At 40.3% G+C, this 71,633-nt stretch overlaps 5 protein-coding genes across 5 annotated transcripts in view; 3 read left to right on the top strand and 2 right to left on the bottom strand.

Moving 5' to 3' along the window:
• The window catches only part of gpr146 (G protein-coupled receptor 146), a 14,354-nt gene extending 3,904 nt beyond the window's left edge, over positions 1 to 10,450 (top strand). The window contains exon 2 of the mRNA XM_034711591.1: positions 6,944 to 10,450. Within this exon, the coding sequence (XP_034567482.1) occupies positions 6,984 to 7,985 (1,002 nt within the window). The 5' untranslated portion in view covers positions 6,944 to 6,983 and the 3' untranslated portion in view covers positions 7,986 to 10,450. The remainder of the gene's footprint in view (positions 1 to 6,943) is intronic.
• Positions 10,451 to 14,177: 3,727 nt separating this feature from the next.
• gper1 (G protein-coupled estrogen receptor 1) lies at positions 14,178 to 23,237 on the top strand. Its single transcript, XM_034711590.1, has 5 exons — positions 14,178 to 15,266; positions 15,420 to 15,512; positions 17,860 to 18,083; positions 18,719 to 19,048; positions 20,204 to 23,237. The coding sequence occupies exon 5, from the start codon at positions 20,606 to 20,608 to the stop codon at positions 21,704 to 21,706; it is 1,101 nt and encodes a 366-aa protein (XP_034567481.1). The 5' UTR covers positions 14,178 to 15,266; positions 15,420 to 15,512; positions 17,860 to 18,083; positions 18,719 to 19,048; positions 20,204 to 20,605; the 3' UTR covers positions 21,707 to 23,237.
• Positions 23,238 to 27,219: 3,982 nt separating this feature from the next.
• unkl (unk like zinc finger) lies at positions 27,220 to 45,269 on the top strand. The gene is made up of 16 exons (XM_034711579.1): positions 27,220 to 27,347; positions 27,997 to 28,206; positions 33,458 to 33,634; positions 34,490 to 34,623; positions 34,735 to 34,870; positions 34,963 to 35,080; positions 35,358 to 35,442; positions 35,672 to 35,838; positions 36,405 to 36,593; positions 37,039 to 37,089; positions 37,217 to 37,394; positions 38,021 to 38,110; positions 38,206 to 38,439; positions 38,636 to 38,814; positions 38,922 to 39,179; positions 39,362 to 45,269. The coding sequence occupies exons 1-16, from the start codon at positions 27,283 to 27,285 to the stop codon at positions 39,446 to 39,448; spliced, it is 2,358 nt and encodes a 785-aa protein (XP_034567470.1). The 5' UTR covers positions 27,220 to 27,282; the 3' UTR covers positions 39,449 to 45,269.
• Positions 45,270 to 45,848: 579 nt separating this feature from the next.
• Positions 45,849 to 59,172, bottom strand: LOC117832438. Its single transcript, XM_034711568.1, has 29 exons — positions 58,967 to 59,172; positions 58,770 to 58,874; positions 56,624 to 56,758; positions 56,432 to 56,545; positions 56,251 to 56,353; positions 56,044 to 56,155; positions 55,808 to 55,972; positions 55,454 to 55,717; positions 55,236 to 55,377; positions 54,980 to 55,156; positions 54,748 to 54,885; positions 53,575 to 53,766; positions 53,372 to 53,479; positions 53,138 to 53,282; positions 52,770 to 53,016; positions 52,590 to 52,672; positions 52,305 to 52,459; positions 50,897 to 51,020; positions 50,648 to 50,779; positions 50,393 to 50,557; positions 49,960 to 50,250; positions 48,614 to 48,777; positions 48,388 to 48,532; positions 48,081 to 48,175; positions 47,893 to 48,007; positions 47,389 to 47,603; positions 47,205 to 47,290; positions 47,040 to 47,109; positions 45,849 to 46,065 (listed from the first exon to the last, which is right to left on the bottom strand). The coding sequence occupies exons 1-29, from the start codon at positions 59,054 to 59,056 to the stop codon at positions 45,970 to 45,972; spliced, it is 4,173 nt and encodes a 1,390-aa protein (XP_034567459.1). The 5' UTR covers positions 59,057 to 59,172; the 3' UTR covers positions 45,849 to 45,969.
• Positions 59,173 to 69,935: 10,763 nt separating this feature from the next.
• The window catches only part of igfals (insulin-like growth factor binding protein, acid labile subunit), a 2,192-nt gene continuing 494 nt past the window's right edge, over positions 69,936 to 71,633 (bottom strand). The window contains exon 2 of the mRNA XM_034711580.1: positions 69,936 to 71,633. This exon is cut by the window's right edge and continues 347 nt beyond it. Coding sequence (XP_034567471.1) covers positions 70,242 to 71,633 — 1,392 coding nt within the window. The 3' untranslated portion in view covers positions 69,936 to 70,241.

The following is a 71,633-nucleotide window of genomic DNA, read 5'->3' as shown; positions in this document are numbered from 1 at the left end:
TTCACGCCTGGGAGTCAAGTCAGTCATGTTCTTATTTGGGCAAAAACTTGTAATCTTAATATCTTCTGAACCGTCGCATTAGAAAAAATTTCACCCCCTGTACAGTGTGTGCCGATAGAGAAATGAGCTATGTAGACCCAAGCTGTTTTTTGAACCAGGCTGTTAACATGTTTAATTATGCTGCAAAGATCGTCTTTTTTGAATTGGTGTCTATGTGGTTTCCGGTGTTTCTGCAGCCAGCCTCAAGCGGATTCTTGATGAATTGCAGTTTATAACACTTGCGCATGGGTTTCATATTTTGAGACCGGAGGTTGCCACTTGGTGTAATCACGTTTATTTATACCAAACTTTTATCAAAAATGTTTATATTTATATTGAGAAAAATAATTATTGTTATCGAATTATCGCCCAGCCCTAAATCTGTGTGTAAAAACAGGAATTGTTTTAGTGTCCAGTTTTCTATTTAGTAGGATTGTCAGCTATTGTATCTGACTGTATGAAAACAGATTATGATGCAAACCCGTCTTTAGCTGAGGATAATTTAGCTTCTTTGTTAATCTCTACGTCTACCAATTAACCAGCTATGGATCAGGATGTTTGCATGGACCACTCGTGATCGGATAAAAGCCTGATCAGAACAAATGAATCTATAAAAAGGAGGAGGGGTTGGAGTATGCTGTTGTGCTGTTTGTTATTTGGATCAACAATCATTTAAATACTTGATCTGATTGTTTCCGACTGGTTGGGGTAAATTTATTCTTACTGTGCACGCCTGCCCCTACGTGACGTGAACTTTTGCAGAACGGATGGTAACATAGCACGAGCAAAGAACTCAGATTGTTGACCACAAGGCAGGAGGAGAGTTAAACCTGTGGTGCACAGCAAAGGGCAAGCCAAGGAGCAACGTGAAGCACAGCGACAGTGTTGTTTTCTTATTACATTATTTCACATTAGTGACTGCTGTGTTTTCTAACAAGAGGAACAAACGGAAGGAACAGTTTCTCTCTCATTTCCCTACTTTCTGCACATTAGCGCGGTAGAACATCTCTCCCCATATCAAATGCTTTTAATCCTATTAAATGCTTGATGCATGTTTACCCACCTTCTAATCAGATCACCCTTTTTAGCGTCCATGTAAACAGTGAAGTTGGACTCTCTAATCAGAATGCTTTCATTTGCAAGTAGCTATAGCTATTATTTCACAATTCAGGCTTCGCTCACACTTCTTAAATCGCTAGACTGAGAAAGAGTGTGATGAAAGAAAGTCCTGGCCTGATAATCGCTCAGCTAAAAAACTGGGAGCCCTGATAGGTTGACTACTTCCCCTAGAAGCTTCATCCTGGTCCTACAATGGCCCAACATTAATTTGAGTAATCAAAATGTCAACAACACTGTAAAATCAGCATAAGATGCAGTAGAAGCTGAATTATTGCAGTTGGCATGTAGAAAAATGGCATTAGAACATTGACAGGAAGTAAACTCTTGCATAGATGATGCAGCATAAAAAAGGCTGAGTGACATGACTAAATATGGCATGTGATGTCTCTTAACACCTAACTGTGTGCACAAGTTTATTTGGCCTTGCTGATAGATGCTGCTATAGAAAGTTATTGGTTAAACATGAATTATTTTCTGTGTAATTAAACACTGTAAGTGTGGATGTCTCCCAGTGTGGGTCAGAACTAGGGATGGCCATTTCGAGCCAAAATACTATTTGATAATCATTGGCATCTATTCTGCGATTATTCGAATAATCACCCCCCTCCCACCCAAACACACACCCACACCCACACCTGTCCCATTAACAGCCCGTTTGTGTGGCAGCCGTGTTAACCAGCAGCAAGACGAGGCACTTCTAGTAGCGGGCACTGACAGCAATTAGCATTCTTCTTCTTCTTCTTCTTCTGTTTGCTAATGCAGTAAGCAAACAGCTTTAAGACGCTCTGTAGCCACAGCCTGGCGGGAATATCGTATTACAACCAGGCACCGGGGAAAACAATGAAAATTTGTACTTTTAAAATGAGAAAATGTTCGAAATAACTCTTTGATTTTTACAACATGAAAATGTTTTCGAAAATCATTGCCCAGCCCTAGCATCTATTAGGCAATTATTCGAATAATCTTCCCCCCTCCCACCCAATCACACACCTACACACACCTACACACACCTGTCCCATTAACAGCCCGTTTTTGTGGCAGTCGCGTTAACCAGCAGCAGGACGAGGTGCTGTTAGTAGCGGGCACTGACAGCGTCTGTCTCGATTTTTATGTCTTGGCATGGCGTGGCGTGGCGTGGCGCTTACATTTTACAGCCATTCTCAGTCTCTGGAAATACATGTGTGATAGTGTGAGATTCAGAAACGGAAAAAAAACGCTGCGACTCTCGCTTATGTTTTCTTCTTCTTTTGCTATCTAATGTAGTTAACATTCTTCTTCTTTTACTTAATGCGGTCAGCAAACAGCTTTAAGACGCTTTATAGCCACTGTCTGGCGGGAATACCGTATTACAACCAGGCACCAGTGAAAACGATGAGAAATTGTACTTAAATAGGAAAAAATTTGTGGACGAATATTAGTCAGAACCAGAGCCAAATACAAACTGTAGATTACATTAAAGACCTTAATCTGACCTCCCCTCTCCTCAACCCTCCTTCAGCGGCTTTGTCAGAATCTGAAATGAACTTGATGTAAAATGCTCCTCATTACTCTGAATGTAAACACACAGCTCATGGGATTCAAGGCCAAAGACTCTGACTCAGCGTAGATGTCTTCTTTCACCTCTCCTGTTTGTTGCTCAGCTGAGTGGAAATGTAGAGATTTCATTATCGTGGGCTGCTGGCAGGATGTGTAGAGTCACAGTGGTCTGACTCTTACAGCACTAGAGAGGAAGTTGCACAAAGTGATTTGGTGCAGACAGAACAATGCTAACTGTGGGTGGAGAGGGGTGTAGTATCAAAATGTGGATTTAATTTGATTTACATGTCTTCTTCTTTGCAGCCTCTTTGAGGATAAGCAGACTTGAATGCTCTCCTGAGCCCTTTTCACATGTTGATAATGTTTACAAGATATGGAACGGCAGGCGAAGAAGGGTAATGGCCAAATTCCACCAGATACGTGTCACAGCACCGAATCTGATTCTAGTCAATGTGTTAACTTCCACTGGATCCGCTCCGTTGCGTTCAGGCTGCCTCTGTGATCCGGCAGGTCGGAGCCCTCCGGATCAGATACACAAGACTTTGCTGGATGCTGGAGAAACAAAATGAAAGCATCCAGTTAATTTTCAGAATAAAACACTGTGTCATCACCAGATCGTTTTTATCTTAACTACGACAACAAACCGTCATGATGAGCGGAGCCAGGCCTGGAGTCAACAGGTCAGAGGTTTTCAGAGCACCATAAAGACAACATGGATGAGGAGAGGAGCAGGATAATCCTTGATTCAGTAATTACCACAGGAAAACCTTGGTCACATAACTACATCTGTCCAGCGGTCCTGCTCCGTGCTGCGTTCTAAAAATGCCTCTTAAGTATCCAACAAACTGCCCCCCCCCCCCCCCTGTCAAAAAAGCTGATCGTTAGCGCTGTGCATTGTGGGAAATAGTACGCAAGAGAGACTGGTCTGATGCATACTGAGAAATTCTCCAGAATCAATACGACATCCGGGTAATTTTGGCATACTGCAGATTTTGCTCTTGTTCACATACTACATACTGCATTTGGGCCAAATCAGTACATACTGCTAGTATAGTAGGCAGTTTTGAAAACAGCCATTGTCACGACACTATTTGCCTTTATATCGATGATAAGCGTACTTGGACATATTCACAGTACCTATAAACAAATAATGGCAAAGGACATACTGCCGTGCAAAACAGCACTGGTTACACACTAGTCACATGATATAAACATCATCCCCTCTGCCAACTCGCTCATGCAAAATTTTCTTGACTTGTAGTCGGAGAAAGATCTCAAGCAAGCTCTACACACACACACACACACATGGAGTCAGAGCAGCCGTTGGGTGAAGGAAGGACAGGTTGTAACGTTTACGTTCACGCGCGCACACTCAGCTATTTAAATGGCAGCCTTTTGTGCGGTTGTATAATTGCACATTCTCACATTGCATTCGCGATTGCACTTAGATAAAAAGTGCAGCACTACCCCCTGACTCCGTTAAAACCCAGAAGTGTCAGCATCCTGCAGCTATCACAGTCTGCACAGGGAGCCAATGTGGTAATGAAAAGGTGGCTGAAATGTCTGAATGCAGCAGGTGCTAATGAATGGGGACAAGCAGCCATAACGCACAGTGCTCCCTTTAATTATCACCAGCTTCTCTTGAAAGTCATTTCCTCCGTAAGTGATCAGATGAGCGAGGAGAACTTCTAACGGTCTCCATCACAGGCGGGAAACTTCTCTGTGAAAGGACTCCGGCTAATTCTGTGCTTTCCTCCAGGCCTGTTATAGTAAATGAGTCACAGTGTTTACACGAGGTCTGACCGCTGTCCTTCGTCTGTAACTTTACACTTTCCTCCTCCAGTCCAGCTCTGGAGCTCCAGCCTCCACTATAGTCTCATTACAGCCAATTGGATTATTACAGAGGAGGGACTGAGCCTGTGTGTGTCCGTGTGTGTGTGTGTGTGTGTGTGTGTGTCTCTGTCAGGCTTAAGGCCAAAACAGCCCCTCTGTTGTGGTGTTACGTAAGGGAACAGAGGAACGCTTCCCCTTTACTGGCATTGTTACTCATCCTCCTGCAACACAGACCTCCTGCACTTTGGATTTCACAGAGGAGGGTTCCAGAAATTCTGTTTTTGTTTGTTTTTGTTGTTTTGTCGTTAGGATAATTATTCCTTTTAAAGCAGCTTTGGCAGAAAATCAGACACGTGGGAACATCTCAGACAAATTGCGAGAGAATGAAATAAAACCGTCTGATCGTCTTCACTTTCCTTGATCAGATTTTCATCTGTAGATATTGTAAATGACCTGAGATAGTTACGCAACAGTACGACCTGAGCCTTTTGAAAACCTGCAGCTCCATCAGGCTTGATTACAAACGCTCCCGACATGTGCATGATCATTTTCTATGACCTTGCACTGAACTCCAACCCCCCGATCAAGTCCTCCCTGACCCTCAGCCAGAGCTTTGCCTCACATTTCCCTCTTTATAAATCTACTCATCACCACGTGCTCGGCCCCCGTCAGTGTGCCAGTAACCTGAACAGAAGGTGCAGGCGCTTCCCTCAGAGCAACACCGCAGCAGTCTGTGAAGTGTCTAAATGTAGAAGTGTTTTTCTTTATCTGGCTGCTCGACCATGTGAAGAGGGAGAGAGAGAGAAAAAGCTTGCATAGGCATTAAACACTTGCTTTAGTCGGCTCTCAAACAGGAGTGGTGAGTTTTGAGGCTGAGCCAGCAAATGAAACATATTGTGAGGCGTTTGTTTTCAGCCAGTCAGATGCAGTGAAGTGAAATTAACAGTGTTACACAGTGCATAATGGGAATTCCATGGCCAACGTGTTTTTGTGTCAAGGCCTCGCCTGCTCCTCTTGCGAGCACAGAAACTGATAACAGAGAAGCTGAATGCTGCTCATGGGGGAAGTAACAACTACAGATTCTGTTTACAGAGGGCCGTGTGAAGATTGCAATCTTGCTAGCTACCCTGACAGTAGCTAGTTGAACCCAGCCTGTGGCACATTTGATATTTGTGAAGAACAGACCAGTTTGTCTGGAGTCATGCCACCACTGCTGGTCACTTGTTTTATTGAATCGAGAAGCCTTTTTTTTTTTTTTTAAGTTATATTTTGGGGCTTTTACACCTTTATTCAGAGAGGAGAGGACAGTGGATAGAGCAGGAAACTGGGAGAGAGTAGCAGAATGACGTATGCAGAAGAGGGGCCGCAGGCTGGAATCCAACGTGGTCCACCGGCTACACCGACCCGCAATTTAACCATTGGGCTAATTCTGTGCCCTCGAGGAGTCTTTTTAATCAAACCAGCACTCCACAAAGTCTATTTATATCATAATTGTATCCTTTTTCGCTATTAAACTTGGCTTGCTTCACACAGCGATCTTGGGCTACTCTTCTAACCAGGTGTCATCAGATTCAGAAATACTTTATTTATCGGAGGGAATACAATATTTAGCTATGTAGAAAATAAATACATGGTTGAAGTCCCCGGAGATCAGGAAGAAGGCACTCTGGTGGTCTGTCTGGAGTCTGTCTGTGGCAGCGTTGAGAACGTTGGACACTGTAGTCGGCTTGGCAGAGGGGGGATGTAAACGGCTACCAGTATGACATGTGAGATAGTGACAGCGAGTGATAGTGGTGATGACTCCATCTTCAGTGTAAAACGCCATGAAACAAACAAACTCTCTGTGTTTAGAAAGGGTTTATTGATCTGATCGGTATGTGCAGCTAGTGATGCACAACATTGGACTTTTGCCGATATCTGGGAGGCCTAAATTGACCTGTTATTCTTATTATGACAGCCATATCTGCTAATCCCAATAATTAACTTTTAATCTTTTATTGGCCTGTACCATATTATGCAGATGATATCACTATCTCTCGACCCAACTTTTAATGGAAGAAGTGCATCTTGTATACCAAAATGTATGATAATTGTTCTTGGGGGTGGTAGTAGCTCAGTCCATAGGGACTTGGCTTGGGAACTAGATGGTGGTCCCGGTTTGGATCAAGTTTGTGTGTGTGAAAAAATTGAAAATTCTCCTTGGTGATTACATTAGGTACATGTTTGTTTTGTTAAAAATCAAATGAGTAATGAAACCAGAACTTTAATTGGGGGACTTAATTTAAAATGAGTTGTTAAAAAGCTACTGTTGCAATCAAATAAGAGTCATTATTGAGATGAAGCACATGAAATCGTGCTCAGTAACGTTAATAATCAGTGCTGTAACTAACTCTCTTCCTCTTCATTTTGCCAACAGTTGACCTGTTAAGAGACTGGACCTGTGTCAGAGCCCAGCGATGTGGATTTGCATGGTTTACAATGAGACGGACAGCAGCTTGGACTTCCGGCTCTGCCAGGACTACGGCCTCATCCTGTCCATCTTCTCCCTCATCTACCTCCTGGTATGCTTCCCTTTGGGGCTGTGCTACAACGCTCTGCTGGTCGTGGTCAACCTCTCCAACAAGGTGTCCATGACTATGCCGGATGTTTATTTCGTCAACATGGCCATCGCGGGACTCGTGCTTAATGTGGTGGCCCCCGTGGAGCTGCTGAGCTCCACCTTCACGCTCTGGCACGTGTGGGAGTACAACAACGAGGTGTACATCACTCTGCTCATCCTTTTCAACATCTCCTCCCTGGTCATCATGTACTCTACCACGCTGCTTAGTCTGGACTACTATATAGAGCGGGCACTACCTCGCACGTACATGTCTAGTGTGTATAACACCAAACATGTGTGTGGGTTCATCTGGGGCGGGGCGGTGCTCACTAGTTTCTCTTCGCTGCTTTTCTACGTGTGTAACCACATCTCCACTAAGATGGTTGAGTGCTCCAAAATGCAGAACAAGGAGGCGGCGGACGCCATCATGATGTTCATCGGCTACGTGGTCCCAGCTGTGGCCGTTCTTTACGCCTTCGTGCTCATTCTGCGCATCAGAAAGGAGTCCACGCCTCTGGATCAGGACTCCGCCCGCTTGGACCCTTCTATCCACAGACTGCTGCTTGCCTCAGTCTGTATGCAGTTTGTACTGTGGACCCCGTACTACATGACCCTGCTGGTACACACTGTCGCCGGTGCACCGGGGTACATTAGCAACGCACATTACCTACCTACCTATTACTTCTTGAGATGCGTGTCCAAGCTGCTTGCGTTCTCCAGCAGCTTTGTGATGCCTCTCATGTACAGGCAGATGAACAAGAACTTCTCCAGCAAGCTCCAGCGGCTGCTCAGGAGGCTGCACTGCCGAGACCAGTCCTGCTCTCATGAACGCTCAACAGTGCAGCAAGTGGTGACGTGAGATCTGCTCTTTTGGGGGTTCGCAACAACCCCTCCTACTCCCCCCTTAGCTAACCTCTTAGCCCAGCCGGCACTTATCTCCCCCACCACCCCCCTGTAGAGCCAGTATCTGAGCGGGCTCTCTCTGCACTCTGGACTGTGTTAAGAGCGACAGAGCTGACTGTGGAATTTCCTGTCACCTCCCTGATCTTGATCTGATCGCTCCAGCTCTGCAGAGGGAGGACAAATCAAGCAAAAACAACCACTAAGTGCTGTTATTTTTGTGTCACACAGCGAAGCTCTCCACTAAGACTCTTTCGGTTTCTAGTTTTGAGTGTGGTCAATCGGCACAATCAGCTGATAGCCACCCAGCCCAGCGTGTCTCGCAGACATTCAATGAGATATCCTCGTAGGATGGGATTCCTTAGCACTGCAGCTTTGCGGTGGGCTCCGCCTCCCTGGTGTGTTTTGAATATTCTGCTGACAGTGTGCAAGTTTGACTTATGCTTGACTGCCTACATTTCACTGTAGAGTATAAATATGCTGCTAGATACATTTGAAATCCAAAAAGAATCATTTACGAATGATGCATGATGTTCTCACTTAACAAACAAGAAGAATCAATGAGCGCAAACTTTGAATAATCAAGATAAGACGAGTCACGCTAGAGGCCTTCATCACTTGAAACAAAAGACAGCTCCACGTCCTTTACATAAATGTGTTAGGAGTGATTCCTCTGTATTATCATTATTAATAGCTTTCATGTTTTAAAGTGGAGTGCTATGTTAGAGGACTCTAGCCTGATTTCAAAAGCTTTCTTCGCTCTCCGTACCAGTACTGTCCTGTAGCTCCACGTGTGAACTGAAACACAGAGATGTTCCCATTTCACTTTCGAGGTTTTGCTCCAAAAGAGATTAATCTTGCATATTTTATAAGCTGAATCACAACCAACATCACAGAAAACACATGAACACACATCCTCCACACCACCTCCGTACAGCTTGTATTCAGGGTTCAGACATAACCAGTATACCTCTTGTGATCTCTTGACGACATCACACCACCAGTTGACCGTAAGCAAAACAGCTCATTTAGAATTATCATTTTCAAAGAGCGTGTCAGCCCAGGATGAGATTTATGAAGCGGTGGCTCTGCAGGATTTCTCACACAAGGTCAGTGAAGTCCCCACAGGGTCACATAGAGGCCCTGAGGAGGTGGCATGTACATTCCTTGAATTGTACGAGCACTTTTAGAATAGTCGGGATGTTTTTGTTCAAGGAGATGTGAAGCCTGACAGGGAAACCAAAGAGGCGCCATCAAGATACTTCTCAAGATATAACATTCAAGCCTGCAGGAAGTGCATCAGATGCAGAGTTTGTTTCGTAGTGCTGCTCAGAATCTTTATGGTCATCCTTTCATTATATGCAAAGGTGCTTTGCTTCCTCGCCCACTTCCACACAGAAAATCAAACGTTGATTTTGCATAAGGTCTGTTGCAGTTTATTTTTCATCTGTATTGTCTGCATGTGAGGGCCAGTTTTTAAATCATCCTGTGAACACAAACACCAGTGGGGTGGGGCATTCATTTGAAGAGAAACTTGTGTGTGCACGTGTTATTTTCACTCAATAAATGATAGTAATTTATCTCTGTTTTAGTTTTGCCTTAAAAAAATCTATTTACTATTTGACTGACTTTCACAATCTTCCGTCTTCTTTTGCAAGTGTGCTTCATTTTCACAATTTGGAAGGATTACCTGATGTACTAACACGTATTTGATGATTTTCATGTAATGTTTTAAAGATTTCTACCATCATATGGAAGATAACTGTAATTCAGAAACCTCTCATGTTATAGGGATAACGTCTATAATTGAAGTATCCACTATTTTCATTTTCACTGCATAGCCCCATCCACATAATGTGTATCTACAATCAATCATTGAGAAGTACTGTTTGTTTCCAGCTGAGGCGGTGTGTTTACATTCTGTGCCACAGTGTATGCTCCCCCATAAACAGGCTTGTAAGTGACACAGTTAATCTTTATTTGAACTCAGTTCAAAGTCCTAAAGCTCACTGTTCATTCAGAACCGGTAGGCCAACAGTTGCATGCAGTCATATGATAAGTGGTTTGAATCAAGCAAAGCTTGTGACTGTTTAATAGATGGATTTGAGCAACAATGCAGAAGAAGATGTCCATTTATGGCAATAAATGGGTTCACTTTATACTGTGAGAAACTGGAGTTTTTCCCACTTTAAATTTAACCAAAACTCTGACTAAAATGTTCTGAACAATGACGCATAACTTTACGATAATCGGTTTATTTTTTTCCTGGTTTTCTGTTTTTGTATAAGCAGAATATTTTACCATTGGTATCAAGACATCAACTTGAAGGCTCAAAGGAAGGTGTTATTTTGGCAATAAAACAGCAGAGAATTAACCTTCAGATTGGATCTGTACCTACACAAAATAAACAACAATTGTGATACATCTGGTGTCTTTAGTACTTTGTATGTAAGGGATAATGTATGGTCAGCAGGTAGTTATGGGAAATAAATCCCAACAGGTTGAGACAAGACCGGGACATGAAGCGGAGGGGCCTTGTCCCCCCTGAAGGGGTTCTCTTTCCCTGTCAACAAGCAAAAGCAAAATATATCAGAACTCTTATCCGCAGATTGATTTGACATGACGTGTGATCAGTTTGCATCTGGAATTGCTCACGTTAGTAAAAGTTAACCGCTGTCGTCAAGAGGTTTTAACCAAGCAGCAACTTCCGGCCGCAAGAATTGAAGCCAATGGGGAAGTTTTCAAAAGTGCAGTTCATTGAGTGTCCACTTGAGGCTGGCTCAACCAGGGAAACCACATACACACCAATTCAAAAAAGCCGATCTGTACAGCAGAAATAAAGACGTACATTCTGGTAGAAAAAATAAGTGTAGTCTGGATAGCTCATTTCTCGATTGGCACACACTGTACAGGGGGTGAATTTTTCCATAATGCTGCAATTTCGAAGATATTAAGTACAAGTTTTCCATGATGAGAGGCACAGCTAACTTGACTGACAGGTGGAAACATTGTAGCTGTTGGCTAGGAGGCTCAAAGCCCGCCTCTTTAGCTCACACTAGCTTGACAGAAGTTAGGTCGACTTCAGCATATCCAATATGGTTCCCGCCGACAATTGGCTTCAAAACAGTGCTACAGAAACAGATGGGTGACGTCATGGATACTACGTCCAATATTTATACAGTCTATAGTTTTAACCAATCAGAATCAAGCATCTTACACAACCGGAAGATCAGTAAGAAAGCCGGGTAGTAAAGTTAAGTTATTACCATCCATATATGGTTGTTATACTAAAAAAATGCCTCACTATAACAGTTAAACTAAATCAGTTATCCTTATGCATAATCTTTCCAGCAAACTCCGAAACCTGACACATGCTTCTTCTTTTTTTCACCACACACCCAAAACAAACTATCTGGTAGAGGTCGTTATTAAAAATCACCACATATGGGCTGTGTACACACGGCACTGTTGAATCAAGTTTGATGAAATTGGACTCACATCACACCAAACTCAGACTACTCTGCTCTGAGTTCTGTTTGTTATTTCTAAGGGGCTATAATCTCACATCAGTGCAAAGGCTTATGGGTAATAACTGATGAGTTCAGCAAATTCTCTGAAATCAAGAAGTGGAAAAACACCGACAATATTCTCATGTGCCAAATCTATCCAGATGCACTTCAGTATTTCTAATGTAAAAACCTCAACAGTCAACTGTGGAGGCAAGTAGATACGTTTTTTATGAAATAGTTGTATGGACAGTTTTTGATAACTTAGTATCATTTATGTTCCTTTAAAAAGAAAAGAAACCTTCTTTACTTGGCTGGCTGATTCTGCTTTTCATCTAGTGTATGTGCAAAAACAAAGCACTGTACTGCACTCTCCAGCCCTTCAACCCTGCAATCCTGTGACCGGGTCAAGATGATGGGCAGGTTGCGGAGGTTCTTCCCTCCCCCCCTGAGCTGCAGTGACAGTAGGAGTGGGGAAAGATGCCACAGCTCTCCTCCAGCACGCCACACTGCTAACAACAGATTGCTTGTGGCGAGACCCTTCAACCACGCCACTTTGACTGGGGAAAACAGCGACATTCCTGGCATTCTGGGAATTGTTTGGTCTTCTGTGGGTCTGACAATCGTATGCTGATGCCTTTTTTCTCATAATGTTGTGTAGGTTATATCTGATAACAACTGCACACTGAGAACTGTTACTGCCTACAGAGAGGAGCTGAAAAAGCTAGGAAATCTGTCTGTCTTATTATGTAAGTGTATCTCAATCAAAGCTTCACAGAGGTAAGGTGTCATATCAAAGGTAGAGGTATTCATCATGTAGCTGCTGATTCATTACCAAACTTTGTTCCTACAGTCAAACCAAGCAATAGAACTGATCATAGACTGTATAAATAATGGACGTAGTACCCTTGACGCCACCCATCTGTTTCTGAAGCATTGTTTTGAAGCCAATCGTCGGCGGGGGCCATATTGGATATGCTGAAGTCAACCTAACTGCTGTCAAGCTAGTGTGTGTGAGGTAAAGAGGCGGGCTTTGAGCCTCCAAGCCAACAGCTACAGTGTTCTCGCCTTTCAATCAAGTCAGCTGTGCCTCTCATAATGGAAAATTCGTCATCTTAATATCTTAAAAATTGCAGCATTATAAAAAAATGCACCTCCTGTACAGTGTGTGCCAATCAAGAAATTAGCTATCCAGACTATGCTCGTCCTCGGACCAGGTTGTAAACATGTTTATTTTTTGCTGTAAAGATCGGCTTCTTTGAATGGGTGTGTATGGGCTTTCTGGTACTTCCGGAGCCAGCCTCAAGCAGACACTCAAGGGACTGCAGTTTTTAACACTTCCGCATTAGCTTCACCTCGCATCCAGAGGTTGCCGCTTGGTACTGATGGAGTCATTTCACCATGGCTCTTACACTTCCTTCTCTGTGGACAAGAGATGTTTGGGTCACTTGATTCTCTAAACGTTAACAAACAACACAAACACAAATGTAGTCAGTAAGCTAGGATGGTATGAAAGCCCTAAATCGAAATGCATGCATGCATTTTGAGCATTTGTGCATATTGAGCTTGACCCACTCTAAAACATTTCTAAATCTTCACTGGTGCTGAAAATGTGAGAAACCCCTAAAGTGATCAGTTTTGTTGCTATATGTGTGGACAGCAATGATATGACCAAAAAAAGGCTAAAACACTCTATTCCCAACCAGAGTCGCTACCCCTCAAACTCTGAATCTTGCAAAATCTAAACTTGAATTTCAGGTAAGCAAACATGGGTGTTGCAAGGATCATTTTTGGACAACTTTTTACAGAAAATGCTCAGGAAGAAAGAGAAAACTGAATTGGGTGGAGGTAAATATAGTCATACAACAGGTTAGCTCTAGTCACAAACTTTGGATCCTCTTCCAGGAGGACAGTTCAACTCAAACTCAGGCCCATGCGCTGTTTGCACACAACAGTGCTTAGTTGTCCTGCGGGCTCCCTACATGCAACCCAATATTTGATCATGAATATTAAATATGTTTACAATTTGAAATTGGTAGGGCCACAACATTCTTCCAAGCAGATTGTGGGCAGTAAAACCACTCTTAATAAACTTCACACCACAGGAAAATCTGGCAAGTTAATTGGAACCATCAAAAAATCTGGACTTAACTTACTTGTGTGGGAAGGGAGGAATCAGGCCCAAAATCAGCCTGATTAACTTGTAGTGTGTAACCTGCTTTTTCCATCTGGATATTTCGAGATAGGAAGGTAAATTATCCTTATTTTTGACCGAACAGTTAATTTCTGTGTGTGCATGGTTTGCCACAGCTGCCTTTTCTATAGGTCACTATAAGCTAGCTGCCAACATTTGTCATTAGCTAGCTAGCATTAGTTGTTAAGCTAGTGTCAAGTAAAATGCAACACTGGACGGACGTAGATAGATAGATAGATAGATAGATAGATAGATAGATAGATAGATAGATAGATAGATAGATAGATAGATAGATAGATAGATAGATAGATAGATAGATAGATAGATTGATTGATTTAGCAGTTTTAAAAGTATTGACACCACTCTCTTCTGTAAGGTAACTGTAGCTAGCTAAGCTGACATTCGTCAACATTCTATCAACATTCGTCATTAGCAAGCATTAGCTGTTAAGCTAGTGACAAGCAAATTGCTAGTCTACTTGTCCAACAATATCCACATTTGTATTAATTATTAACACTTGCAGTATACTGCATGATTACCAATTAAACAGAGCCCCTTTTTTGCATTAAGCTAGGCTAACTGGCTGCTTGTATTGTTATATTGAAAGAGTGGTGCCAGTTGTATTTCATTTATTAAGAGTACATTTTCTAAAAAGGTGTCAATGTTAAATATCACCTATATAAAACAAAATATCTTGTTTCAAATTATAGAAACACCAGGTTTACATTGTTTCCTCAGGTTTTCTCAGGAAGAGGAAAAGCTCTCAACTATACAATCACTTTTGTGTCTGGAAATAGGGTAAAGCTGACCTAGCACAGCTTTTAAAGCACTACATTACCCTTAATGTTGTTTTTCTTCTTTAGAGGTTCAGCCAGACCAAAAGAAGTAAGGTCAACTTCAGTCAAACATACAGCCATGCAGATCAGACCACCTATGTAGCCAGAACATTTGGCTTGTGGTTTTAAATGTTTCAACTGGCTTTCAACCAGATTACACACATCCATACATGCACACTCTCCCAGACCACTGTTGATTTTCGAAATGTGTGTCAAATTGGGCTTCAGAGTGTAAAGACGAGAACAGGACGAGACAAGGTGTAGAAGGTGTTTCAGAAATCCATCTCACACTGGGATTGAGAGAGTTGAAAAGAGGGCAGTAGAATAGAACCCTTGAACAAACCATCAGGAGCAATAAAAGTGTCTGGCCCCAAGAGAACAAATAATATTTAGATTACAAAACTGAAAATGTTAGGGACATCTAACAGAAGAGGTTAGAATTTTTTAGCACACACTCTGGAAAGTGAATAGGGAAAGTGGCAGAAGGTACCATGAGGTCAAATATAAAGACAACAAACTGTTAAACCGAGGCAGTTAAACTAATGGAACTGTTAGAAAATATATCAACAACACACTCCTGTGGTCTTTGAACAGAATAACAGTCATGTCCTTGAATCCCACACATCAGAGCAGAGACTTCTGGAAAGAGCCTTCATCTTTGACCCACCACCTCGCTCCAGCTCTGGGGAGATAAGTGGACAAGGGTAGATGCTTCCAAAAACATTCCACCCTTCCTCCCTTGCCAATCTTATTCGTTGTTTATCCTCTTCATTAATGGGAGCGGGGATTTTTTTTTTTAAATACACTAACAATAAAATCCCAGCATCAGCTAAATATCAGACTTGCCCTGGAAGCAGTGCGGAGGAGCTGGACTGTGCAGGATGCTCCACTCAGAGGTTGTGGTTGTGGCTGTGGGAGATGTTGGACGGAGCCAGCAGCACATCAGACTGGTAAGTGGAGGCAGATGAGGGTGTTGTACCCTCCCTCCTTTTTAGACCTCCCACTTTCACTCCCCCAACCACAAGCAGTTAAACCTCACAGGACTGGCAATGTTGTCGGCTTCATTAGATAGATGTTACTAGATGGGAAAGTTTTGTTTTTCTTTGTTTTATGGTCAGCCATTTTTCTTTTTTGGGGGGGGGGGGGGGGGGGGTAGATAACAATTATGGTAGATAACTATAGTTATAATGCAAACAAAACCAATGCAAATGTTGGATTTTCCTTGCCACTCACTGTGTAACTTTTTTTTATTTTAACTTACAATTCTCTCTCTTGTTCGGTTTTATTCTGGTCCCAAAAATCCTGAACTTCTTCTTTCACAACAATATCAGTCTCTCTTTTTAGCCAACCAAAGCTGTTGCAGGTCAGGTCTTAAACACCTTGCCAAACATTATTCAGTGTCTATGCAAGTGGGCCACCAAGTGGACATGAAGAAGTAATGCATCATCCCTCGTAACCCTCAACAGTTAAGATTTTTATAAAAGGATGTAGTTGGAGCACAAAATGTGAATTGAAGGTGACGATGCAGAACTGAGGCAAGTCTAAAGGGTAGTGCGCATTGTTCCTAACCTCTTCTATCCATATAACTGACAGGGAAAGATATAAAAAAAGAACAACCAGGGGGAGAAAGAGGCTTTATGGTTGCATTTTAAATCAAATTCAGTAATGTCCATAACACAACCTGGTCTCAGTTCATGTTATTACTACTTGGAGAGACCTTCCTCCCCCTCTCTCCGACAGTCTCAAGCACCTTTCCACCAGACTAACCTTTACATCCCCCTTTCCTCCTTATCTGTGTGAAGTCATGCACACTCAATAACTGAGATTTCAGGTAGCTGAGAGAAAATTGCTCAAATCTGGCATGGCTGTTTGACCTCTCAGACTTTCTCCTCTCTCTCTGTTCATCTGGTGTAGCTCCTCTCTTTCTAAGCCACACAGACTCCCCTGTGATGTCTTCCCCTCTTCTCAAACCCAAGTTTGCTTGTGGCAGTAGGGCTGCCAGCTGTTGTGCTGACCTCATCCGCTCCTTCAGACCATTGCCGGTGCTCTGTTGGACCGGTTCCTGGCTGCCAGATTTATCCCTTTCCAGACATGAGTCAGGACAATTTGCAACCTGCTCTCAAATCAGCAACACGTAGATGCACAGCAGTGTTTATATTCTTGTTTCCATCTCTACCTGGAGTTACTGATATTATTAAGAGCATCAAAAAGCCACAAATAGGATGGAGCCAGGATTATACATATATCTTATGCTCATACATTTGTACCTTTAGCTATACACTATAAATATTTCTGAGATTTTTTGACACTTAGAGCAACTCAGGATACTTTATAATGTTACTTAGATATATTTTATTGTGTCATTTGTTTGCCTGTTTCAGAAACATTAATGTGCTTAAATAGGTTTCTGGTTATCTCAGTTGTGGTGTCTTGGTTGTGGTTGTATCAGCTGAAACAATAAATTCCTGTAAAGGGCTAATTAAGTACCAACCTACTGAGCTACCTTGCAACTTATCCATCTACATCCCACCTAGATACTAACCAACCTATCTGATTTCTATCTAGCTAGCTAGCATACTGTCCCACCGACTGAACCTCCTACAGACTTCCTTCTTGTCAACTTTCTGATCATCTCACAGAACTACCTTCCTACCTGCATACTTTCTTACCTACTAATCTCCTTCCCGCTGAACTTCCTGTCTACTTTCCAACTACCAAACCACAGACCGACCGACCTACCTACCTACCTACCTACCTACCTACCTACCTACCAAACTTCCTCCCCACTGAACTTCCTGTCTACTTTCCAACCGTTTGACTGACCAACCTACAGACCTACCCTCTTACCTAACTACCTACCGTCCTACCTACCTACTTTTCTACCCACCAAACAACTTTTCCACTAAACTTCCCATCTACTTTGCAACTGACCCAACCACCTACCTACTTTCCTCCATCCATCCATCCATTCAATCAAAAAATTTTGATTAACCAGAAGCATTAAAACGATAATTTGCCACATTGCTGGAACACAGCATTTATAGCTTTCAACCCTGAGTGTGTTGTTAGAACAAAATAACCCTCATGTGAATATGGTGAGTCTAGAAACCATATGCTCAGTACAGTTAATCTTCTAACCAGTGTATGAATCTTGTCAGAATTTCACATCATTTAAAAACACTTCAAAGTCGGATTTTGTAAATCTGTAAATCCTACGTGTTCCCACTATGTCTCCGCTTGAGGTATGGACATTGGTAAGCTCTCTCTGAGCCACTCTCTCCTCTGTTTGTCTCGCAGTTAAGGCCCTGGAGCTGGTGTGCGCTCTGCTGCCAAAGGAACTGCAACCCCAAACCTCCAGGCAATGATCCAGACTTGGCCTTGACTCCTGTCTCCCCTCTAGCTGTGTATGAATGAAGCGACCTTCCCACCTTCTAAAGACCTCTGAGTCACAATCTGCCATTTGGAGGCAAACTAAAAATTCTTGTTGCCATGGAGCAGACATTTCCCTCCTCTGCAGTCCTGTAATTCTTTATAAATGCTTCTTTGTTTGTTTTTTGTCTGCAAGAGTTTCAAAGTGATCCTCTTTGGCCTTACTTAATTAAATTAGAAGTATGATCCAAGATGAATTAGTTGTATGCTTTCATATGATGCAATCTGCCTGGTATTACCATTACAGTCTGTTGTAGCGGATGGTTTTTGTATGTCTGCAATTATTAATGCATCCCACACTAGTCATAATCACGTAGTTCTTCACAGGCGCAGCACGGTGACATAGATTAGTTCAAATTATATTAATGTTACTCTGTGCGCAGGAGCCAAGAGTCTGTGCTATTTCCCCTTTATTAAGACTGAAGGTTACAAGTCGCCCTAAGCCTTGTAGGAGTTAATATTCAGAATTGAATTAAACCAGCAAGAGTTCATATGTCTTTTTTTGTTTGGGGATCAATAATCAGAACAGACTGGTAGGCAAATCGTCCAAGGAATAAACAAAGAAAGGTCATGTGCATTTCTTTCCAAGGCCCTGTACACTGAGCGCTACACTCAAAGCGTGATAATGCTGCAAAAATATATATAAGTGCTTCCCGTGATAACACAATCTGTTGGAAGCCAACTCCGTGCAGTAATTATTTGCTGTCCAAACTTTCCTTTGTGTCAGAAACCAGCCCCCAGCCGGTTCAGTTCCTGGATTTTTTTGCAGATGCTTGGCGGACACCTGGAATCACAAACTGGGCAAAAAGAAAAGAGGCAGAGGAGAGGGAATGTGATGAAGCATGTCGACAAACCGTGGGTGACAGATCATCTCTTGCCTCTCCGTCCCTCGTCCCTCTCTCTCTCCCACCCTCCTCTCCTCTTGCAGACAACAAGGGTTGGGCCAAACAGCAGGTGGTGCAGAAGAGAAGCCCCGGACATGGGATTTACGAATCTGTGTGTGTCTGACTTCTGTACCGGGCAAGCATGGAGGAGAAGCAAAGGCAGGATTTTAAAAGTAAGTGCTGCATCTTATTGCTCTTATTTCTGGCTGTGGAAAATGTATTTTATTGTTTCCAGGTGCATGTGAAAAGTGTATTTCTAAGTGATACACTAACTACAACTGTTAGTATGTTTGTTAATTTTCAGTGGATGGTGCATTCCCTCATGCTGACTTGTTTATTATGTCACCATCTCTATCTTGCTCCCTTACAGAGAAGTTTGACATAAACTCTGGTCTTAATATTCAGATAATAAATGAGGAAGTGTTTCAATTCTTAAAAATATAATCTTGTATTCTACAGAAATATAGCTCTTACTGTGTTTTTCCATCATGTGACTGTGTGACTGTGATAAATTAGATGGTGCAATTCAACTACATAGGTCATGACCTTAGTGCAGGCAGTGCCCTAACTGATTCTCATAATTTTAAACTACTTTTTACTGAACAGTGTGATTTAAAACAAGTATTAGGACACCATGATGGAAAATTTCCTGCAAACACATGCATTAATGTCATTTTCCTTGCACATGCATCCCTTATGTGTTCTGAAGCACTGCTGTGAAGACTCCTGCTAATAAGAATGCTTTAATATTGCAGACAGTTTCCTCTGGTTGAAATAATACCCTAAGGCTTGAAGTTCATGTTAGCCAAACAGAAAACAGTCTTCCCATCATTAGAGGAAAGTCTGACATTTAGGGCCGAAATGATCAGCTAATGAAGAGGATGGGTGATAAAGTCTACATGTTGTTTACATCCAAACTGTGTGTTACAGGAGCGTTAAAAAACAGAGGTTCACACAGTGTTTGTTAAATGTTAATGACAAATATGTTTTCATCCCAGCAATTAAAAGTCAACAAGTCAGGACACGACGTTTTTGATCCAGGGAGCTCGGATTGGCTGAGGATTTCTGAGGAGGATTTCAATGCATCTGTTTAAGTCTGAAGCTTGATTATTAATGTGCCTACTGAGGTGTCTGCTGTGCATTTAGGACCTCTTCTGTCTCGTCTCACCAAAGTGGACTTTTACAAACTTGATGTTAACATTTGGAGGTTTTTAAGAGTAAAATAGTGCCGTGCTTCTTCATTATTCTCATTTAGCACACAAGATTGTTCTTTCTTTCCAAGTCTTAACACCTAATCCTCTTTCATGTTCTGTTTGTTTCCCCCACAGCTCAGGTGTCACAGCAATAGCGTCTCTGGCCGAGGTGTGCTGAATAAAGATGCCCATGGACCTGGAGAGCTGGAGCAGCACTTGAATCAGATGACTCAGAAAAGAAGAAAAAAGCCCAACCTCTAATCTCGGGAGCACAGTTTGGACAGCGTGGATGATGTGAGGCGTCAGGTTACTAAGGCTGAAGACGTTTTTAAAACATGGAGGCGCTTGTGTTTTGTGTCTGGAATCTATTTGTAGATGAACCTTGATCTCATCATGGGGTCAAATGAACCATAACTGTCGCTTTAAAGGCACCTGACTTGTGTCAGCATGCAAACACAGCATAGATGATTTGTCTGTTAAAGACTCATCAGTGGGAACTACAAGGGTGTGATAATGTAGCTGCTACAGGTGACTTACATGTGGCCTCTGATTCAAGACAGTCCAACCACAGTCAGTATGGAAGTGCAGACAACCTCTGTAGTCTGGATTTATGTGAACAGTACAGAACACCTGAACACTTCGTTTGACTACAACACCACAGATTTGACTGAAAACTCAAACACAAAATCGTACATCATTGGTCTCTTCCTGTCCTGCCTGTACACCATCCTCCTCTTTCCTATCGGATTTATTGGCAACATCTTGATCCTAGTAGTGAACCTGAACCACAGAGAGAAGATGACCATCCCCGACCTGTATTTTGTTAACCTCGCTGTCGCCGACCTCATCCTGGTGGCAGATTCCCTCATCGAGGTCTTCAATCTGAATGAAAAGTACTACGACTACGCCGTTCTCTGCACCTTCATGTCTCTTTTCCTGCAGGTCAACATGTACAGCAGCATCTTCTTCCTCACCTGGATGAGCTTTGACAGATACGTCGCCTTGGCTAACTCTATAAGCAGCAGCCCGCTGCGGACTATGCAGCACGCTAAGCTCAGCTGCGGCCTCATCTGGATGGCGTCCATCCTTGCTACGCTTCTCCCCTTCACCATTGTGCAGACGCAGCACAGGGGCGAGGTGCACTTCTGCTTCGCTAACGTCATTGAGATCCAGTGGCTGGAGGTTACTATCGGCTTTTTGGTGCCCTTCTCCATCATTGGTCTGTGCTACTCTCTAATCGGGCGAATCCTCATGAGGGCACAGAAGCACCGTGGTCTGTGGCCGCGACGACAGAAGGCCCTGCGCATGATCGTTGTGGTGGTTCTGGTGTTCTTTATCTGCTGGCTGCCGGAGAACGTCTTCATTAGCATCCAGCTGCTGCAGGGCACAGCCGACCCGGCACAGAGGACAGCTACCACCCTGTGGCACGACTACCCGCTCACGGGCCACATCGTTAACCTGGCTGCTTTCTCCAACAGCTGCCTCAACCCCATTATCTACAGCTTTCTGGGAGAAACCTTCAGGGACAAGCTGCGGCTCTTCATAAAGCAGAAGGCCAGCTGGTCAGTGGTGAACCGCTTCTGTCACCACGGCCTCGATTTACACCTCTCTGTCCGGCACGACGTGTCAGAGGTGTGACTGTTATGAAGCTGAGCCCAGAGAATATGCTAGAACTTCTTCATATCATAGTGATATACCACTGAGAGTTGAATATTACCTCAGCCTTAATCTTCTTCTACTGTTTCTAAGCTTTCTCTCATCACTGGGTCTCAAACTATCTCACTGTCTGAACAAAAACACAGAAGTTTGTACGCTGAAACAGGGACATCAACGACTCAATGTGTGTTTCTTTAAGTAGAATACAATGCACATTCAGTACTTAAAGCTATTTCATGTTTATTATGTTGCATTGCGTTTTTAGTGTTTTATTACTTCAAAATGTTAAAACAGGTAAATGAATACTAGCCAGGAGCTAACTTTTAGCATTATACGAATTTCACAAGAGACCAGCCTTTTTTGCTACTTTTAGTTTAATGAACATTTTATAAACTAAAATATACATTTGATAGAACATGGGAGCATTTCTTAGGTTTGAGAGATACGTCTTGACAAGTCCATTTCATTTCAAGTATATTCATCATTTTTAGCTACAACATAAAGGCCATTTCATTGAAGTCCCACATGTACTTTTGCCTCTATGAAATTAAAGAATCTACCACTCTCTGTTCAACACTGCCACCTGTTAAGTATTAACGCTGCGTAAAATATTGTAAGACATGCAAAGGATGATGGGTAGTGAGTGGGTGGTGATGCTGATTGAAATCCTGACAAGGTGAGCAGGACCACCTGATCACTATACATTATTCTGCTTATTACCCATCTACCTTCTAAAGACAAATTTATTGATCTCAAGATGATTGTATTTATCTAAAAAGTGATTTATTTATACAGAAAAAAAAATCAACAGTGTTCCCATTGGCATTTCTTTTTACTTCAGTAGGCCCTAAACGCTGCTAATCCCCATACAATGTACCATTTTGTGTCTGCTTTATTTTTGCCCTCAATTTGATCAAGGTCTCCATCATTCAGTTCCATGTGTTTTAAACCTCCCTCACTTTTGTGCACCATTTTCCCCCTTTCTTTTCCTTTCTTTATCAGCCATTAAGTATAAATCTAAAGCTTTGCGGCCTCCAAATCCATGAAAAGTAATATCAAAAACATTCACAAAGTTGTACACTGATTGCTTTTGGGAGAGGACGTTTTTGCCACAGTGTCAACAGTCAGATGTGACTCCTTTCGGCACATTAATTTGATATGATATGTGGGATCAGGTTGAGCCTGGTTTCACTTTGCTGTTCAAAAATAACTGTCCATTGTCATGGGGTTTTGACTAATCAGAATCAAGCACTTAACTAACTAGGGAAATAAGCTAACAGTAACTCACTTTTCATTGAGGCTAGTAGGATATGTTAGTTTTCACCTTGCTTTTAGCCTGTGAGCTCACTATTGTTTTGAACTTTGGAAAAACAAGGTCTTACTAGTATGTGTAGCTGATCACTGACCAAAGAATGCAAATACATGCTTTCAGAATTTTATTTTTCAAAATGAAGAAAAGTCAATTTGTTGGTGAAATGTAAATACAAAGAATACCACGCAATATTTGAAATAAACTTGGACACAACTTCAAGTATTACAACAGTATTGTTGCTACTCCATTAATTTCATAGCAGTGATACTTAACTGTTTTCGTCACAGTCACTCACACTCTGAGGTGGATTTGAGGCGTTCAATGTACATTTTTGGGGGATTGGTCACCATAATTTGGTGTCTCAGCTCGTGTCTGTCATGCAGAGTTGAATAGGAACTCATTTCAAAGGCTACACCTCCTGTCAGGTCCTGTTAGCCCAGCAATAGAGCAAAGAGGCAGGTGTTGTTTTGCCAGCAGGAGTTCAAACCGGGTGAGCATATCACTTAATGTTGGTAACATGGCACTGATTCAATCATTGTCCTTACCCATCTTTAACATGATGAACAGTAATGACCAAACAAGACAAGAGACATTGGCTTGTGACAAACAATGTTTCATGTCAGATATGTATTTATCTGCTTTACAGGTTTGTGTTTTTGTCCGTTGGCAGGTTAAACTTGTTTGTTTTCTATGAGTGCTTTTATCAAACATGTAACACCAGACATATTCTGATATCAGACTCATCATCATCCAATGACGTATGTAATCACTTTCAAAATGCTAATCTGCTTTTGACAGAAAATATGCTCATTAATGGGCTGATCATGGATTAATGTGATGCAGATTGCCAGGAAACAGAGGTGAGGTATAACATCTTCTATTTGTTTCCCATCAGAGGCTCTAAAGCAGAGGTTTTATAAACCTGCTATAAAGATTTACTGCCTCTAATTGTGTGTTTATCAGTCGGAGCAAACATTATAAATCTGTGTTGCAATATTATACTGATTTCTTGAATCAGAAGTGCCAACTGCTACCTGGATTGTATGAAATAGACCAAAATTCACGGAATAGTTAAATTTTTCCAAAACCATATTCATGTGGATGTCAATGTGAATAAGGAGAGCTTTAAGTGATTCATTTAATAGCAGTGATGACAAAAAAAAGCACTGTAAACTTCCATCACATCCATACTGGTGATTGTACACCAATTTATAATATCTGTGTATTGCCAGCCTGCACCGGGGCTGAGCTGTGTTTGTGCATGAGGCAACCGCAGATAATGGCGTGACTGGGAAAAACAGGAGTCCAAACCACAAACTGTTATTCCAGCTGTAACAGTCCCTGCAGCCTGGGAAAGCAATGCTGAGGGTTGTTTACAGTGTTTATTAGAGGGCTGAAAAAATGCAAAGTTGTTGTGTTACATGATGCTTAAGATATGTTTTCATTATGGCTATAACATATATTTTATCCTGTGCGAGAATACATTCAAAGCTCCCATTTTTTACCTGTTTTTGAAGCAACAGGTTCAAATGTACTTTTTACTGGTTTTGTTGATGTTGATGTATGTGACTGGAATCTGTAAACAGCACATGGCTCTACTGGACCTACAGAAGGCACACATATAGGAAGACTGGCAAGTAAGCAGCACCTACAATGTCGCCAAGACCCACCATGGGCTACACGGTGGTAGACCCACAGCATCGTCTTTACATCACACACATCAGCAGGCATACATACAAACACACACACACACACACACACACACACACACACACACACACACTGATTTGAGATGCTGTGAGAAGAGGTTGACAGTGCACTGTGTGTACAGCTGAGACGACTGAGTAAGGTTAAAGGTTTGTGGTGGCTGACGTCACAGACAGGGAAAAGGGTGTGACATTTCCCCCTTGCAAACATTTAATACTTCCTCTGGATTAAAGTGGATTACAGAATGAGTGTGAGAGCGAAAAATCAATCTGTTTAAAACAACATGTGTCTTTATGCAGGTGAACATGGTCAATGCACCGATGAAAAAAAATACTGCAAGATTTTAATGACTGTAAAACATTGCAAAGCGGATATGAGAAGAGGAGTTTATAGATTATTGGTACATATTTTAATATTGCAGCTCTTGTTTGTGCCGAGGGGCCAATTCTAAGGCAGAATACTGTCGTATGAGGGGTTTGTGTTGTATTTGAGTGTGTTTAGTCAAATGATCTTCAGCCTACTTGTGTCTGAATCTTGTAACAGAGCGACTTAAAGCTAAACTGTTTTTTAAATGATGTTACGCAGCTTACAACTGGCCCCTAAATGTACTTAAATTTAGCTTCAAAATACTTAAAATTGACTCAGATATGGACATAACAGGTGAGAAAATTTTTGTAGTCCTCAATAAATTACTCTGCAGTCTGCCCGAGCTGCTTTAAAAATGCCAAAAACAGACCAAGCACAAAATATTTCTTCATAGGCCTTACGGAAGAAAGGTACTGGACATTTCAACTGAGGTTAGGGTGGAGCTTTCCAAAGTAATTATAACAGGATAGTCCAGGGTCTATGCATAATAACAAGGCAGTGCACTCGGCGGACCTCAGCAGCTGCATAATGGATTAGACGTATAATTGCATTTGTAAATTAAAATCCCTTACAGGAAAAAGGGGTTGGATAGAGCAGATTAGCTTCCCTGAATGTGACGTCTGAATGTGCAGATTTGATGATGCAGACACCATCAAACAGTTTATCGCAGATGTATTCAATTTTGAAACACTCAAAACAAAACTTCAATTGTGAGCACAAGTGGCATACTGAGGCTGTCTGAAGGGTGAAAAAGTAAAAAAAAGTGGAATACTTTTTCAAGTCCCTGATACCCACAGCAAAGCGAAGGTTTCATTCAGACACGGTGAGGCTCAAGCATAGGAGGGGGATTTAGGGGTCACCCCCCAGGAAATTTTGAGCAGCAAAAGTTGAATTCCTCGTGCTCTGGTGATAATTTTTTTACAATGTGTGATGGAAACTCAATTATGTAGATGGAAACAAAATGTGTTTAATACACAACTTCGTAAAAAGGCTATTTCCTGTATAAACTCAAATTATGGTAAGATTTAATCTGTTATTTTCTCACATTGTCGATTTAAAGTATTTAAAAGTATTTGAATTCAACTCACATTTTAAAAAATGTAACACGCGCATAATCAAATTAAATAATTCAGTTACAATATATAACACCTAAAAGCACAGCCAAACATGCAGTATATAATGAGGTTAAATAACAAATTAGACCCTTAACCCCTTGAGAGGGCATCTTGGAGAGCATTTCTTACATTTCGTTTATTGGAGGGGCATCCAGAGGGCACTTCATCATGTTTTATTAATTAGAGGGGCACCTACCTGAAGCAATATCCACATGACCCCTGACAGATGATGAAAACAACACTATAAAATCTTCTGATTGATAGAAATAGAACTGACATGTAATCAAAATTTAAAAAATAGAATAATTTTTTTTTTAAAATAAATAATAATAATAATAATAATAATAATAATAATAATAATAATACAATAGGTGCCGTTTAATTTACCTAATAGATCACACACATTACCTGTTGTCCTACACAGACTTTTATGTCTTTCATTATTTTAACTGTTTATTTTGATTTTTCACAGCTTGACATCTTTATACAGTCTATGCTTGACATGCAATTTCTTCATTACTTACCAACTATATAATGAAGAAAGAGAAAAAATAATAATAAAGAAAAAATTAATAAACATATATGTATCAATTAAATATATCTAAAGTATACATATATTAAAAATAAGACTGTTATGTTACACCAACACTATTGATAATGTGAAAAAAAATTGGAAATGTGGTAACGTGTCGCTTTTAGAGGTAAGATAAATCTATTGTGTGCCAAAAATAAACTAAAATAATGAACCGTTTCAAATTGTAAACTAAACCGAATAATTTCCGCCTTATTTAAAATCAGACTAGGAGGGTGAGTGTCTTCCTCGTCTTTATATTGATGGTGGAATCATTTTAATCTTATATCGAATACATTTACGCACAATATCAGCTACTGTATCTCTCTGAAGAGTTTTATAATAAACAGAGGGGAATAAGACCGTCGTGTCTCAGCTGATCAGCGCCCCCTGCGCCAGTGTTTGCAGCGCGCTGGCGTGCAGGCTGACGTGCACGCACGCGAGCAACAGAACCGAGCGCATGCGCAGTTCATTGTTTTGACTGAAAATGCCGTCGGTTTCGAAAACGGCGGCCAATGCGTCCCCTCAAACCGAGAAACCTACCCACTATACGTAAGTAAAGCTGCAGCAGAGAAGAAACACGATAGCCTGTTGCTTTGAATGTTAAGAGCACATACACGTTTGCGTGTTTGCATTTCTTGCATTCCTCAACTCTCGTATGTGTGTGTTAAAACATGGTGCTTTTCCTGGCTTTGTGACTATACCTAACGTTGCATAGCAAGCAGCGACTGCACGCTAACGACATCACCCCGAGTGTGGGAAACTCGGAATTCCTAAATGTATTTATTGATAAGCAAAAGGTTAACAGAATGGTTTGATACTGTTTGATAGAGTTAAAGACTTGTTTTGATTAATGGGTTGAATGTTATACCGTCAACTCGGTCTGCTAAACGATTAGCCAGGAACTCGCTGCTTGTAAATAGCTCGGCCTTATTTTGAGTTCCCTCTTGCTACGCACATTTATTCACGTACGCTGCGTGACTTTCAACAAGTGTTACGTCAAAAAGGGACGTAGTTTTCTCTGTGAATACCAAGCTAACGCTAGTGACCCAAAATACACAGTAGGCTACAACACTAGCAGCAGAACATTATATATTACTGTCTCCTAACTTTTATTTTCCCATTCGACTCATTTCTTTGTCAGTAATGATTTAAAATCCCGGTTCTTGACGGGGTTCTTTGTTTCCACACGTTGTTTCAGATACTTGAAGGAGTTCAGGACCGAGCAGTGCCCGTTGTTTCTTCAGCACAAGTGTACGCAGCACAGACCCTTTACGTGCTTTCACTGGCATTTCCTCAACCAGCGGCGAAGACGACCCATAAGAAGAAGAGACGGGACTTTTAATTACAGCCCCGACGTTTACTGCACCAAATACGACGAGACCACAGGCATCTGTCCCGATGGAGACGAGTAAGTCCCTGCTTTTGTTATTGACATCCTTCAATGAGAGTGTCATGATGCAGCTGCTGAGCTGCTGATAAATGCTTTGTTGACATGTTTAGAAAGAGGACCATGTACTTGGGTGCATGTGTGTGTGATGGGTCTCTATTGTGCGGATGTGTCTGTATGTGTCTCACTTTTATAGATTTGCTTTTATGTGATGTCGTCTTCTTACTGCCTTTATTATCATTTTACTTTATATCCCATTTCATTTTCCTTTAATTTTTATAAGATAAGATATTACTTTATTGATCCCCAGGGGGGGGAATTCAGTTGTTACAGCAACCCAGACATAAGTACAATCAAGAAGAAGTTTCAATAAGTAAAATAAAATAAAATTTAATAAAAAAAAAAAAAAAAAAAATAGATAAATAAAGCTAGAATACAATTTAAATATACAATGTTACAATGGAATTTAGATTAAATAGAAGTAATTACAGGCAGTATTAAAAAGGTTTCAGGGGGGGGGGTCAAGTGGTCAGCGTGGTGCAGTCTGTGGCCTCCGTTACTGTTCAACAGTCTGATGTCCTTAAATGCTTTACCTATATTGAGGACTTTGTAATAATAATAATACATTTTATTTATAAAAGCGCTTTAAAAGTTTCTCTAAGACACTTTACACAAAATAAATTAAACATTAGATATGCAATTAGAGTATATAAATAAACAAACAAATCAGAGATTGTTTAAAATCTCTGATTTGCTTTTATTTCACCTTATTCCTTGTATCCCTCTTTTAATGCTTTATTCCTTTTACTGCGTGTAGCCCCTTTTTATTCTTTCTTTCCTTTTATATTCTAGATTATCTTATTTTCTTAGTCCCTTGGTTTCAGTTCTTATCGTTGGGTTGTGGTGTTGAACCATTGTTTGGGTCTTTTGTGTTTGTCTTCCTAATGTGTAATTTTAATTTTATAGTCTGTCTGCTGTAGAGTACTCTTTGTGTTTGTTTTTATGTGCACTTTGTGAAGCGCTTTGTAAACCGTGGTTTTCAAAAGATGCTATATAAATAAAAGTATTATTATTATTAGGGATGAAATGAAAATTCTTGGCCAAAACTGAAAATGAGGAAACCAAGGCCGAAAACTGAAACACCGAAATAAATTATTATGCCAATTATTAGTAGGGAGACCGAGGACAGTTGTAACATTTCACTCCTTGGATTTGAGATTAAGCCATGCATTTTCTGTTTGTGTTGCACAGGCATTTTCTAGGCCATTTATTAGCAGACACTTGAAGCTAGTTTGTATAGCAGTTTGAACACACTGGATTAAAAGAGCTCAAAGTTATAGACATGAATGTCAAAAATTTTTACACCTCTCCTGGTCTCCCCTACAATTGCATTTATGGCTCTGACTGTGTACTAACCTCACTAAAATCAAGGATCTCGTTGAACATATCAGACAACGAGGGTGCATGCCCCTCATCTGGTTCAGAGAGACGAGTCCTTTTTTCTGCTATGTTGTCCTTCCTGCTCTGTGCGCTTCTCCGTCTCCAAGCGGGTTCTCCGCATCCATCGCTGCCTGGATCATTTCTCGTGTGCTCTGCTTTATTCCAACATCCAAGTAATGATCTTTCCAACGCGGATCAAGTACAGTCACGATGGAGTGCAGAGGATCCGAATAGATCTCAGTGAAACATGTGCTGACAGACTCTAATAGTGTACTTTTCATTGTTTTCACTCCGTGGTCCATCTCAACCTCTTTGCTTAAGAGACGCTTTAGTGCTGCAATTAAAGGAATAATGAATGCAGACATGTTGGCCCTTATCCAGACAAGCGCGTACTGGCCGCAGTTTTTGCTTGCGTCATCACAAAATTCTGTTTCAGCCGTGTTGTTTCGGTGATAAAAGTATTTCGGACGAAAACCAAAAATGCACTTTTGGGCCATTTCGGCCGAAAATTTGGTGTATCCCTGGTATTTTTTAAATGAATTATTGTCTAAACTGTAGGAAATTCCTGTAGGACAGCATGTTTTTGCTTTTGTTTTGCAGTGATACATTTCCAGCACTGAAGTGAATATTACGGAAGACTAATGAGCGCATAATGAAGAAAATGACTGATATTTTGTTGTGTATTTCCTTACAAAGGAGAATGTAGTTCTTTTTGATGACTGTGTTGTGAACAGTATGTTTCATTTATTCCCCCTCTCAGGGCCTTAAAAGGGCCCCTCCTCTCTGCACTTATTGTTGCATGCATTCTCTTTGTGGCTTACAGACAGACATTACTGTTTAAACTTTCACTTTATGTGGATTAGCTGAACCACTATCTTTGAAGAAAACAAAGACTAAATGTCAGTGTCTCTTGTTTCTTTCCAGCATTATGTGTCTGATGCTGTTATTCTCTTTGTGTAGGTTGTTGCATCAACATTCAGGGCATCTTCAAAAATGTCTCTGTTCAGACGACTTTATTAATCCCTGAAGGGCAATTCAGTTTATAGATTACCCTGCCTTAAACAAACAAATGCAAAAAATTCACAGCAGCATATAGAAAAACACATTCCCATTCACATGTCAGTGCCAACAGATCAGCAGGATCACCAATAAAGACATTAAATACAATGCATTAGGAAGTAAGACACACCACTTTACCTCTCAGCATTTAGCAGCATGATAGCTGAAGGTATAAATGAGTTAGATAACTTATTTGTTTTCCTTCGGGGTGCATGATAGCACCGCCCAGAGGGCATAAGAGAAAAGTCAGAGAAGAGAATGTGGCCAGGCTGATCTATTATTCCTCTGGCTTTCCTCTGTTCCCCATAGTGGTCCTTTAGTAAGACACCAATTCTCTCAGCTGCCTGGATACTCACCCAGAGAGCTCACATCACACCCATCCTTCAGCACCTCCACCGGCTCCCCATACAGCACTGAATCCACTTCAAGATCCTGCTCATCACCAACAAAGCCCTCAATAATCTAATAATCTCACCCCTTCATACCTGACCGATTTCCTCAAACGCCACTCCCCATCTCGCCGCCTCAGATCATCAGATGCCAATCTCCATTCCCATATTACCAAGACCAAGCACCACATATTCAGGGAAAGGGCCTTTGCTATCGCTGCCCCAACTCTCTGGAACTCTCTCCCCTCACACATCAGAAACTCTAACTCTCTTCAATCCTTTAAAAAACACTTCAAGACCTACCTGTTCAAAAAAGCCTACAACACATGACTTCCACTCCTGCCCCACCTCTGTCTTTGTTGTGTTTTATTTATTTTTCGCACTTTCTGTAAAGCGACTTTGAGTATCCAGAAAAGCGCTGTATAAGTCCTATCAGTTATTATTATTATTATTAATATTATTCTCTTTGTTGTTTACAGACAGACATTACTGTTCAAACTTTCCCTTTGCATGATAACTGAACCACTCTCTTTGAAGAAAACAAAGACTAAATGTCAGTGTCTCTTGTTTCTTTCCAACATTATGTGTCTGATGCTGTTATTTTACGCAAATGACTCTGTGTGGATTGTTGCATCAACATTTCATGGTATCTTAAAAAAAGTCTCCTGCCCATAGTGGTCCTTTAAAGCTGCTGTTGGTAGGAATGGTGTAAAAAAACAGAACTTTTTTTTGAGAGTATGGCAAAATCTCTGTGTTTTCCAATGCCTTTGTATCAAGCAATGTTATTATTCCCCTCGTTCCCGTTATCACGGACCAATCAGAGCTACTCCCCAACCCTCTGTCCTGATTGGTCGAGTGGCCGCCCCACTACGTCGCCCTGATTAGCTGGGAAACCACTACTTCCTCAAATCAAGCACAACAATCTTTTGTGGGCGGTGTTACGACAGCAGAGAGGGGAGGGATTGTGTTGACATTCCAAATTTCTCCCAGAACTGATGTTTATATCACGACTAACAACAGCAGATTTAATCGGCAACCTCCGGTCTCAAAATATGAAGCCCATGCGAAAGTGTTATAAACTGCAGTTCATTGAGCGTCTCCTTGAGGCTGGCTGCAGAAACACTGGAAACCATATATACACCGATTCAAAAAAGATGATATTTACAGTATTAATAAACATGTTTACAGCTGAGTTAAAAAAAAAACAGCTTGGGGCTACATCAGGGGATTTTTTCTAGAGGATATTACAAACACGAGTTTTGCACATTTAAGGACATGACTGACTTGACTGGCAGGCGGGAGCAATAATGATAATTATAATAATATATTTTATTTATCACGCACTTTACATTTGGAACAAATCTCAAAGTGCTAAAGGGCATAATAAAAGGGCAGTAAGAATAAAAACAGGGTTAAAAAACAAACAGTAAAATGCAGACACTTGTTAAAGACACTGTAGTTGAATAAAAACAAGTAAAAGCAGCAGGGAAGGTCAGATAAAAACTATGCATAAAACCAGGGACTAGCTGTTGTATAGGAGGCTCCAAGCCCGCCTCTTTACCTCACACTATGCCTGGTTGAGTTCAGCATTATCAATATGGCTCCCATCGACGATTGGCTTCAATACAGTGCTCAGGGACAGATGGGTGACATCACGGACACAGTCTATGGTATTTTCTTATAAGTGACATTAAAGGCTCTGTTAGTTTCACACGTCAGAAGAGGGACTTTGATTTGTCAATTCTTGCACGAGATGTCAACAACAGGACGAATATTAAACCACAGCTTATATTATATGTGACCTAGAAACAGCTCATCATGTATCAGAGTCTCAATTAGAACTGAAAAAAAGACAGATTATTATGTTAATAGAAAATGAACTACAGCAGTCCTCACCCTCCTCCTCTGCCATGTGCTGCTATTTTTGTATGACCTTATGTGTTGCTATAGCAACTGTTGCTACTCAAGAAATGGAAAATTGGTTTTTGAAGAGGCTTATTGGACATACATTTCTTGAGGCATTGCAAATGGGTGGAAAAAAAGCAATATTATCAATTATTAGAGAGGTGTGCAGCTGAATGAATAGCCCTGTGTTATAATGATGGACGATGGACCATTGTGTTAGATTCAGTGCAGTGGATGCCTATTTCATGCTTTAAACAGCTGCGTAATGTGAGACATGCAGCCTGCACAGTTATATGATTTGCTACATCTTGATCTTGGAGGATGATCAGACAAATAAAACAGGATTTTGCTGCATTTAATGTAAATTTTCTAAGGGCTGTTTCTGCATTTATACAATCTTGTGCCAATAATTCTTGGTTTATATGTTTTATGAAGATCAGCTGATGAATTATTTCACTCTTGTGTTCTTGCTTCCTCAGCTGTCCTTATTTACACCGGACCACTGGTGACACAGAGCGCAAGTACCATCTCCGTTACTACAAGACGGGTACTTGCATCCATGAGACAGACGCTCGAGGGCACTGTGTGAAGAATGGCCTCCACTGTGCGTTTGCTCACGGGCCACATGATCTCCGACCTCCAGTCTATGATATCAGGTGACATACAAAGCAAATAGTGGCCTCTGTTTTCCCTGCCAAGCTTTTCACTCACAAGACTCACAATGAAACGAACAAAACGGCTAAATTAGACACAACATAAGCAGAATATCTTTATTGTTGGGGTTTAATGGATCCACTGTGATACAGTTGGGTTGTTTAAAGCTTTTAAAGGCGTGGGTCAATGAATTAAAGGCAAATACAAACATTTGATTTGAGGTTATCATGACTTCTTTTGAGCTGTATGCTGCTGAAAGAGCCTGGGGGAAGTCAGCTGACAATTAAAATTTAAACAAAGGGTCGTTGTGTGAAGTGAGGGGTTAAATTTAGAAACTTGTAAAGTAAAATGGTGTTACACGCCCCCCTTAAGTGTGTCTTTTATTTAATTTAGTGTTTACTTTTTTTTTAAAATCTTTAAAAAAAAATTGTAATATTTAAAAATCTTACACTTCAGACATCTTTTGAAATAAATATCCTGTTAAATGTTGAAATTGGATGCTGATTGGCTGTTGAGAGAGGTCAGTGAATTTGGCTTTGACCTTTTCAAATCATGTAACTCTCTCAGACCACAAGTACATTTTTCCTAACAAGACCATGTCCTTAGCAAACCAAGAAAACAGACTGTTTGACTTCCTGATGAAGCCTTGATGCCGAAACGCTTGGAAGAGAGTGCCTTGGAAGTTCTTCTTGGTTTTCTGCTTGTATCTCTATCCAAAGAACATCTCCAACTTACAACCTCCTGAGTCCAGGAAGAACCCCTTCCTTCATTTTTTTGAAGACCTTTCCCTTGTCAGGGATCTTTTTCCAACTTTTTCTGAGTATTCAGGATAAAACTAACCATCATTTTCTCCACAGGGAGATCCAAGCACAAGAGGCTCTTCAGAATGGACAGTTGGGGTCTGGGGAAGGTATTCCTGATCTGCAGCCGGGTGTGTTAGCTAGCCAAGCTATGATTGAGAAAACTCTCACAGAAGACCCCCGGTGGCAAGGTGAGTTACCCCCAACCTCATGTTAAAGTGCTTCAGCAATGCAAAGTAACACACTTACACCTGTGCAAGATAAAAGTGACACAACATGAATGCCTCGCTCTTATCTTGCAGACACCAATTTTGTTCTAGCCAACTATAAAACAGAGCAGTGCACCAAGCCCCCAAGACTATGCAGACAAGGCTACGCTTGCCCTCACTACCACAACAGTAGAGACCGGAGACGGAATCCTAGGAAATACAAGTATAGGTAAGACTTAGTGGAGGTTAAGTTCAAGAAAATAAAACACAATGAAGAGATGTGATTGCAGTTACTTAAAGGTTCCGATTCTGTGAATGCAGGTCCACCCCGTGTCCCAATGTGAAACATGGGGATGAATGGGGAGAGCCCTCGAAGTGCGACAGTGGAGACAGTTGCCAGTATTGTCACTCTCGTACTGAACAGCAATTTCACCCAGAGGTGAGTGGATTTATGGTGTCTTAGAATAAACAGGTGTAATATAGGTTTTCTTTGAAGTGAAATAGTAGCAAAATAGCCATATAGACTCACTCATCCTGTCACCAAAACACTTATTATATCACACCACATTATTTCAAAGTGAAACATTGCTGCAAGTTTGAGAAGTGGTATTGATTAGGTTTGATTGTTTCCTCAGTGACTTTGCAGCGTCACAGCTTTGCCGAAGTCAGACATAACTTTGCATCTGATTGGATTGTGATTGTTTTCTTTGTCTCAGATCTACAAATCTACCAAATGCAATGATATGCGACAAACTGGATACTGTCCCAGGGGGCCGTTTTGTGCGTTTGCACATGTAGAAAGTAAGTGAACGTTTCTCTTATTTCTCTCTCTGTGCTTAGAACTAGCGATATAGGAGATTTTTAGCTCAAATGTTTTAAACACACATTTCAAGTTATTTTATAGGTCTACCCAGATTTGAAAATGTGCCCTGATTAGCTTAAACTTCTTAATAATAGATGCTTGCTGTTATCTACCTGTTCATTTACTCTTCATGTGATGATTAATTCCCTTTCCTCTTCATGCTTTTAGGAATTCCCTCAACAGAAGAGACCATGAGCTCATTGCTAACAGTGATACAGTCCAGTTCACAGTCACAGCTGGGCTCTCAGCAGTATTCAGAGTGTCCTGTCAGTGAGTGGAGCAGTGGAGGGAACTCCAACTCAAATGCAAGCAGTAGCAACGGACAAATAGGAAGTGTAGGTTTCATGTGTTGCCTTTGTTGGGACTTTGATTTGAAATGTATCAGAATCAACTGAAGCTGGATTTTATATGTAGACAAACTGGAAAAAAACATTTAGATTTATATCACAGGTAGAACATTAAGTTGAATCAAACCAATCATTTACATGTCAGCATGTGTACAGTTTTCCCATTGTTCTCTTCCATCATGTTTTTATTCTTTACTTTGCCATTGCCACTATTTTATTTAACAGTTTTACATATCATACATTGTTTTAAAGGGATAGAGGCAAACACTCATTGAATATTTAATTTAAGGAAATAGCAAAATAGCTTGTTATGTAAAGTTGGCTCCTCAAAAGAGACTCTCAGTGAGGGATAATGTATAGTGAGCAGGTGGTGACAAGATGAGCTGGACCCAGACTTAGTGTCTCACTCTAAAGGTAATCTGATTGACATAACCACCCGCTCACTATGCACAATGCATAACATGAGGCAGGAAGTTGACACACGATATTGATTTAAAAAAAATTGTTTTCATCTTTTGTTTTTCATTAAGATCACATTCGCTTCTCTTTCTCAGGTTTCATGTTCAAATAGCTCAACTGTAACGCCAAGCTCAGGAAGCGACTGTTTGTTATCCCCTGTGGGATCCATCTGCAGGCCCAAATCCTTAACTAACAGTAGTTTATGTTCAGAGTCCACCACTTCCAGTGCCTCATCTCTGACGTCTAACTATCCTAAAGCTCCGGGCTTTGAACGTGAGGATCAGGTACACGTACAGCTCTGCTTAGCTTTACTACAAACAGATGAGACCGATAACTAAAGCCTCTATGCTCAGTGTGTCACTGTCATGTACTTGAAATCACTTTCATTGATTTTATCACTCTTTATTTGCCATGTCATTTTCATTTGATCACTTTACGTTTCTGTATGATGATCCTGAGTTTGATTCTGTAGTTAGAAATGAATGTCACTTGTTTAAATTATCCCTGGAGGTATGAATAACAGGCAGACAAGCTAACAGACTAACACTTCATTACAATAATAAGAAGTAAATGCTGCTCTAAAGCACCACACAGAGTCACAGTTAGCTTTGTTGAGGAAATGAAATGATGATTTAGTGCAACAAAAAAGTAGGGAATGCTTTTTGGATGTGAAAATTAGAGTTTTGTCATTAAAATTGTCTGTGTTTGTGTAATTTTTTACATTTTCAGATTAAGAACAAGGGGCAGATGGATCACAAAATGATGGACCAAGAAAAACAGGTACTTTAACCTTGCAAAAAATGCTTAATTTCCTCCAAAAAAGTGCATTTATTTATTTAATATCGTGACTAAAACAGTCACAATGTTAGAACGTAAAAGTAACCTGTCCTGTTTTTTTTTTCTCCAGGCACAAAACACTGTATTCTCTGCGGTGAACCCTCTGGCATCCAGCTTTACCTCCAGTATAACATCCAGCTTGGCTTCTAGTATTGGCTCAGATAGTTCATCACCCACCACCTTATCAACAATGAATGCAAAAGCCACTCCCTTTTACCCGGGCAGTAACACAGTGGAGTCTGTCATAGGTGTGTGTATTTAAAGTTAACTGTTAACCCGCTTGTTTGAGCACAGCTGCTGTGTAATTTTATTTATTTAAATTTAAATATATTTTTGTTGGGTTATCAGCCTCCTCCCTTGCCCACAATCACCATTACAAAATATGCTACAAAATAATAATCATTTTAAAAAATAAATAAGGAGTATAATAATAATAAAAATAAATCAATTGAAATAAGAAAACAACAATAATAAATTATAATAATAATAATAGTAATAATTGTTATATCATTAACAATAATAATAGTAATAATAACAATTACACTAAAAATTATAATTGTTGTAATATTAACAATAACAATAATACAGAATGAATATAAATTACAAAATAAATAAATAAATAAAAATAAGAAAACAATAATACATGCTAATAGTAATAATTATACATGTTTTATCATGGTAATAATAATGATAATACTAATAATAATACTTGTAATAATTACTATAACAATAATAATGAATGAATATAAATTAACATAAATAAATCAATAAATAATAAATACATAGGCTATACACAGAAATGGTGTAACTTGCTTTATGAAAGAGTGGAGCTGCTGAGTATTTTGTTGTTAAATGTTGTTTCTCTTCCCCTAAGGATCTGCTCTGGATCTCAACTTCAGTGACATCAACGTTGCATCTCTTGATAAGGACTTAGAGGAGCAAGACAACAGTATGGGGCTTGCAAGTAAGGACACCTGACTTGCTTCTTTTGCTGATAAGGTTTTGCTTGGATGTTATTTGAAAAAGAAAGTAATCTCAAAGTGCGCTTTCTTCCCGCAGGTCAGAGGATGCTCGGATCAGCCCCGGTGAACATTCCTGGCTCTTTGGCTCGATCGTCCTCTTTTAATTCCTCGTCATCGCTCTCCACCTCCCCTCTCAGCTCCCTCTCCCAGTCCCTGTCGCAGTCCCTGCTGTCCGGGGCGGTATCGCAGCAAAATCACTCATCAAACATGTTAGCTAAGCAAGAGCATGGCATGCTGGGAACACCCACCTCCTCTTCACAGAATTCTTTGGGTGAGCTGATAACATCTGACACTTTCTCTGTTAGTAGAGATTTAAATCTAAAACATAAATGCCGGCTTAGAAAGCATGAGCTTATTATTCTTTGAAGGGGTAAGACTGAACAGACATTTTGAAGGCCAAGTTTTGAGTGACTATATTTTGACCTTTTGGCTTGATCTTTTAATCTGAACACATCTCACACACACAGGTTTGAATGGAGGAGCTAGTAACATTTGGGACTTTGTGAGCGGCAGCTTCTCTCCGAGTCCATCTCCGGTTTTCAGCAGCCTAACCAGCAGCACAGATCTAGCCCGCCTCTTCAGAGAGCTGGACGAAGCCAAGAGGAAGATCAAACAATGGGAGGAGGCCTGGCATCAAGTTAAACAAGTGAGTTCACAAATACATTGTTATTTCAACACACATCTTAGTGTAACAAAATGATTAGTCATACGTAGGTAAGTGTGTCGTAATTGCAATGTCGGAATTCTTTCCAGGCGTGTGAAGCTTGCCAGAAAGAAGCTCATGAAGCAAAGGAACAAGCGAAAACGGCAGAGGCGGAGCGTCAGCTAGCGGAACATAAATGGGAGGAGACCGACCGCAAGCTAAAAGACCTCCAAGGGGACTTTGACGCACTTTGTCGCACCCCCGGAACACCCCTCCTACGTAGCTACGGAGAGCTGGAGCAGCTCCCCTTGTCAAAGCTCCACTCCATCCAGAGTCAGCTGCGTAATGACCTAGACCTTATAGACGGGGTAAGAAAGACTAGATCACACACAGCATTTCATCAGTAGCATGTACATAGTTTAGAAACAACAGCAGTTTATCAGGCTATCATTCAGATCCACGCTTTGTCATCAAGCATGCACATCTGAGATGCCTGCATGATCTGTTTCCCTACGTTGCAGCTGATACTCGTTCTTTTCTCCCCCAACAGGTAATATATATGCTTCAGTCAAAGAAATGTATAGTTTGCCAAAAGCATGATTGTTCTGCAGCCTTGCCAACATTATGTACTATGTGAGAAGTGTGCGCCTAGTAAGACAGAATGTCCCGACTGTAGAACGAAAACATTGAAGTGGTGATGTATAATTACTCGAGGTACTATTTAAAGAATTAACCCTTTGACAATATTCATAGATATTACATTTTCTAAAAAGCAATGTCTGATTAAATTAATTTAGAATCAAATGATGTTTGACTGACAAAAGGAAGAGTATTACAAATAAGATGGTTCAGTTCTGATGGACTTTGCTCATTTTATGTGAACATCATCATGCTCAATGTGCATGCTCTCCAGTTGAATTACATTTAACTTGATCAAAATTGAATGCTCATTTTGAAATACTGGATCATGATTTGGCAGATTTAAGGACACAGATCCTCTTCCCGTTTACGCTTTTATCAAGAGCACAATTTTACTGAATGCATAATTCAGCTGCTCTCTCTGCAAACAAAATGCAAATATGCATTGTTACCTGTCAAAATGCTCTTTACATGAAACAAAAAAACCCTGCAATCAGCATCCTGATTGAAAGCTGTTTACACAAAGACATGGTGGAGTTTGTATTTCCGCTTTAATTTTTTGCTGTTTGTAAATAAAAGAGACTTCACTGCACTTAAAAATGAAAATTGCCTCTTGGGGAATTTGTAGCGAAAGGCACTTAAGAGTCCAGTCAGAGCAAATCTGTGATATTGTTTTAAAAGGTGAGGGAGAGGAAGTTAATCCCTGGGATCAGACCAGATTTTACACATTTTAAAATCTGTATCTTTGATAGCCTATGTCTTCAGGTCATAGTTTCTATAATTCAGAGGTTGAACAAAGTTTGATCAACACTGCACCTTTTATTCTAGTATCAAAGTATGCTATTATATTAACCTCCATACAGGGATTTAAAAATAATCCCAATTTGGGATCAAAATTAAAACAATAACCAGGAAAAATAATGAGAAGTTTGTATTTTGCTGTTATAAGCTGGAGGCGTTGAAGTTTGGGATCTGAAATACAAAGAATTCACTGTGAAAACGCTGAAAAACAAAAACTGTCAAGAAGCGATGAGTCATCATGGAGCAGTCATGTGATAAGAAACATAAAATGAGCAAAAGTCAGAGTGGGTTTTTTATTTATTAAAGAGGAATGCAGCAAAAATGAGATCAAGTTTTTATCTCCCCCCTGAAGAATGTGCGTGCTCGTCTCCTGTGCAGAATGAGCAGCTGGTGTGTAAATGGTCGCTGTTTCACGTCATTGTACCAAAAGTACTTGAATATTTAGGATGAATGAATACAGACTCACAGTATGAGGGATGAACTAGTCATGTTCAGTGTTAGTGCTGAATGTTAATAAGCAGATCTAAATAATTTTGTAAACTTATGTTGCTGTGTTCCTCTTTAAGAAAATCCACAAACCCTGAATCCCCATTTTTTTTATCACAGCCAGTCAAGCATCATCATTTTGACCAACTTTCTGAAGAACTTAGATTTCTTACTAAAGCACTTTGTTGACCTGGGACTTTATTAAAGGGTATATAGACGTTTTTTGCTTTAAGCTGCTTTGTAGGTATTCTTTTGTGTCTTTTCTTTTTTTTTTTTAGATCTATAATGTTTTTTCTATATAAGCTAATATCTGAAGCTTTTGCGTCTACTGTGAAACATTGTTAGAATATTTCATGTTTCCTATCGTTAAATCACGGCATGGTTCTGCATATTATTAAGATTTAATAGACAAAGTACTTAATAGTTTCTACTTTCATAGTTAGATTTATAAAATTTCAATCAAATAAGTGCTAACTAAAAATGCATTTTAGGCATAACCAGCAGCTGTAATATCAGTGAGGCACATGCTACATGTTGAGGCTGTTCTTCAATCAGTTAGCTTTTGTTTTTGTAGAGATTTATATAGCCTAGGCATTAGGAGAAGCATGTATTGTATTTGCTAAAAGCCTGAAATGGTGATTTTTGTAGGAATCTAGCCTAAACATATCGGCCTCTAACTCTAAAGTGCCTTGCCTTAGTTGAAAGGTCATGTGTAGAATTGTCCGAGCAGACACAAGTAGGTGAAGCTTGTGCACAGGTTTGGGCGTACCGTCTTTTTAACTTAGCAGAAGCATAGACATGTTTATGACTATTTGTATATAAAGTATATCTAAAAAAATTCCTCTGTATTTGGCCCCAACCCCGTCGAGTATTTCTGTTGAAGATAGTTCAAATCAAACATTGTCTGTGCCTGTGTCCTGACTACAACCGCCCCTCTCCCCTTTTAAGCCTGATTTATACTTCTGCATCGATTCGATGGTGTAGCCCAGGGGTTCCCCAAAGTGTGGGTCGGGACCCCTGGGGGGTCGCGAGACACAAATGAGGGGTCGTGTGCTGTCTTACAGAATGGTTCAGTCATAACGGCACAGGAAACACATCCCCATGCTCATATAGGTAGGCTAAATTTCTGCAGACCGGCTAAATTAAGCAACATTAAGTCACTTTGAGGGACAGTGGGGGTTGCAAGACTTTGGAGGCTGAAAAGTTTGGGAATCCCTGGTGTAGCCTACCCGTAGATCTGCGTAGCTCCCGCACCTACGCAGAGCCCTAGCTGATGTGCACCTCCTCCGAAATGTAACTACTTGTTGAATCGACTCGGACTGCAAGCCCTGTGATTGGTCCGCTCGGCGTCCGCATTTACAGCACTTCTGGGATCCCAGACATCGTCGCACATCGGCTGTGTTTTTCATCTCCTCCGATGTGTCCTCTCTATTCTTCCCCATAATCAATGCTGTCTGATAAACAGCAAAACAAAATACGCTCTGAATCGCTGTGGAAAAGTAAACAGAAAACTCAGCGGCTATCAGAGAGACCACACTGCCCTCAAGCATTTTGGAGTATTGCTGCGCGTCACGGACATCGACGTAGAAGTTTGTAGTGCTCACGTCCGTGTCGACCCTGCTGCGTAGCGTCAACGCAGTAGTATAACCCAGGCTTTAGAAACACCCACCCACTCATTCCTCGGCCGTGGTGCTCTTTCGGTGCAGCTTCAGTCTTTGAAATTAGTTTTTTCAATTAAATGTTTGGGAGTATGCAAACAGGGCACATGAATTTGTAAAGCAACATCTGAAAAAATGCTTTTGAAACATTTCAGTTACTTAGTTTTGTTGTGATAAATCTGCAGCGAATGAAGAATTCCGTAGTTAACTTGTAAGTTGTTTTTTTGCATAGGATTCGTGCTTTGGTTTGTGTAATTGAAATGACCTTCTACTGTGTTTAAAAATCTTTTTATTCTTGCTTTAAGATTCTATAGAAAATCATGTATCTCCAGGTACACCTTTTGCTACTTATAAATATGGGGAAAATGCATTGTTTACATTCACGTATATGACAACTAAGCAACTCAGAGGAAAATATCCAGAAAAGTTATGGTGTTTTAGCATTTTCATGATTATCTTACAGCATTACAGGCAGGCTAACACGTCTGGTATTGCATGTTATTGCGATATATAAACCAGCTAGAAAAAAAAAAAGAAGAAAAAAAGTTCGCACTGTGTCTCACTGCCAGAATATTTGTATTGAGTTATATTTAGTGTAGTAAAGGCTAATACTTCTGCAAGCTTCGCTGCTACTGGAAAAGGTATTGATGTAGTTTCTTGTTAAACATTTAGATGTTTGAATGTTGTGCATCCACAGCTCAGATTTCAGAAACATTCGTATCTAATTTGATCCTTCTTTTGATTGAACTCTTCATTTGTAAATCCATCAGAGTCAAACTTTCAGTCCTTTTGTAAACCACTTTAGAATGATGTCACAGACCTGTACTGCTGTAGATCGTCCCTTTTATTTTTTTTGGATTGATTGAAGTTATTTGTGTTCTTCTTTCCCCTCATACACTGGAGAACAGTGTAAAGTGCAGCTAATTTCACAGGATCCTTTGGTTTATTTTGTTTCGCCTGTGAAGCCAATCCAGTGAATGATGTCTAGTGTGATAATCTGAAAAAAATGAACCAAAGGGGTGTTCTTATAGTCGTCCAAAAAATGTATTTGAAAGGGAAAATTCGCCCTTGAAAGAGAATTTAAATAATCGCTATTGTATAGGACTGATCAGCCTGTATGTGTGAACAGTGTGCAAAAAGTTAAAAAGGGGCAAAACAGAGCAAAGTCCAGCTCTGTCACTGTCACAGGTTTTGTTTTGATATGTCATTCAGTGGGACAGACAGAATGTCCTCTTAGTGAGTAAACAGCAGGACTATGCCACAACATTAATGGACTAGAGCCCATTTTTTGCAGTTTTACCAAAGACCTGTACTCTCGTCGTTTCTTTTGTACTACATTTCATCCTTTTTGTTTGATTTCAGTGTAAACCTAAAATTATTTAAAACGTAATCACCTAGTACCTTAACTAGTTCTTGTTCATTAACAGTGATTAATGGCATCTTTTTCTATCTCAAAATTAGTGAGTCGATACACAAATGAACAAAAAAATGCATGGGGCAGATCCTTCGAAAAAAGTGTTTGCGTATTTGATTTCGTGTTGGCGTTTATGGCAGGCTTGTGCAATACTGGCGAGCACATGCTGACCTTAAGCGAGGACTCAGTGTCGGTTTAATCGTTGTCTACAGTGAAGGAATGTCAAAGGTGATGACATTTGTGCTTCTGAAGTGGCCATATAAACTTCACCACAGTTGTGTTTTGAAGTTGATTTTGTTTTGTTGATTTCGTTGAACTACATAATCTCAATCACTTTGGAAATTGGTGGTTATGCATTATATGCTGTTATGGTCGGCCTACAGTGACTGTAAGGTGCTTTATTTCTCTCTGACTCTTAGTTTTGTTTTCTTCAAGCGGTGGTCCAAATTAGTTTTCGTGTTTGTGAAATTACAGGGGGACAGATGATGATTGTGACAAACGTTAATGGCAGATACAGACGTGATTAAATCTGTTGTTTTTGTTGGCCCTTATCTTTCTAGCCGTCTACCAGCCCTAATTTTTAAAAAAGGATTGAAATATCCACATGGTAAGCACAGCTTGTATTTCTTTACATTTAAATTTCTTCAATTTATAACGGACCAGTGACACCCTCCAGTCAATCTGTGCCTTTAACACATTATGACGATTGGTATAAAGAGAACATGCCTCTGAGACAGATGACAAAATATAATCAGCTAAATTAGAATCAAAAGTCCAGTGCCTTAAAGTGTTTTTACGGACCACGATGTGATAACAAAATACCCAGGTCACTTAAGCTGAAAGGAAAAAGGTCCCAACAGGAGGCAGCAAATGTTGTGGATGACTGATAACTGTCTGTCTCGGTCTGTATTTGCCATTTCATTCAGACAAAAGGAAAAAAAAACAGCAATATTCAAACGATCCTGATCTCAATTTGTCATTAGGCACCAAAAACCTTTAGTTTGTAAGGAAAAAAAGCACCAAATGGGAAGAATCTTGTAAATGAACTGTAGTAGATGTATCATTATGCTCTGCATTGAAATAGTTAAATCTATTTTGCATTATTGTTAGTTGTTGTGTTGTCTTTCTGTTTTTAATATTATGAAAATGGAGCCTGAAGATTTATGCAATCTTGTACATGTATATGAGTATGATATATGGATCTGTTCAAATTAAGTCAAGTACAACGCGTGTTGTCAAAGGTAAATAATCTGAATGTGGAACCGGTCGTTCCATAGACTTTAGAGAATTTCAGTAGAAATGTTATTTTAACATTGAAGCCCTGAAATATTGAATGTATTGTTCTAAATTAGATATTCAATGAATAGGTCACTGGATATTATGGAGCGCAGTTAATTCATTATGATGTAGCATCTAGTTGTAAACTGCTATTCAATAAAATTTATTAGAACTAAAACAAATGCAAGTTTGCAAGTTTCTATTTGTCAGCCTAATGTGGAAACATGAGGAAAGAAATGTGTGTTTCTCAGGGTAATACAGCGATCGAATCTAGAATGTTAAATCTGAGGAAACTGCATTTCATGAATTTATTTACTAAATGTCAGTGGGTTTAGATATTATTTATAGAATAAAAAATACATCCCATATTTTGTGGCAAGCTGTATCGATATGTAAGAAATTCTCTACTGATGAGCGTAGAAATAATTCTGTTGGTTTATTGATATTTTTTGTGTTGTGAACACAAAAATAGGTGCAAGTCTTAGAATTCTAGATATTTTCTTTTTCTACATTGAGGATTGTGTACCGCATATTTTCTGTAGTGTATTACTAGTTTGTTAACACTTGTTAAATTGTTACACTACAGTTATGCAATGGTTTACAGAGTTCACAAAATTATTTTTATCATCTTGAGAATTAAAATAATTTTTCATCTGAAATGTGTGGATACTCTTTGTCCTGAACACAACCTGAAGAACATGTTCTGAAAATGCTGATTGTGGCCGAACAGACGAGGTGACATCACAGGAAGAGAAGACAGAGGGTGTTAAAAATATTTAATAAATTCAATCTTGGAACACTGAATATTACAAAAAAATTCAACAATCAGAATTATATATAACATATTTTAAACGTATAAAAATGCTAACTGAAGTAGCTTCATCATGTACATGTGCACAGATTTGAACCTTGAGGCACAATGTTATGAGAGCTCTCTGAAGACAAGGCATCAAACAGGAAGCAGATCAGCTTCTCAGCCTGGAAGAGATAAACCAATCACATTGAAGGAGACCTTTTGACACTAGGGTTGCAAAGGGGTGGAAAAATGTCTGGTAAATGTCAGGAAAATTTCCATGGGAAGTTAAGCTGGGGAATTTCAGAAATATTCCAAATTGGAAACTTTCCATGGGACTTATGGGAATTTATGGGAGTTAACTGGGAATTGAGGGTAATTTAATGGAAAGGTACATATCCAAGCATAAATATGTCATTATAATCAGACATCCATCCAAATAATATAATTAAAACAGATTTATTTGTAATTAGAACTTATCAAATGTTAAATATTTTATTGAAAAATCAATTATTTCATTGAAGAACAAAAACATGAATGTTGAGTTCAATAATATTACTCATCCCTCCGACCCAACCCATTCAAAAATTAACAAAAATGCAATCCCAACAAAGTCCCATTCAAAATGTTAAATGCAAAGAGCCCCTCTCCCTCCAACAAAGTCCCATTCAACATGCAAATAAAAAAAAAAGCATCTTCCCTCAAGCTTCTCAAGCCTCTGCAGGATTCTAGAAATCATCTGTGCATGGGATGGAGGAATGCACAGTGCATGTAGGGGGCGTGGTCTCAATAGCCCTGCACTAAGCAGTGTGCTTTGTGCATGTGATTGAGGAATAGCATAGATATTCAACTGCACTTGCATGAAATCTGGTTGTTTTAGTCAGGATTATGCTAAAATATATTTTCCCCAACTATATTTAAGTTCCCTATTAAGAGCCAACCCTCAATTTAGTAAATTCCTGGTTCATTCCGGTTTATTCCCATAAATTCCAGTTAATTCCAATGGAAAGTTTCCAACTTTGAAAATTCCCGGAATTTTGCAACCCTATTTGACGCACAGAACATCTTAACACAACACAATCACAACAATATATTCAAGAAAATAAAGTCCTTAAATAAATATATGTATACAAAAAACTGCATGATTTTCCTCCTTTACCTCTTTTTCACTCTCAGGGTACATCACCGTTTTGCTCACTTTTTCTAGGTCTGGCCTCTCCTTGATGATGCTAGTGTCATAAAGACGACACGAGGAAAAAGAACACATTGACCTGTAAATATTTATGTTTGCACAACAGGTCAACAGTTGTTTTTTGTAGAATACCTATCAAGGAGTGTGTCAAAGCAGGTCACGACCGTGTCCCCTTGCAGAGCCAGGATGAGACAGGGTGCAATGTCAAACTGGGCCATCTTGAAAAGACACGAGAAACCAGATATACTCTACCACTGATTGCTCCATTTGTGATCAAGTACTCAATAGCTACTCATCTCAAAGCCAGGCCCCTCACCCTTTCATTTCCTCCTGATGAAACCTGCACTATCTCAGCGATATGTTTCCTCTGCTCATTATCCAGCACGCTCATCCTCCCTGCCACCAGATAGCAGCCTGACCTCAGCAGCTGCTCCAGCAGTTCCAGCTGGGAAGGCGCTCGGCTGAGGGGCGGAGCATCGAAAGCTATCAGCAGACAGGTTGTCTGCCAGCGAGCTCTGTGTATCAGGGACCCTGGCAACAACAAACAAGCAAAAACAGGACATTTGTTTCTGTTTGGTTTGCAAAGTTCATCTGGAACTGAGTCACAATTCAACGTCCGTATCGCAGCAGCCGCTGCCAAAGTCACAATAAATGATTAAATCATTTAAACGGATTCCTGTACCTTGAAAAAATGATTCAGCTGTGCAATGTTCAATCCTTTCAGGAAGTTTAAAGTGCAATAAAGATATTTGGAGGGTACAATGCAACTTGAATATAGGACAATGTCTTTATATGAATAAAACCTGACAACTTGTCCAACCTTTATGTGGTCCTAAGTCCATAAAAAGTGTCTGATGCTCATGAGCAACAGAGGCCAGTGTACACCTCTGCTCCCGCTCCACAGAGGCTAAAGAGTCTGAGCAAACTCTGAGTATCTGAAACAAGAAACAAAAAACACTGAACGTCTATTTTACAAACCTAATACTGACTCCTGTGTGATATGAATACCTGCTCCTGTCTCAGTGTGCTGGTCTCAGAGCAGCAGAGCCCCTCTGGAAAAAGCTTCTTCACATCCTCAATGGCTGTTTGGTACGATCCTGAGCCTGCAGCAGTGGTTAAAGGTTCAATCAGTTTTCATTTATAATGCAAAAAGTCACATCTGTCATGAGCAACATGACCAGAAGAATGTGATGGAGGGAAACATAAAAAAGATGATTGTGGACTGGTTATGCGTAAGTATATAAAGAGTGTTACATTAAAAACTACGTACATAACAATCTTGTCCTTGTATGAATGTTTAAGAGAATACACTGACCATAGATTTCATCATATGAAGAAGCCATGTCAGGGCGGCCCAGCACACCCAGTAGCCGCCTCACAGCATCCTCCCCCTCAAGACAGAGAGCCAATGAGGAGCCAGAACACAGGTCCTCCACCTGAGCCTCCAAATCTGCAGACTCCTGCACACATCAAGGTAGACTGTAAGACTTATCAAGGCTGTGTTGTTGCATGAAAACAAAAGCTGTCAAATTCTCTGTTACATTTCCTGAAGGCAGCACGTAGGCGGCAGTGCTTTTGTCCAGAGTGAACACACGCAGGCCCACCAACACGAGACCATTCAGCTGGAGTTTGTGGACTGTTTTAGTCAGAGCGTGCTGCCAGATTGTGGGCTTGAAGAGGCACACAGTGAGCTGTATCTGTGGAGCTAAACAGAACGTCAACTCATTACTGATACACCTGAATTTAGTATGAAACATTTTCAATTTTATACGCATGATCCATAGTATATACTTTAGACGTTAAAATATAGAACTCACTTAAAGATCCTCACTATGATAATCAACATTGTTATTGAGAGCTAATTAACTTGTATCAGGGTTAAATATCACTATAATAAGAAAGCATGAAAATAAAAATTGTATATGCAAAGGGAAATCTTAGTTTAGTTCCTCTGGTGTATTCAACAACACAAGTTAAGCAATAGCAATTAGCAATAAGAACTGTCCCATAGAAATCCACGTTTAATCTTTATAACAACAGCTAATGGCTTAATCAGAATCAAACAAAGTCACATGACCGTAAGAGAATGTATTTAAGATTTTTTTCCTCTTACTAAAACTGTGCACTGCAGATCTGGAGAGGAAACTTCCAGTTTGAATACTTAAAGCTACTGTGAGGTATTTTTGGTTTTGCATTGATTTTGGCGCCCGATGTGGATAAAGCCAGTCGATTTATCTCTTTGCTGATCTTGACCTGTACATTTATAAAGCCTGGTTTATTCTTCTGCATTGAAACAAGGCTGTAGCCTAAGCCGAAGCCTACGCCGAAGCCATAGCTCTGCATATCTCTTTTTCATCGCAGCTGCCTAACGACTTCGGAACTTCGAGAATCGGCGTAGATCAGCCATACATTTTGTCACTTCTTGAATCTCCCTTATATTCTACCATGTAGTAATTGCTGTATAAAATACTGGCAACATCTATCAGCAATAAATTAAAATAATATACTCGCTATGAAAAAGCGAGCACAAAACTTAGTGGGAGTGGAAACAGGCGACCCGACCATCATAGAGACTCACACTGCCATCAAGTTTTTCAGTGCAGTACTGCAAGTGTGTATGTTCACTTCCGCATTGGCCACTGCTGCGTAAGGTCAACACAGGAGTATAAACCAGGCTCTAGTCATGTTTTATGATGAAAATAACTCATCCTTCTTTATTATAAATGAAAAGAAAGACAGTTAAGCATCGAGCTGTTAAATGCATCCCCTGACACCTACCCCGTTACAGGGTGACAGACATGTAAAATAACTTACTCACAGGAGCTTTAAAAGAGTTCAGTTTGGACTACATTTTTGAAAACTTGTTCACAGCCCTCTAAAAACCTACCGGGAGTCATCTCATGCTCAAGGAAGAAGACAGAAGCTTGTCTAAAAGCGACTTCAGGTGTGGCTGACGCCAGGACTCTGATGTTAGCAGGGTAATCGTGTGGCAGGAGTGTCCTCAGTGAAGCAAATGCCTCGACCCGGCTAAGAGCACACACTAGGGCTGGAGAGGACGTCAGCTTATTCACGCTGTCGTTATAGAGCTGCTCTCCCACCTCGTATGGAGTCAGCTCCTGAGCCTGAGGTCGGGTTAATGCAGGCAGAAACTTCAAGCCGAGGAGCTGAAAAGCACCACCTTTAAAATAAATCAATAAAACAATTCAGTAAATGAAAATATTCTCTCACAAACTCTATAATCCAGTCATTGATTTCACTGTGTAGGCGGCTGTGTGCATTTTTTGCCAACACGCAGGCGGTGTTATCTAAACTTCAACCACCTTTTGACCTGTCTGTCAGCACTCTGTGTAGGAGGATCAGGTCTTGGCTCAAGTCCTTTCCAACCAAGGCCAAAATCACCACCTGCTCCATGTCAAGGGTGGAGGAACACTTGTGGCGGGACAGAGTCACATGGGAAGGATCAGGCACGGCCCACATGCATCTAACTAAATGAAAAAAAACAGAGAACTTGAAATGGGCAGTAGTATTGGAGCATTTACTTCATTATTTCCTCAAGTTGAACTCTCAGTGCTTACCAAAGATGTGGAAGAGGTCAGCGCTGTAAGGCACAGTATGGAAACACAAGGCTGGCTCTACTGTAGGAGCCAAGTCTAGTCTTTCGTGGATGCAGCCCAGATGCTTTTGTGCCTCCAGTTCTCTCATCAGTGCTAAAAAAAATAAAATAAAAGAGGCTTTGTCATGAAAAAACTTGGATATGCTGACACAAGTTTTGTCATGATAGTGATATTTTTTGCCGTCTTTAAAATCTGCGATGGATTTGACACCTGCTGGTAGACGAACACTATGGTGGACTGCATTTTCTTTCCTCAGCATCAACACCAGGCAGAGGGAGGGCTCCTGCGTCTTCTGATCTAGGACCACATTGTGTGTACTGCAGAATACAGGTGTCTACAGAAAATATAAAACAAAATCGTATTAGTCCGCTGTTTTAAATACTTGATTCTGATTGGTTACAACCTCATACCAACAGTGGTTAATTCTCTATAGCAAAAGCATCACCCACGGACAACCTGATCACAGGTCACATCTCATCACTTCCTGTAAAGAAGTCCGGCACATTTCACTTCTGCCTGTTGACACTGTGGCAAAAAGCGTTAATTCCTATCTCAAGCTGGTCTTAAGAGTCACCAAACAATGACAGTTACTGAGCACAGATATGAGAGCAGCCTGAGGAGATACCAGGCAGCAGAGCTGGCGAGTGTATCTCTAAGCTGCTGATCACTACAAAGTAACTCTCACCATTAGCGGTAGTGATAATAGCAACAATGTTAACAGCTGTGACATCTGCCTGAATTGCTTTTAAAGGTGTGTCACCTGCAAAGCTCTGAGAAGATGGAGAGCTAAATGAAGACAGAAATGTTAACATAATTATTCCTTCAGAGCTCCTGCTCACCTTGTCTGATCTTACCTGTTCAATATGAATTATAAAAAATACGCAGGCTCATATTTCGACTCGACTGTGAATTGAGATTTTCAGTTTTATGTTGATTCGTTCTGCAAGGAGGCTGATAAGAATCTGTTGCCTTTGTAATCATAACTGACCATGGAATCAGACGGGCTTTCACATTTTTAGGTGTACAAATTAATAGTTTTTCAATACATCAAATCTTCTTTAATCACAACACGGCGACAGGGTCTTGCTCACCCTGTCAGTGTTCTGATTGGCACAACCATCCCCCAACTATACATTATCTTCTACTTAACTTATTTTATTTATTTTTAAGGTTTTTTTTATTATTTGTCAGTTGTATTGCTATTTTAGTGCCTTTATTTTATGTTCAACTTTTAGCCTTACCCTTTTTTATGTATTTATTTTCACTATTGATATTCTAATCATTATTTTGATGCTTTAACTAATTTTAACTATACATTATTTTATTGTTGTTGGTGTGCATTAGTCTCTACTTTAAAATTATTTTTTGCTTTTTAAGATGTTTTTTTGTTTTGCCATGATTTTATTTCTGCTTTTCTCTTGTTTTCAATCGCTTTAAATCACTTTTAATTGCATTTGATTTTTATGAAAGGTCATTTATAAATAAAACTTGATTGACTAATTGATTGATAATGGCTGTGGTGAAAGTGTACAATTATAAATCAGTTTCTTTGCACCCATCAAAATTCACAACTATCTTTTTCTTATATTCTTCACACTGTGGAATCCTGTTCTTCTACCTGCTGGTTATTAAGTCCAAGGACCGATGCCCAATGCCTCTGAACCTCCAGCCTCTGCAGCCCCATAAGACCAAAACCTCTGCGCTCACACACAGCCAGAACTTGACCATAGCAACACGGTGGCGCAACAGGAGATACCATGAGGAGCAAGTCAGCTGTGCAGGGAGAAGAAATAAGAAAAGAATTACCTTTAGGGGCAGTGAAGATGAATATTAAAAATAAAATGTGGACACTAGCTACCGAGCTCCCTTGTGATAGTTATGACAGCTTGTTGAGTCATGGTACCTTTTGTTGTAGCACACAGAGAGGAAGGTGATCTGCATGAGTTGAACATGCTGCCTTTGTTTGTTTTGTGTGGGGGTACAGTTCTGCAAAATTGAAGAAGGAGAGAGACCGTGATGCTGTCTTCTGAAAAAGGAATTTCAGATTTAGAATAAATCTTGCATAATTTGAATTCTAACAAACCCGTCTGGATGTTGCATCTTTGCTTGAGCACTTTTTCGTGTAAGTCTCCCTGAAAACCACAAGCACAGCTCCCTGTGGACCTGATTCACTAGTAAAGGCGAGGACAAGAATAAAGGATATTGACTTCTGCACTGGTTATAGTAAGTAGTTAAGTCTTTCAAAACCAAGTGGGCATGAGCGCCTCGAACAGCCATGGCAAGAACGGGATGGCAGGTCTCATCAGTTGCCTGTGTGACTGCTTCAGCTCCTGTGAAGAGAGGGGGAGTTCTTTAAAAAGTGGGCCAAGCTTGGATCTAGGTGGAACACCAAATGAACAAGCCAAAGGACATTGATGAGTATGAGATAGGATGGCTTTCATGATGTCCTACCAGTTCTGTCACTAAGGAGGCTGTGTGGTGGGTAAAGGAGCCGTAGGCCGCACACATCCAATCCAGAGTCAAGAACGAGCTGAAGAGTGTAGTGTGTTTTGAGTGGATTCAGGAAGACAGCTTCGCAACCAAGAGAAACTGATACCTATAACAAAAAAAAGGAGAAAAAATCTTCAGTGTTTCACTTTAGTTTCTCCTCCAAACTCAAACAACACTTCTGAAGGACACGCCCACCTCTGTGTGCAGCTCCTGGTTGGTATCTCTCCCCTTACAAACATTCTCCTGAGGCTCCACTGTCTGCCAGTAAAACCCTGGACTCACACCAAATGTCTGATCTATAAGCTGCAGCACAAAGCCGAGGAAATGGAACACAGTCAGACAGAGTGAAATATCAGTGTGCTTCAAAATATTTGAAATTAAATTCTGACATAAGGTACCTTTTTTTGGGAGTTGGTAGAGATAAAGGAACTTAAACGAGTAGCGGGTAGGTGGATGGTTGGAGCATAAGACTGTCGACCCAGCAGGGACTGGAGCTGAGGGAGCCAGGGGGCAATAAGAGGGAGTGTGCTCTCAGAGAGGAACCTGCATACGTGGTTGTAAAAGGGCATGTGGATGTCTCTCTGCTTTTTCTGAAGAGACACAAAAAAAAGAAATAATCAGACATTTAAAAAAAAAAAGACATCTTTCAATTTAAAGCTACAATAAGGAACTTGAATTTGGCTCCCCCTGTGGACAATCCTGAACTTCTTAGCTCTTTGCTGATCTTGCCCTGTACATACTGTATGTTGAAGATGTAAGAGACTCCACAGTGCAACAATGATCATTGCAACTGGGGAGTGCAAATGTGCAGCGTCACATAACAAGAAGTGCAATGTGAATCATATGACCAGAAACCTGTCATGCTGTCATCACTCCCTCGTTTTCCATGATTGATTCACCATCAAATCTGCCTAATATCACTTTAATGCAGCCCCTCACTTAAACACACAGAGCTATGAATACATTCTGTATCTGTGTCACATGACCTTATAATGTTAACATGCACACCGTGTCGACGCTATGACAGATATTCAAGCAAACGCTTTATTAAGCCAGGCAGATTTGAAGACAGTATATTTTTTGTTTATCTCGAGGCTCCTTAACCTTGTGGCACACATATGGACTGCTAATGGGACCACAGATTGTTTACTTTTAGTGTGTACATCTGCAGGGTACATACAGTGTAGTATGTGAAAATCATGCTAACGTTGCTAGCTGTTAGCCACCTGGTACATCAATTGTGGTAGCAATTTCTGGTCAAGTTTTTCCTTGTTAGTTCAGCTGTAATGTATTTTACAGGACATTTTGTAGATACATTTGTTTTGCTACCCCAAATCAAAAATGTTGCTGTTTGGACACAGGCTGTTTGAGAGGGGTTTGTTGATCTCCTTATCTGACACCTACCCAGCAGCAGCATTTCCATGCATTAAAAATAACCACATATACATAACCAATCATCTTTCTTGTGGTCGTGTTTGCTTTAATAGCTCATATAAAGACATCTGTGTTAATTTCAGTCTGTTTCATAACAAGAAAAAAACCCTTACAGTAGCTTTAATTTTCTTGTTTACCTTTGGTGTATAACAGCGATGAGCCACCGCTAAAACATGCAAAGCCAGCCCGTCTTCTGTCCACAGCTGCTGAAGTCCTGCCACCCAGAATGGAACTTCAGTACCAACCTCTTCAGCATGACGTGACTCTGGGCCAACCTAATACACATTAGCATAGCACAAAAATAGCTTCACAAATAAAAACCAGTGGAATACATCAGGAGAGAGATGCTACTGTTGCTGCTTTACTTACTAAGGACAGAAACCAGGCCACCAAAGTGTTGTAGATGTGTGATTTGGTTGCAGCTGGATACACATGAGCTCTGTCACCAACCACACCAGGACTGGAGAGGTTGACTATCAGCACCATACGCCCTTTACTTCCTGTATCTGCTGGAAGTGTGCTGAATGGCTGGAGATAGGATGCTTCCTATAGAACAAGTTCTAGTTTTATTCGTCTATATTATAACACTTGATATATTGTGAGTTTAAGTTTTTGTTGTGCTTACAATATGACAGAGAATATCAGTTTTTTCAGCAGATGGCTGCCTCTTGTTGACAGACATAGTTGGACAATGTTTTCTCAGTTGCTTAAGAATTTTTCGGTGTTCTTGTTGCAAAGTCGGCCCAATTTGTTGCCTGTGTTGGTTACTAAAACATAATCATGATTAAAAAGTTATTATTAATTGTCAATGATGTGTGAAATGACTGCAGAAGAGAAACATACTTCTCCTGCTTGGGTTCTTCGATTACACTTTGTTGAGTTGCTTTTGGGCTATTCATCTTTGTTGTTCTGAGCTCAGACTGTGCATGTGGAGATTGTTCTTCTTCTCTTGGATGGTGCACCTCATGGCTACTTGTAGACTCTACAGGATGAGGTAGCTTCTCTTGCACTGAAAATAAGGAATCTGAATGCATCATCGGTGGACTACTTCCACTGCTTTTCATCTCCCTTATTTTCCGCAGCAGCATACTCTTGCCAGTCACTTCCCTAGAGGCAGAGAAATTACAAAATAACTAAAGATCATGTATTGAACAGAAGCGTGAGGAATTCTTCTTAAGGAGGATCAGCTGTGTTCACCTGCTCCCCACTCGGGATTCAGTCTGCACTTGAAGATTATTTGCAGGTAGTGATGTTTTAGGGTTTTTTGTTAAAGGATCAGGGCGATGCAGGTCAATGTGAACAGTGGGACAATCCTGGTTGCTCAGCTGCAGATTTGACGACTTAATCCAAGTATTATTCTCTCTGCATGAGAATAGGATCATTATTACTATCTTGCAGATTTGTCACAAAATCTTCAATATGGTATGACTTACCTGATGTGGTTTGGACTTTTCAGAGGCTCTGACACAGACTGAGTTGACTGACTTTTAAAGAAAGCAGTCAGTCTCTCCATTATATTTCCCTCAGATCTGACTTTGTCGTCACCTATGAAAAGATTGACATCACAATCCAAGATGGGCAAGTATCCCTTAGCTGTTTTGTATTAATACAGGGGTGTGTCTCATAACTGCAGTACTTACCTGCATGTGTTTCCATAGGTTTAGCCAACACACAGTTTCGTCGAGGGGGTCCACCTTCCTTCAGATCTTGCAGGACATGGTCTAAATTCCACTGGTCAAGCCTCTGAAACAAGTATTCTTGATAAGAATTTTAAAAATATACCCAAGTTAGCCACTCACGTCTTTATTTTTCAAAACTCACCGCAAAAGAGAGAACAGGAAAGCCCTCATTCGATTTTTTGTTGACCACATTTTCTTTCACAGAAGCTTGTTTGGCTCTGTTCCAGTCCATAACAGCTCCTTCACAAGCATCTCCCTTTAATGTTATGACAAAAAAGGTAAGGATGGAAAAAGAAAGTTCTCCACACATTTGTTTTCGCTCAATACAGCTCACCTCAGCATCAGTGTTTACGCATTGTGTGTAATTCTGTGTTTCAGGAGGGCCTTTGAATATTTCATCAGCATCAGCATCATCAGCATCATCCAGAGTCTCTTCAGACCAGGGTGTGTGTGCTGCAGGCTTTAACAGCTTGAGAAAAACATGAAGATAAAAATACAAAGTCACACTGATGTCAGGGTTTATCAGTGGTGTTCTCAGGGGGTGTCATCAGGTTCCGAAAGAAAACGCGCCAAAGTGCCCTCTTGAATTCTACTGTACTAGATAAAACATTAAAATTGCCTTCTCTGGTGCCCTTTCAGAGGAAATTGCATGAAAAAGTGCCCTCAGGATGCCCCTAAACGGTATAACAAGAAAAAAAAAGTGTCCTCTCGATGCCTCTTAATATGTATAAAATGCAAAAAAGTGCCCTGTGGATGCCCCTCAAATGTATAAAACGCAAAAAAAAGTGTCCTCTGGCTGCCCATCAAATGTATAAAATGCAAAAAAAGTGTCCTCTGGCTGCCCATCAAATGTATACTGTACAATGTAGAAAAAGTGCCCTGTGAATACTCATGTAATTAATTATGTTATCTGAATTATGTACTATATAATCATATATTTATATTTGATTATATAGTAAAACTATATATAGTATATACTATATATAGTAAAACATAAAACTATTTATTTATTTATAAGTTATTTATAAATAAATAAATAGTTTTATGTTTTCCTTTTTCATAATTTCCTTTTTCATAATTTCATTTCCAGCACAAATGGTCACATAAATATTCACCAGAATGCAGAGAATTAAGTATTAGATGCTCAAAACTTTCTGTGGGATGATCCCCAGACCCCCCTCTTGTTAATGCTGCATCTATACATTTAAAGGTGACATATCACGCTCTTTTCATCAAAATATATTGGTCTAAGAGGTCCCCAAAACATGTCTTAAAAGTTTATGCTCAAAAAAACACTTTGAAATCAGATTTTGGCATGCCTGAAAAACCCTCTTCTTCAGCCCTCCGCAGAACGGTCTGTTTTCCCTCTGACCACGCCCCCTCGGGAAATGGATGATGCCTCGGCTCTCCAGCACGTTGATCTAATGTTTACATGTTGGTTGAATAGACACACTGCTTACAGACCGCGCTACTTCAACCCTCTGAATCTGATCCAGAATCTGATCCTGACGGAGAGGCGCCTGTAGCAGGACCTTTCTGAACGATTGGTCACAGATTTAGTGTGTCTTGTTGTTTTATTTGTCAGTATGTTGACGTGTGTCTTGGTACACAGCTAAGAAAATGTAGCTATGTGGCTATGTTAACTAGCGCTAGCACTTATCCATGATAAATACAAATCATCCACTAGATCTTCAAATCTGCAGACGTGGGGAGTAGAACCGACCTCTGCCAGAAAGGCAGCAGGACCTTTCTGAACGATTGGTCCCAGATTTTGTGTTTCTTGTTGTTTTATTTGTCAGTATGTCGACGTGTGTCTTGGTACACAGCTACAGCTACAGCTACAAACATGTAGCTATGTGGCTATGCTAACTAGCGCTAGCACTTATCCATGATAAATACAAATCATCCACTAGATCTTCAAATCTGCAGACGTGGGGAGTAAAACGGACCTTTGTGTTTATTAAGACACCTTACAACTAGCATGCCTCCCTCCTAAGCTCCTTGTTAGCACACATTTGTGCAGGTAATGAAAAACGGGGGGAGGGATTCAGTATTATTTTATACAGTCTATGGGCTGAACAAGCTCCGAGCTCTGACTCCGTGACAGACCGGATATTGTTGTGACGTAACAAAAACACGGAAGTCTGAAACGGCTCGTTTCACACACATTTACAGAAAGGTGTAGAAATCAGAACAGGGGCAGAATGGATTTTTTTCATTTTCGGGGGGGTTTGTAGACATGCCAGGGACACATATTTTAGGTAGAGAACCATTAAAAAGTCGATTTTGCATGATATGTCACCTTTAAATTAACCCTAAACTGTGAGTTCCAGGAGTTTAAAAGGAGGTGCCCCCCACTTTTTTTGGGGGGGGGGGGGTTGCCCCTCAAACAGCCTGAGTACGCCCCTGGTGTTTACCATGTAGGTTTTGGGTCTTGATGTTTCTGAGTTAGCACCAACAACCATGGGACTTCTACTTACCTCGAAGTTATCATCACCCATTGAAAAACTGTCAAAGTCTTCAGGGACCTTCAGGGACAGACCAGCTGGTCTTTGATATAAAGTGATCATCTCTTCATTATCAGACTGTAACGTAAAAACGCATTAAATAGATTACTCATAAGCCATATTTTAGGTGTGTTTTGATAGATGGGATGTGTTGTTAGTAAATAACATACCGAGGAGCGATCATCAGAGTCAATTGTTGGAATATGTGGCCTCACTTTCTCCTGGATTGAATCCCAACACGACGAATGATTCAGTTCCATAACAAGTGCAAGGCAACACCTGCAACACGGGAGTTATTTTATGTAACTGTCGGTAACTGTTTATGTGTCGCAGTAAAATGTCTAAGGATCTCTTGTTACCATTAGCAACGGAAAGCGTCTCTGTTCAGGCACGTGCGCTTCGTCAACAGTGCTACCTTCAAGTAATGTCGGATAAATCCCAACTATACTAAAGTAGGCTGCACGGAAGATTCTCACACCTGACCAGACCTATGGGCTATCGATATCTGCTGTGTCAAAACAAAAGAGAGGAAGAGAGGTAAGTTTTGCTCACTCTGCACAATAGTTATCTGCACAACTGTGTTGTATCAATCTGGAAGTCTCTAAATGAAGCACGCTAGTCTTTTGGCTTCTTAAAATGCAGCTTCGCTGTGTGGAGCGGTGTACTATGTAAGCTAGCTGCTGGTAGGCTGTTGTGTGAAAACTCTGTGACTGAAGGCAAAGTAGACTACAACATGTTTGTGGTATGACCACATGTTTGTTTATATGATATTGTCTTAGGGCAGAACACGTTTTCCCGTCTGTACAACATTGCTATTTTGGCAATAGAGTACGGTGGCCCTGAAGTGCAAATCATAACAGCAAATCAGAAAACACAACGACATGACAGTATTTCTCAGTTGTTAAAACACTAAACCAGGGGTCGGCAACTAAGTTTGGCCTGGGGCCAATTTTTTTTCTAACCAACTCATTGGTGGGCCAAAATTACATTTTCATCAGGCAATACTTTTTCAGGTCTGTCTCTTAAACTTTTTTCTCATCTATAGGCTTATATCTTGTACAAAAATGTAATTTAATAAAGTTAATTATTTAAAATCAATAAATTTGCTACAGGCTGTTATTACTGTTTTGGCTCCACTCTGTCAGCCTGATTAAACAGACAGTAATAAAGCTGCTGTCTTTGATCACTTAATCAAGCACTGTCTTTTAAGACTCAATGGTTAAATAATTGCTATTTTAATAATAAACATTTCAGCTGGAGCTTATTGATTTTCAAACAAGCTCCCTGGTCAGCGATGCGCTCAGTGCGCAATCCGTGGAAGATTTTTAGATTGCATGCTTAGAGGAGTACAGGTGGATAAAGAGACTCGCCTTTTATGTGCTCACGATGTTTCCCTCTACCTATACTTGTGAGTCGAGCTTTTCTTCAATGAATGCCATCAAGGTTTCAATTTCAGGTGCGCAGCTTCATATGTCCCAATTTCCTACCGCAAGCCTGTGCATGTCAAATGTCAAGCAGAACTTGCTGCTTTTATTAATTTGATCTTTGCGCCAAGCTGGCTATTTGTTTTATTTCAAAGAAGCAGATTTTAAACTTTGTCTGTTGCAGTGGCAAACAGAGAGCAAGTTTCCTTTTTTCCTCAGAACGCACATTGACTAATTTCCTATCGCAAGCCGGTGTGCGTAAAAAGTCAAGCAGAACTTTCTGCTTTTGTTTAATTTAATTTAATTTATTTGATCTTTGAGCCAAGCGACCCGAAATTGATCGGAGGGTATTACATAGAAACAGTGCAGCGTTTGGGAGGCTGCCCTAGAGTCATGAGAGGTGATCTCGGAACCGAAAATGGCTATGTTCGAGGCTATCAGCGCTTCCTTGTTCCTACTGACCCAGCACCATTGATAGCTACTTGGAGGGAGCAAGCACCGCCATTCAAAGGATCGAATATTGGTGGAGTTTTCTTCGCAAGGAGTGTGTCGAGTTCTGGCTATCCTTGTTTGCAGACCTGAGAGACAACGGATTCTTTGATGGTGGCTTTTTGGACAAAAGCCTCCTTCAGTTTTGTTGCATGGGACTCATCCAGGTGAGTTACTGAATTGTACTGTTGTCATCTATGTGTCTGTGTGTGCCTGAGTGAGGGAGAAGGAAGGAGGAGGGAGGGAAAGAGGAGAGGAATAAAGAAGGAGGGATGAAGGAAAAGAGGAGAGGGATAAATAAGGAGGGAGGTAAAATAAGAAAGGAGGGAGGGATGGATAGAGGAGAGGGAGAGAGGGATGGGAAAATAAGGAGGGAGGGATGGATAGAGGAGAGGGAGAGAGGGATGGGAAAATAAGAAAGGAGGGAGAGAGGGAGAGAGGAGAGGGAGAGAGAGGGACGGGAAAAGAAGGAGGAGAGAGGGAGGGAAAGAGGAGAGGGAGAGAGAGGGAAGAGAAGAAAGAGGAGAGAGGAGAAATAAGGATAGAGGGGAAAAGAGGAAGGACAGACAGGAGGAAAGGTGGGAAAGGGCAGAGAAAGAAAGGTGGGGAGTGGAGGGAAAGAAAGACAGGATGTGAGGGTGAATGCCATAATTTAACTCTGTATTTAAACTGATGCATACAGTATGTACTCGAAATGTACGCTCTTCCATAATCTATTTGTTTACTTTTAACAGGATGAGTTGGATGACACTGCACAGGTGTGGAACACACACACCATCAGGCCATCAAAAAACAGGAACGTCCCCAGCGGTCCAACGTGATGTACACATTACCTGAACTCTACGGGACAAGAGACTACCTTTCCCCAGTAAGGGGTGAAAATGTTCAAATGTGCAAAGATGAATGTGTATTTCGCCTGACCATACCCTGCGATCCAGATGTTTATGAACTATGCAATATGCTTATGGCTGAGTCCCATTTGACTATACCAACAGATCCATATCAGGCTGTGAACTTGTACATGCACCTAAGAGTGGCCATAAGTGCATCTTTGTAACTAGCTAAAGTATTTGGTGGTGTCCTGAAGGGGTCAGTGAGTGGAGCTATGAAGTGGGGGAGCTGTTTTTACCTCAAGTTTTCATGTAATTATTTTTTATATTGTTGGAGAGGGGAAAAAAGCTGCACAAATGCTTAATCTTGTTAACAGTGTGACAATCTGTTTATTAATTATTAAATTTTGTTTAAACAGCTTGGTTTGTTTATTAAGTCCAAATGAAACTTAAAATTAAATCATACCATTTATACTTTCATATACCATAGACAGGACATATGTGGATAATTGCACACAGCCTAGTGCTGAGAAAATAAACAGTAAATAACAGTAATATAAAGTAAAATATTTCAAATTTTACATTTTTGAAGGCCAATTGAGCATAATGGGGCACATAACATTTCACAAAGACCACATCAGCTTGTAAAATTCAAACATGATCTAACAAGTATCTTCAACATTACTTTAAAACGTATTTACCTGAATTATCAAAAAGGTATGAACACTTTCACATCAGCAATGAATGAACAATAGTAGTGCACTTTTCACTTTCTTATTCGCGACAGAACACAATATTAAGCTCAGCATTGAAGCTGGATTAGAATGAGAACTGAAGGAAATGAAAGGAGCAGCCATTTTCAAAGAATATAAAAAAAATTGTCCTCATAAAAACAATGATGATGTACTATTGCACTTTTACAAAATAGACTATCACTGTTTCCCACACAATAAGTGCACCAGATCCTTCAATGAAAACATCAAAACAGTAAAGAAAAATATTAAATAAAATGTAAATAAAACAGAAGATAATAAACCATACAGACAAACCCTGTTACTAATAGGCTTGGTCAGGACTGCTCTATGTCTTGGTTCAAAGGATGTCCATTTCTAAGTAGTTGCTGGACAGTATGTTGTCAAACTCAGTGCGAAATTCTGGGTAAGCACTGTAAGTACACGGTAGTTCAAGGGTAGCTCCACAAGTATGAGCAACAGGCCTTCTGTTGAGCCCAGTTTCAGCATTGAAGCAAACCAAAATTTTTTCAACACAAATGACAGAAGAGCCAGAGCAGAAACGCAGGATTTTTTCAGCTTTGCTTTGGTCAGCATTTTTCGCATACCATTGGAGATGGTTAAAGGTTGCCTGTTCCCTCTGAGACAGCACCATCTTTGTTGTTTCAAACAGCTGTGACACTCTTCTACCTGTGGCCCTCTTTGACTCATACAGAGACATTAAACTTTCCTTGTCTGGCAGTTTAAGCTTTACATGCTCCATCAGTACTGAAAAGCAATCAACAATAAATTTTGGCTCTTGGAGAATGGACTTATGAGCCATTGTTTCGATGGCAGGCTCCATGTTGCTCTTTGATGGTAATAAATGGGAGCCCATCCTTGTAAAAAGGTCGAGCAGGTCCTCCTCATCACTTTCCTCCATTGTACCCTGGAGAGCCTTCTCAACAGCTGATCTCTCAATGGGAGGAAGGTAGTTTTGAAATGATGTCATCAGGATGTCAGCATTAACTGAGTCAATACCATGAATGCAAGCTAAAATTAATGCCTTTGATAGCCTCACTGGAATGATACCATGGTCTAGGAAACCTTTTACCCAGATCCATCCAACTGCTTGCCATTCAGCTTCACTGAAATCTGGTCTTAGTCTTGGAACTCGCTCTGTTTCCCCTTCACACTGTTCAAGAAATTGCTCCCAGAATGCAGTGTAAACATCCCTCAACACTCCAGCATCATCAATGGCTTTTTCATTTACAAAGTCCATCTTTAGAGTATGTTCTATTATGCTGCTGTCCATAAACACAGCCAAAAGGTCTTCCACAACCTTTACCCTGCAAATCGATGCATGTCTTGGGCTTGGGTTTATTGGGTTGCCAGCTGAGGTTAATGGGGAAAGTTGGCTGCTTGGATTTAATGGCGAATCTTGTGGTGAGAAGAGTCTGCTGTCCTCCTATAAAAACAAAACATACACATAAACACAAAAAGACAACTTGTCAAGGTCAATAATTGAAGCAGAGGCCAAAACATCTTGTCAAATAATATTGAATTCCATGATGCTCATCAAAAGCAACAACTCAACACAGGATTTTCATTCACAACTAGTAGTCTCTTCTTGGCCTTGCATCTAAAGTAAATGCATCAAATTTCTGCCAAGTACAGTTCCATTCAGAAAACCACATAATATTCAAGAGAATGCTGTGACTGAAAAAATTGTAGGAATCTGTAGGTAGGCTTTCTGCACTTAAGATCTGAATCGCCTTAGTAAGTGGGGGATGTCTTCACTGTGTCTATATGGAGAACCATACTGAAAATTTGGCAGCATCCATAGGTATATCGCTTCACCTATTACCCATAAATGTTTTCTTACCCAAATTGATACTGTGAACTGCTGTGTTATTTTAAAAAGTTTTTATAAAATCATTGACATGATGTTCAGTGCACAGTTATCTCGCTCATTAAAGTGTCTCTTCAAGTAGACTTAAACTTATAGCACTGTTCAAAAAGGGTTAAACTTAATATGTTAAGTCCTCCCAAATATATTTTAAATAAATATGGTCATGGGAATATCTTTTCAAATGATGACTGATTTGAAAAAGAGATTCTGGCCTTCAAAATTGTATACACGACTCCTTTCAATTAAAAATATAATTGTAATCGATGATGCACAAGCTATCTTCAAAAAGTATGCTTAATAGTATCATTATCTTTACAGTAATGTAAAATCATACAGCAGTTTACATGTTGTGTTCAGAGTTGCTTACAGATATGCCTCTTACCTGTGCAGTTTGCACTGCCTCCTCACCACCTGACTGCACATGTACTGGAGGCAGGCCATTAGCTGAAGACAATGGGAGTTGTAAATCCAGCGTCGGTACTGCCATTAGCTCAGCACTCTGAAAGATGAATTAAGTATACAGTATTAATTGGCAGCTGACACAAGTCGAAGTTGTGATAGCAGATGGTCATTTTTAAGATTCTTTTTAAACTCTTCAGCCTATATTTTAGTTAAAACTAGGAAAACTCACAAAAACCCGATTGAATTTTGAGAAATTGAGCAAAAATAATTTTAGAGAGTTAAGTGCAATAAAATCAAAAAGTGTTTACAAAACTGCTGCGCAAGAAATCCAGGAATCAAGTCAAAGACCTGTATTCCACTGGTAGTATGTAGCCTGCTTAACTACACTATTCCTTTTTGTTTTTCATAATATCTGTGCATAACTTTGCTATAGCACTATACACTAGAAGTGGAAGTACAGTAAAAAGTCATGGTATAAGAATCTGATATATAAGGATTTTAGAAAAAAATTTGAAGTTATGAAAACCAACGGTTGGTTTATTATTTCTGAAGCAAAAGTAAGCTCTGAATAAAAAGGGGAAAATTAAATTACAGTAAGTATTTCACAGAACCATATGTTATTGAATTTGTCTGTACACAATAATGGTTCAACAGAACAGTATACATGCAATAAAAAAAAATATATAGGATGTCATTTTTTTCCCTAGCAGGAATGCATAATGATTTTTTTTTTAATAAAACAAATATACAGACCATTAAAATCTAACTATGTACTTTTTTGAGCAGCAACAAAAAAGTACAATACTTGATTATGTGTTTTTTGTTTTACTGGTTTTAATATCTGTATTAGTATTTCTAAATCCTCATACAAAAATGCACCTCAACTTTTGACACTACCTGTATGACATCATCATTGTTGTTGTGATTCAACGTTATCACAACTGGGTCATCATCATCTGTTTTGGCAAGGTCATCTTCTGTATCCCATTCAACTGTATCTGCTTCGTCTCCATCTGGGGCATCTTTGTTAACAGGACCTGCACTGGTCAGATCAATTAATTCAAAGTCGGGGTCACGGATGTCACTTGAAGGCTGGAGCTCATTCCAAACATTTTCATCTTCATCATCACTTGAGTTGGTGTCTGGTTCCTGCCCAATGTGAGTTTTCTTCATGTCTGTTGGAGTCGAATGAAAGGGATGCAGTTATCTTTGAGCTTGTGCCGTCACAGTCTCAGATGGTGCTCTCTGCCTTTTGGATCTTGGTTGCCTCTGGAAATGCCGACTCTGCAACACACAAAAAAATGTTTCAGGATACATGTCATACATGTGCACTCTCTTTTCATTACGTTACCAGAAGTTTAAACTCTGGGCATGATCTCTCTATCTGTCCCTGTCATCATTACTTAGTTTATTAAAAATATTATTCCTACAGCCACAAACCTGTTTGCTCATGTCACTGTTAGATGAATGTCCATGATCCAGTACATCTGTAATCGAAACATCTGCATCATTTTGAGGTCCATACTCAGTTAACTGTAAATCTGCTCCCTCAGCGATGCTGACGGATAACTCCTCAGACAGGGAATCATCACTGCAGCCATCCGCTTCAGATGAGGATTGATTTGTTGAAGATGCTTCTTTTGTGCAAATATAAAATCTAAGCAGCTTCAGTTTGGTTTGCTCATAAAGTTTGCCAACAGTGTCTTCAAAAGGAATGTGGTTCCCTTTAAAATCACAGACATTAAAGTTAAAGTCCTCCACTCGCCCTTTTGTCGAGTGTCCATCTTGGAAGAAAAGCTCCTTTCCTAAATCCAAAATCTGAGCAAAAGTTGTTGTTTTTCCACCGTTGCATGTCTTGTTCCTCCGCCATTTCTTGTCCTAACTTGATGATATTCATTACAGCTAAAATGAAGCCATCCAATTTCGATTTTCCTTGAAGTCTTTTCTCCTGCATTATTTCTCTGTCTTGCCATACTTTCATTTGCCTTATGGAACACACCAGATGGGCCGCACAGTGCTCCTCTTGTCTTTGACTTCATTTTCCGTGCCCCTATTTTATCCCTTAAATTCTGTAGAAGAGTCTCTTTATCAGTGTGGGTTTTGGTTTGTTGACAGAAAAACAGAATGGCTACTCGATCACCATATGATGTGATATATTTTGCCATTTGTTCATCGGTCATGATGGAAAGTACTGCCTTGTCAACCTGCAAACATAAAAAATTACAAGAAATACTTACTTTGACCATGACTGGTAAACAAACTAACATGTATATGCACAAACATAAACACACAATGGTCATAATTGGTCTTAAGTTCTCAGCTCATGTTGTAACAATACAAAATACAGGTACATCAAGATGTACACAAATACATCAGGTAGAAAGCTGGCTTGCTTCACACAAAACACATATCAAAATTTATTCTGCTGAAATATGATTTTGGTTATTTTCACTTAACTGGGTGTAATTTGTACTGTAATTGTAAACAACCTTGCTAGTCAGTGCACATTTAATATATGCTACTGGAGAAATGTGTTCATTTTGATGCAGGGTTCTTAAGTTCTGGTCCTGTAGAGCCATCATCCTACAGGTTATATGCATCTCACACCTGATTTGAGTGATCTGCTTGTTATCAATCTACAGCCGTGTCTCAGATTATTGATAACAAGCAGATCACTCAAATCAGGTGTGAGATGCCTATAACCTGTAGGATGATGGCTCTACAAGACCAGAACTTAAGAACCCTGTTTAAATGCTTCAGCAAAATGCAGTACTTTTGTCAGAGTTCTGCTGGTTCATCCAATTGACTGGGAAATATTACATGTACATTATTTCTCTTTAGTATTTGTAGTTTGCAGGTGCTACCACGGTAACCACTTCTGGCGGAGAAAAAGGAGCTCGACATAACATGCGTAACATTAACGGCAGCTTGATTTTTCTAGATTTAAAACATGTTTGAACTCCTTTCTACCCACCTTGTCTCTTTCCATCCGCATTATGTCCCCTTTTGGAACGTCTCTTGACCGCAGGAATACTTTTAAATCGTCCTCCATGACTGTTAATTGACGGTGGAATTGAACCAGAAGTAATACGCTGACCTATAACCCGAGTGACAACTTTTGCGGGGTCTAGCAATAGTTTTGCGAGACCCCGCAAAAACTATTGCGAGATCTAGTAAAAGTTTTGCGAGATCTCGTAAAACTATTGCGGGTTCTCGCAAAAGATCTCAGGAAAATATTTTTTTATTTTTTTTCTTCATGTCCCCTTAGGGGCTCCGTAGAATTGTTGTTTTTGTGATATCAAATATAAATTTTTTCAACTTAGTTTTTAATCAAATGGATCATAATCATCTGGAGGGCCAGGTATTATTGGGGGCGGGCCAAATTTGGCCCGCGGGCCGCCAGTTGCCGACTACTGCACTAAACCCTATTGTCTGAACCAAATTCCTTAGAAGCCTGAACCCATGTCACTGAATCAGTCACTCTTTTGGCAAAACCATAAGCACTTTTCACCTGTTAGACATGACTTGCAAACACATTCTCACTCACTAAAACACATTTTACACTGTGATGCACTTGTGTCGCATAATGGTATGCACAGGTAGCAAAAGTTAAACACATTTGAAGCACAAGTGTGACAGCTTAAACACAAGCACTCAAAACTGATCACACTTGTAGCTAATGATGTAAGGAAACCAATATAAGCCAGTTCAGAGAGCACTGGCTGTTGAAGGTTGTATAGTGGACAGAAATAATCTGAGAGGCAGAGGAAGTGTTTAAGAGGTAGTCGAGGAGGAAGAGGAGGAAGGGGAGGGGAGCGAAATCGAGAAAGACAAAGAACAGCAACTTCTGATGAAATCCGAGCTATTGTGATAAACCATGTTCTTCTCATTTACATATATATTTTTTACTTTATTTTTATTTTATATGTGCTAAATTCAAAGAGGATTTTTATAAATTTTTAGCCAAATTCATTTAGCCTACTGTGAACAATAAACATTATGTCTACAGCGTCATGTCCTGAGCATTGTGTTTTCAGTTTTTTGATGAAGTGTTTAATGACTGCTCAGTATTGTTTTAAAATTTGATTGACTTGGGGTATGATCTGACAATGTCGTTTGGTTTTGCAGGAAGAGTCAGAGGTTTGGTGAATGTAGTTTGAAAATTGGGTTTGGTGCTTGTAGTGTCGAGAAAAGCGTGGCAGATGTCAATAAATGTGTTTTAGCAATTGAGAAATGCTGTAACCAAACCAGGAGAAGTAAGTACACTGAATTCTGATTTGCCGTAGTGTTTTCTGATTTGCCGTAGTGTTTTCTGATTTTCCGTAGTGTTTTCTGATTTTCCATAGTGTTTTCTGATTTGCCGTAGTGTTTTCTGATTTGCCGTAGTGTTTTTTGATTTACCGTTGTGTTTTCTGAATTGCCGTTGTGATTTGCACTTCAGGGCCACCGTACATGAGGGATACCTTGTTGTGTTAAAATGTGTAGCGTCGAGTGGTGTGTGGGTAATGTAGTTGACTTGGTGCCATGTTTTAGACAATGCTAGTTGGTGGAGTCAACAGGTATACAATTTTAAAATGTACTTATACAGTCTGGTAAAAAAAACACAGAAGGAAAAAACATACAAAAAACATTCTTGCAATTTCAGAGCACTGTCAATTGTTTATTTTTCAAGTGGCATCATCATACACTCAACAGTAAACACAACATTTCCGACATTTTATTGTATGAGTGGAAACAGATATTTTATTCTGTCTGTAAATTCTGCCAAATGTTAGTTCAACCCGCCCAGTCTTGTTCATGATCAACTAAATTGTCATTTCAGATTCTTAAACGGCGTCCTTGTGGTCATATTGATTCAAGTCAATGAAAACAGTACATTTTAGGTGGCTCATCTATCCTGTCTCATGATTTGTCCCAAGCATACTTTAAATGCATCACATTTAGAGCCTAATCAATTTTAACATCCAGTGGCAACAAGTCTCCATTTAAGGCAAACCAAATAAAGGTCATTCTAAAGTAGCAAAACTCATCTATTTAGGACATTTGGCTCTCAAATATAAGTGGGAAAATGATCTCAAAGCATTTAAGTAGATTAGGGAAAAATATCACATTATGTCTCTGCAGAGAGCCTACAGTTCAGTTGCAATTTACAACAAGTAATGCCAACATATGACTCTTTAAAGCTACAAATGTCCTTTAAATATTCATCAAAATATTGCATATGAATTCCACAGATGAAAACAATTTATCAGAACAAAGCTAATGTGAAACAAATTATGCATAAGATAGATAGATAGATAGATAGATAGATAGATAGATAGATAGATAGATAGATAGATAGATAGATAGATAGATAGATAGATAGATAGATAGATAGATAGCAATGTGACTATTTTTTGTGTGTGCAAACATTTTTAAAGGTAGGTAGAAATGTAGGTCTGTCAATTAGTTGGTGGGTAGTAAGGCAGGAAGTAAGTGGGTATGAAGTTTAGTAAGAAAGTAGGAAGGTAGGTGGGTAGGTAGTTAGGTAGGTGGGTAGGTCAGTCTGATAGACAGACAGACAGACAAAGTAGTGCCTTATGAAAGAGTTCCCACAATACAGAAGCCTGATTTAATTTATATTTAACTATTCTCCTTGACACAAACCTCTTCCCTAAACACATCTTAGTATATTTGGTCTAGCAGCCCTGGAATTGTTCATTATCAATATCCCGCAGGTCTTGACCAGCTAGACGTGGTGGACTGGTGCATGTGATGTTGTTGTATATGGTGATAGTTGTATCAGGTTCTTCACCCTCTGCGTGGGTCTCCACTTGCCGAGGTATCACCAATGGATTCCTTAAACTGTAGTTCCTGAGTGGCAAGGCGCCGCAGTCACATTTCCAGCGATTCCCAGACAGCAACAGCTTTTCCATGCTCTCTGGGAAATCTGGAACCACACTTGTCAAGGCGTTCGCCCTCAGGTCCAGATAGCGCATCCTTGGGAGTAACTGCGTGGTGCCGTTCTGCAAAAACTGTCGACATTCATTGTTGGACAACAGCAAGTACTCCAAATTCTTGAGGCCTGAGAATGTATGGGATGTAAGAACCTCTAACTTGTTGAAACTCAAGTCCAGCCCCAGTAGGCCCACCAGGTCCACAAAGCTCTGGCGTTCCACCACTGAGATGTTGTTGTGCTGCAAGAAAAGCCTCCGTAGACCGGAGAGTCCTGTGAAAGCATGAGTTGTGATCCTTGTGAGGCAACCTCTGTCAAGATGGAGGCTGTGGAGCTTGGACAGACCTTTGAACACTTGGTCTGGCAGACTGTGGAAGCAGCTTCCAGCCAGGTTGATGACAGCCACATGAGGGAGGCCAGTGAAACTACCCACTTGGGCTTCTTGCACTTGGTTGTGCTCAAGCTCCAGGACCTCCAGATGACCAAGTCCTTCGAAGATCCTTTCCCCCAAGGCTCGGATTTTGTTGTAGCTGAGTCGTAGCTCTTCCAAGTACGGCAGATCCCGGAAAGTCCTGGGTCTGATTCCAGTGATGGAGTTGTTGGAAAGACGCAGAACGTGAAGACTGTGCAAGCTAAAGAAAGTTTCGTCGTGGAGAGAAGTCAGTCTGTTGTTCGTGAGATCCAGCCATCGTAGTGCCTTCATGCCTCCGAATGCTCTTGGTACCACCGTCACAATCTGATTCTGGGCAAGGTACAGCTTTTGCAGCTTGGTGAGTTTAACAAACACATTGGCTTTGATAACTCGGAGGTAATTTCCTGTCAGATCCAACTCTTTCAGCTCAATGAGGTTTTGGAAAAGCTGTGGCTGTAAGTAAGCAAGTCGGTTCCCTGCAAGAATGAGCTCCCGCAAACCCTGCAGGTCCTGGAAAACTGTCTCAGGTAAAACCGCTATTGAGTTCCAGCCTAGGTTGAGAAGCCACATGTTCGAGAGCCCTGCAAACAGTCTTTCCTCAATACGAGTGAGCTGGTTGTTGTGCAGACTCAGCGACGCAAGGTTAGGTGTGTTCTGGAAGACTGTGGCTGGTAGCGTACGCAGGCGATTTCGCTCAAGGTGGATATGGGCAAGTGACCTAAG

The sequence above is a fragment of the Notolabrus celidotus genome, chromosome 20, assembly GCF_009762535.1.
Source record: "Notolabrus celidotus isolate fNotCel1 chromosome 20, fNotCel1.pri, whole genome shotgun sequence".
NCBI lineage: Eukaryota > Metazoa > Chordata > Actinopteri > Labriformes > Labridae > Notolabrus > Notolabrus celidotus.
Note: the sequence above shows the minus strand (reverse complement) of the source record. Positions and strands in the feature narration are given on the sequence as shown.

Coding starts and splice junctions, on each gene's coding strand:
- unkl (XM_034711579.1), top strand. CDS start 27,283: ATGCCGTCGGTTTCGAAAACGGCGGCCAATGCGTCCCCTCAAACCGAG. Junction 37,090..37,216: donor TGATGGACCAAGAAAAACAG/GTACTTTAACCT, acceptor TTTTTTCTCCAG/GCACAAAACACTGTATTCTC. Junction 38,111..38,205: donor CAACAGTATGGGGCTTGCAA/GTAAGGACACCT, acceptor TTCTTCCCGCAG/GTCAGAGGATGCTCGGATCA.
- LOC117832438 (XM_034711568.1), bottom strand. CDS start 59,056: ATGGAACTGAATCATTCGTCGTGTTGGGATTCAATCCAGGAGAAAGTG. Junction 51,021..52,304: donor TTGGACTTAATAACCAGCAG/GTAGAAGAACAG, acceptor TATTTTCTGTAG/ACACCTGTATTCTGCAGTAC. Junction 48,533..48,613: donor ACGTGCTGCCTTCAGGAAAT/GTAACAGAGAAT, acceptor TGATGTGTGCAG/GAGTCTGCAGATTTGGAGGC.
- gper1 (XM_034711590.1), top strand. CDS start 20,606: ATGTGGCCTCTGATTCAAGACAGTCCAACCACAGTCAGTATGGAAGTG.